The following is a 72,089-nucleotide window of genomic DNA, read 5'->3' on the forward strand; positions in this document are numbered from 1 at the left end:
AGTCCCAGTAGCCCCTTTTGTTGTGTGGCCATGCAAATGTGGTCTGACGTCTTTCATTCAGTCTGGCACTGTGCAGGGAGCAATCACTAAATAAAAGGTACCCTCATTTTCATTAAAGTGTAGCCCTAGGTTATTCATTTTTGCAGAGTGACTGTTATAAACAGTCAATTATTTAATTGTTGCAAAGTACATTGTTTACCATGCTCAATACAGAATGTAACTGGTTCTGATCTGAACTCATAATAGACATATTTCCCTAGGTACATTGCTCAGCCTTTGGGTTAAAGAGCTCATTCATTATACAAAATGCAGATTCCTTAGGATGTATCAGATGTGAAGTGCATATTCAATATGCTCATAAATTAGCCTTGATCACCCATGACCTAAATGAAATTATTTGCGAATGGGGCCTGGCTTAGATAACTCATTATAGAGGTCCAACCATCCTGCCCAAACCATATGTATAGAAATGTGTTTTTGTTCTCTTTAATGCCTAGTATTTGCACCCCCTTTGGATATTGCAGGCATGTTCCTCAGGTTCAGATTAAATGGTCTGCCATTGACATTGAAAATGTCCAAATTTTCCTTCTATTTCAAGTAGTATACTATTAGGGATGGATTTTTGTCTTATTTTCTTCTGTCGACAGGGCGGACCCTTAGCAAAGGTGAGCAACATTTGGTCACCAAGTGCTCAGATCAGAATACAAAATAAGCATTGGTCCTCTTGCTGTACAGTGTTATGGAAAGGAAGGCTGAATACTCTGGTGTAACTAGAGGTCAGGGCTCCCTAAGGTTGGTGAGCTTCAAGCTGCTTGGAAATGGTTTGTCAAACATTGAGGGTGCTCATTTTCACTGTTCAGGTTGAGACCAACATCCTGTAGTGTGTGAGGTCATTCAACACTTGCCTAAACTCAACAGGAAGCAATCTACTTCAAAGTATATCCTAACACTTAAACAAACACTAAGTAGAATTTTGTATATCCTAATTGTGCATAATTTTTGTGGCATTGTATTTCATTTTTGTGGATCTGAAGGCAGCCTTTCATCTACTTGACCCGGACATGGTAATCGCTGGTTGATCAAGCGCTGATACCACCTTTGTGCAATCAATACCAGTGCTGCACACAGGTACCACTTCTAGGGTTGGGTACGGAATGGGAGGTGATTGCACTGAACTCTTCTAGGAAGATTATGGTGTACAGCAGGGATGTGTTCTAGAGTCTTTACTTTTTAGCCTCTTTTAAACAACGTAGTAGAATTCCTACTGGAAGAACCTTTAGATGTCCCCGTTGTAGCAGGAAAAAGGGTACCAACATTATATTTGCCAATGATGCAGTATTGCAGGCACAAACAGAAAATGCTAATTACTAATGCGTTTTGTAGATTACTGTCACAGGAAGGCTCTGACCATCAATTGTAACAAAACAAAGAATATGGTCTTGAGCCTGACACCTAGCTTTTAGAGGAAGCTAAAGTAAGACGGTGTGCCCATCGACAGCTTCAAGCTCTATGAGAATTTGGGGATATGGTTCTCTAAGAAATTGTAATGGAAGAACCACATATAGACAGTAGTTTTAGTTCCAAGCCAGGCTTGCTGGGCAATTTCCACGTCAATAGCAGACGTAGCATAGGCCAGTGTGGGGAACAGCGTTTACAACGCAACTTTTACAATGCTGTACCTTTACGACGTAACCATTACACCGCAGGTCATTACAATGACTTGCGCTGGGGACGCTCTAGGATAGGGAATAGTTTTAATTTACTATCCAACACCTTCCCTACTATCCACGGGGACTGGAGTTGGAATAGTAAATCAAACTATTCACTATTCAGCGCCCCCCAACGCAAGTCATTATAATGACGTGCGTTGTAAAAGTTGCGTCGTAAAGGCATGCATTGTAAAACCATGCGTTGTAACGACGTACATCCGGCCAGTGTTATATTGGGTCAGGCTGGTAGGAAGGCCAAAGACAATGATCTACCTAAAGTCCTTGGAAGATTCTAATTGGGATAGTTGCCACAGTAGAGACACTTGGGGCTTATGTAAAAAATATATTAAATTAACTGCTGCTGGGGTTACTATGGTCTGAACCGAGCAAAGTAAGGCAAAACACTGATGACCCGCTTACGGAGCTCTACTCTGGATATAAGCAGGAGAAGAATCTCTCTATGATAAGACCTGGATATATAGTGGAACAATTTTTTAGCACTGACCATGGCACTAACAGTATGTTTTACCCAGACTTGGTCTACCCCTAACAAAAATATACAGAGACACTATGGATTGGAACCGCCCTGGGGTGCCTGCCACAAGGTACCAGGATGTTGAGCTGGGTGAGGCTGCATTGCAGAGAGGCAGGGCACCCTGCTATGGCCCCCCAAAGACACTTTTCAACAGCCTTTTCAAGTCGGAAAAGCTGACGTGAAATGCCTGTCAGAAATTGCAATCATTAGCCGGACGGCAGAGACAAACCTGGCTCTACTGTATTGAGAGTATTAATTGTGTATTCCAATGCACCGATAGGATCTGTGAGCCCGTTGTAAGCCCCGTAGTAGTCCCTCCGCCTGCTGCCTCTGACCACACGCATTGCAATAGCTTCCTACTTAATGGCAGCCTGGCCATGTTTAAGAGAGCTGCCAGCTGCCTCAGTAATCTAACCTGGTTCAATCAATGAATCAATCAATGAATTAATCATGGGGATTATAAGCACACTACTCACACATGAGGTTCTCAAGGCACGTTGGGGGTCAGCAATTCAGTTTCTGTCAAAGATCCAGGTCTTCAGAGCCTTCCTGAAGGTGTTCAGGGAGGGGGTACATCTGATGTCGGTCGGGAGTTCGTTCCAGGTCTTTGCCGTGATGTAGGAGAAGGATCTTCCCCCTGCTCTGGCTCTGCGGGTTTGGCGAGGAGGAGGTTGGTGGAACGGAGGTTTCGTATGGGTATGTGGAGGGTGATTCTGTTATTGTCGGTATTGGGGTCTAGTGTTCTGTAGGCATTTGTAGGCATAGGTGAGTATCTTGAAGGTGACTCTTTTCTCGACCGGGAGTCATTGGAGCTTGTGTTGTAGTAGCAATAACTTTTATGTGGGTGTTTTACACTATGTATGTCTTCTTTTTCGGCTCCTAAGTACATGCACTTTCACACTCTCATCAGCAACTTTGACCATATAAAGATCATCGCTTGTAAGCCACAGGTTGATGAGTCAGACCCAAGACTGTATTGCACTTGTTTTTTGTCTTTTATTTAGGTATTTATGTATTTTATCACTTTATGGCTGAGAACTGAAACAATAAACAATGTTTAACGTATATTCTAATACTTATACAAACAGTAACCGGTATCTTGAACCACAGTCAGATGTCCATATAGAGTTATGTGTTACCATTATGATAATAAACAGAAGTTGACTAATAAAGCAAGTATTACGAATATTTTCTCTTTTCCTTTTCACCCCAAAAGAGTTAGATTCTAAGCAGGGCTTGTCAAGAAAGAATAGAGTAGTTTAGGTTTCTTAAATTCAAACTGAAATTGTATTTTCAGCAACCATTAAATACTTATAAGGGAATGAAATGTATTATATTATACTTGCGCCTTTTTGCCAATTTTAGGATTATTTCCCCCCCTCCCCTCCCCTCCCAAAAATAACAGGATATGTATTTAAAAAACAGGGTCCTTCTCATGAAAGCCTGATAATTCTGAACATTAAATACCAAGTTTAGTGTTGGTGGTATTGCTTTCTTCTATTAGTCACCTACAAAAACTATTTCATTGTTCCCAAAAGCACTTACCAATAAAACAAAGTGTGCTCATTTGCATTTCTTGACAGACATTTACTGCAAGTTCTCAGTGGAGAATTCTGACAGCTCTTATGGCCTTTTAAACTACCTTCCATTAAGCTGAGTGCAGACGTTTTTTATAGGTACAGTGCTACCTTTTACATTTCGTTACTAGGTAACAACATACAGCATCTGTGACCTACAATTGGTGTGCCTGCCCCAATTTGGGAACTGGCAGTAAATGTGTAAATGTGTAAATGTTATGTTGAATTACCATGCTTTATACTTTAAACTCCGTCCAATCTTTTCAAATAGGTTCTGCTGTAGATCTCCATGAAACTAAAGTGGGATATGGGGAGAAATATTGTTTATAATATTTTACTTTTCTGTAGGGAAAAATAGGCAGAATGTTCATTATACCAAGTCATTGATACATCTGTTTTTTTAGTATTTTTAACAAACCTTTATAGTATTTTTAACATTACTAGCAGAGATTGAGGCAGATTCACAGAACTAATCTGAGATAAAATCCTAAACTTACTACCTTTGGTATTCACAGAAGTCATTAAGTAGTAGTAAAGTTAGGAGTCCTAACTTTATTACTACTAAATGCCTTCTGTGAATACAAAAAGGGGTAAGTTTAGGATTTTATCTCAGTTTAGTAGTAGTGAAGTTAGGAGTCCCTACTTTACAACTACTAAATGCCTTCTGTGAATACCAAAAGTAGTACGTTTAGGATTTTATCTCAGATTAGTTCTGCGGATTGGCCCCACAGTCTTTAGTCTCTTTAAAGATGTGGAAACCCTTCTTGTTGCCAGTAGGGGACTTAAGTAGCAGCAGCTAGATTGCTGCTCCTCGGTATCTGTCCTCAATGAGAGCCTCCTTGATAATACTCACCACATCTGCTATCACTGGTAAGATCGTATTCTCAAAGAGTCTCCCTTTCTTTCTTGAAAAACCTGTATGACAAAAACTCCTATGCATTGTTTCCTGAGCTACAGCATCTTACAATGCCCGACCCTCCACCCACTGTCCTGTCCCCATCACGCCATACAACTTATGGCTTTTACCAGTAGTGGAATATGCTTCCTTCTTGGGTGGGATATCTTGCAGCTGGAAATGGACCCATGTACTCACCAAGGGCGAAAGGGCTGGGCAAAATTCTTAAGATGTTTCTCATAAACGTCCTGCCATTTTCCTAAATACTAATGGGATGATTCGCAAAATACTACAAAGCCCCGAAATGCCCAACTCTCCATTAGAAAAAATGCAAAGAGGACACAGTAGTTTTTTCTGCTAATTGTATGTGAATATTTCCTGAATATTTCATTTTTTTGGGACTAATTTACAAAGGCATGTTGAGAGTATGTAAAGGAGTACAAATCGAGTATTACTTTATGCACTACAAAATACTGTGGTGAATTGCAAAGGCGTTTTTTTCCCATGCATCTCTTTTAAAATCCTGCTACAAAATAAGATCATGAACATGAAAATAGTTTTAAAGTTTAAATAAAAGTTAAAATGGGTGTAAACAGAGCATTAATGTATAATGCCATACATTTCTAAGTCATAAACTCTGTAAACTAGGGTTCCAACTATTACCAAGATTTATGTGCGGCAATACTAAAGCAATTTCATACAAAAAGAGTGAAAGAGTTTTTTTTCTACATTCTTCGCACATCTAAAACTATTTCCACACAACAAGGTGCGAGTGCTCAGGGACTGTTAGTTCCTACCTCAAGATCTACCACGTATCCTACATGGTTATTTAAATAAAAAGACAACACCAGACCCACCAATTTGTTGAACGCCTCATCATTGGTGTTCCCTCATCCTGGCAGATAAATACCACCCAAATGGGTTCAACCAAAAAGGCGGGCCAATAGATGTGCATTTGTGTTAACATGACAGGCCTTATGCTTCAAGTATGGCATAACATCATTAAACCTTCTGCAGCCTTCTTTTACAATGTGATTAAGGTAATCGGAGAACACTGTTCCCATCCGAGGGATCCATTGCATTATGCACCGCATGAACCATTCACAATCTCTTCAAGCAGTAATCAAAGCAAGTGCCTTTCAAAATAAACCCATCACAATCTCTTCTGATTTTTTTTAGTCAACTATTACTTGTTTGGTTTTGGAGATTTGTTCTGAATAGTGAGATCTAATTGTGTTTTCGTTATCTTATTTCAATATCTAATTAGATTGGCCCACATGTGTACATTTTGCGTGTTCTTGTTAGGAAATCGCTCTTTTGCTATTTCTTAATTCACAATTTCCTAATAGCGAATGCAAACCCATAGGAATCGCTAATAGGAAAAAACAGGTTACATACATTACCTTTTGCGATTCCCAAATAGCAATATTTACGGATTCACTATCAGTAAATCGCTACTTGGGAATAGCACAACAATGTGAAATAAGCCCTATTCACAGTGTGAACTGCCCAGGCAGATTACCTATTTCATCCTGCAGGACATGATGTTTCTTTATTATCTGAGCAATATCTGTGTGCAGCAGCGAAGTATGCTGTCATCAATCATGGTATGTGATATCAGTATAGCTAGATCTACCAATTAGCAGCTGGAGCATGAATTGCTCCAAATCAGATACTAATTCAACATTTATTAGCCCTGTACTTTCTTAGTATCTGGAAATAAAGAATATGGCAGTGTGACACTGGTCTACAGCAACAGAGCACTGATCACTCTCCATTGTCTATACCATGCCCTATGTAGTAATTCTTAATTCAGTTGCATTTTGCTATTTGTCTGAAGAATGGAGCAACTGGATGGTGCCTTACATGCTAAACACAAAGCTTTTATCTACTGAAGTCACATTTTATTGAGGTACACCCTGAACATGGAGCCGATCTGGAGTGTTGAAAGAAGAAGGAAATAAAGAAAGGTAATTTGTAAGAGCACATTTCTGGTGAATGACAGAAAAGAGAATTAGGAGCAAAAAAAAAAGGAAGAGTTGACAATAGGAATGAATGAAGGAAATAAAGGAACAAAAGTAAAAGTCTTTATAGGCATTGGAATTTCTCTATCTCTGTGATTTTTTTTTACAGAGCAAAACATGTGAACAATGATAACTATGCCCACGTTTTTGGTGGCAGCTTGGGAGGGTTGTTGGGGTTCAGCTATGTCCTAGTGCAGGGACATTCCGGTTGGAGTAACCATTGCGCTTTATAAGCTCACCAAATAAAACTACTGAGTTTCATAACTTTTTAAAACTTTGAGAAGCCCTGAAAAAAATCTGTGATTTATTACAGATAGAAATTGAAGGTAGGGAACCCTAAGCAGTAAAAAGCCTTCTATGGCAAGGGAGATTGCAGGTCATCTCAGAGTTTCATGACCATATAACAAACTCAGCCTTCAGCTTTGTTCCTCTTTCAATTCCTCGATGACGTGCAGGTCCTTAGAAAGTATAGCAGAAGGTGATGTATCCCATATATTGTCTAGACAGGGAACCTGCGTTATGTGAAAGCCTAGACTACATACCAAGGTAGACCCTTGAAATGTCCTGTGTCCCTTTCCTATCTTATCCCTTCCCCGCCCCACCTCCTGTATCCGTGCGCGTGTCTCTCGGCACGCTGTTTAGAAAGTTCAGGGAATTCCATTCGGATGCAGTTACCCCAACGCATTCCGTATCTGATATTGAATAAACCTTGCTGCTCACATGATCTCTCCTGTTGTCCATAATTACACCCTTTAACATCCTTGGAATGTTGCTCTGATACTCACTTCTTCTGTGAATCCATAAATTCCTACACATTTGGAAACAATCTCAAGATCTTCTCTTTTAAGAAACCTACCCGAACACTCTATCCAAGACCAGTGACTCGAGGTGTCATATTTGTAATACCGCACTAATTAATACACTTGCTCATTATTTATGGAACACAACATCCTAAAAGTAGAGACTTACTGTAGCGATTGTAGTAGGCATGATGCACCCTAAACCGAGTTAACCCTCTCCTTGTCATGAATAAAATCAGGACCATGTACATCTTTGCAGCAGATGCAGACGGATTACACTATTTACTGCTCTTTTTCCATACTGGGATATACCAATAAGCACCGTTCTAAACTGGTATTTCCATGCTCTGTAATATACCTTATAAACACAACTTTATATTGAGCATTTCTAGCCATTGCAAAATAATATTGCAGTGCTGCAATGTCTCAGCAGATTGCTGTTTGAAGATTAGTTATCTGATGTACAAGGTTGGCTGTACTATAGAGATTTCTTTTTGAAATCCTAGACACTTTTGATTTGTTGCAGTGCCCATGGCAACATTTTTTAAACTCTATTTACATAATTACTTTTCACCCTTCCTTGTCATAATCAATGTTACTATTTTTGGACTCATGGTATGTAGAATGTTTGGCCAGCATTTGCATGTGGTTCACAGTTTCAAAATAAATGCAGTTCTCTACTTGGATGTTAAAGCACATAAACCTGCTTCATAAAAAGTCTCATGAATGTCCTAGTATTAGTCGGTTTCAGACCAAACCTATCACACAGAATACAATTTAGCATGGACTAAAATGGAGAACAATATCGTCACTAAAAGCTGGGGGGTCCTTGGTGACGCATCTGTAAATGTTTTCATTTTCGTCTGATAACATGTAAACGCACATCCTATATAATCATTGATTAAGACACATACCGGTGCACTTTTAATATTTTGGTTTGCTATAGTTCACAATTTCACATTAATAAATAATCATAGTGACAGTGTTACAGTTAAGTTATCCACAGTCACTGTAGACCTCAATTTTGCAGGCCCATGCTAAATGAAATTTTGAGTTCCTGCTTGCTGTACATATTCTATACTCTCATTTCAAGAACAAAGTTTCAACAGTGTGTTAATAAAAGTGTACTGTTATTGTTTGATTTTGTGTGGCATTGACTGTATCTTTTAAGGAGCCGAACAATAAATCTTAATATAAATGCATGAGACGGACTGGTCGCGATGTTCACCCCCTTTGCACAATATCTATGAAGAGCCATGAGGTTAACATCTACCATTTTGTGAGTCATGGGAAAAGAGCACACAATGAGTGCTTCATGAAGGTTTAGGTTTCATTGGTTCTTTCCCTGAGGGAACCGTAGGAGTGTCTATCTTGTTGAATTTCATGATTTAATTGGGCATTTTTGTAGTAGGCAGTTAGACTTGCTCCTGTCCACCTTGGAAGGCAGATGAACCTCTACCACTCTTAGGACCATATTCTTATTTTATTTCTGCTCAAAGGGTTAATCTCTTGAGCAAACACAATTCTTCTTTGTCTGATGGGAACTTTCATTTAGTTCTGCTTTAGTGGCTATATTTGCTGGTGAACCACTACTGAAACCTTAGCTTAGCCTTAGGAAGTATACCCTTCAGGGTAAAGGAAGCTGATATGATTTTCCTACAATAATCCTTAAATATCTTTGCTTTGTATTTCCTGTTCTGACTTGCTCTGATTATATCGACATGCTGTAACCAGATGATTATGGATTAAAGTCTAATGTGACTTATTTGTGGTTGGAACAGTTTCTTATCTGCTAATGAGCCTCCATGATTTGCATCTTTTCACTCTCTGTCACTCTTGTGACAGAGAGATTAAAGTAGTGCTAATAGGACAGGTAGAGTCATCAAAATGAATATACAAGTCGCCTAAAATTGTGAAATTAACTGTGCTAAGCAAGTGGGGAGCAACCAAGTCAGGAAATGCAGAAGACCAGAGGCCAGCAGGGCCTGGGGTGTAATAGAGTAATATTCCTGTGAAGGTATACTGAGAGGTTAAGGCAAGTTGAAATAACATAGCCTCACTTCCATTCCAGATTAGTTTATCAAATTTACACCTATATCGATTATCAAAAATAATGGCCAGCCGCCATCTATTTTTCTTTCACGATCTCGTCTTACTATTGAGTACCCAGCTGGGAGTGCCGCCGCTACATTGGGGCCTAAGCTTTCATGCAGCCAAGGATCAGGGATTCTGGCCCCTGGGCCCGTACTGGCGCGTACGGGTGCAGGCGAGCTTGCCTTTGGCGCGCCAAAGAAGCACCATCGGCGCACCTTCGCTGCGCATCCTTCCCATGTCCATTAAATAGCTTAATGGGAGTGCGGCGTACAGAAAAAATAGATCCTCTACAACTAGATCGCTAATCGTCTGAGGAGTGTGGCGGCCAGCAGAGGCGGGCACGTAAGCCGGAAGTTTGAAAAAAGAAGGAGTATAACACACTTCGTAAAACAGATAAAAATGCCAGTTCTCCCAATTCCGATCATAAGTGTAGTGCAGCAGCAAATGTTTTAGTAGCAAAACAGTATTAATATAGTAACAGAAAATAACACCGTTTTTAAAAAACAAATTCAATTTACAACAGACCTTTCAGGCACTGCTCTTCCTTCCCGTGTCCATTAAATAGCTTAATGGGTGGGCATTGTATTGCTTTTTCTAACAAAACGACTCAATTTAACATTTGCGTAGCTTTGCAAATATCAAAAACCAGATTCAAAATCCATGGACATCTCACCTGATGCAAAGTAACACAAGGCAGCGCAATGCAATGCATCACATTGCTTTTTCCTACAAAGCCACTCAAATTGAAATTAGCATGGCTTTGTAATTACCAAAAAGGATATTACACCATGGTTACTTCAAAATTGTGACCCAACCCAGATTGGGCTTAAGTATATTTAAGTTCTGATCTAAAACAAATGTCAACTTAAAACCTGTGAAGCTAATGAAATCAGTATAACAAGAAATCTGACACAGACATAGCAGACATGACTCACCAAAAACCAACCACCAAGGCAAGAATATGTTTATTCGCAGGGGGTGTTGCAACTCAAAATTACCCCTGAAGTTATGCCCCTGCTGAGCGATCACTGCATTTAATTTATCCTGGTTACAGAGCAATTCATTCAGTGGTTCACTGCTTCTCTTTCCTCTGGAGCGCTAAACAGGAGAGCAGCCACAAATAATCTGATATGTGAAAAAAGGAGCACAATGGATGCTGGAGAACATAGAGAGGGACAATGACAGAATGGATAGTTCCAGACCTTCCTTGTTTTTACAGAGGAGTCTCTGGCTAAAAACTATTTTGGACCTTACCCTTCACACTGATCTATTCATGGCGATGCTATTTCAGATCCTATATTTCAGGACAATATGGTTGCTGCCTGCTGCTGGGTTATCTCTCTTTGTCTGACCACCTCACTAGGTCAAAACTGTCCTGGGCTGCTTGTATTCTGGCTCTGGGAGAACATGGTCTGGGAGTTTGTCCTGGACTATTGCCAAAGGAGCAGGGTCGAGACTGATTTGCATGTGTTTGGGTCCAAACTGAGGTGCCAAGGAGTGCTAAATAATGATGGGCTAGGATGTGGCCCTGAGAAGTAACCAGTTGTTGAGATTAATTCAAGCATTCAACCTTTCACTTTTGTATACGTTAGTGTGATGCCCTAAGTCACAAGGAATGCCCGGATGTGTATCCTGTGCCTGCTGTGTCACTGGTATCAAACTACACCCTAACTAGGGCTAATACGGTCTTGGGTTGCTTGTATTTGGGTGACTGACTGTTCCCATTGGAGCATGGTCAAGACTGATTTGTATATTGTTGGGTCCAAACTGTGGTGCCATGTTGTGAAAAATAATGATGGACTGGGTTGTGTAATTACCATTGGCTGAAATTAATTCAATTCAGAAAAGGGGGTGGTGATGGACAGAGTATCTGAATTAAACAGAACACTCGTACCCAGTCAACAGGGGACCGGTTTCTGGCATTACAGCCGTCTTAGGCCCGGAAGCTTGTTTCCTTTCCAGTAAAAGAATTGGCTTGGTAGTTTGGTCTGCCCTGTTCCCATGATGCACTGGGCCAGGGACAGACTAATTTGCATGTAGCCAGGTTCTGAGCTGGGATGGTGCAGTGAGCTAAAAAACGGTGATGGATCAAGCCCTGATCTGTTGACTGGGTACGAGTGTTCTGCTTAATTCAGATACTCTGTCCATCAGCACCCCCTTTTCTGAATTGAAATTAATTCAAGCATTTCATCTATTACTTTTTCTATACTTTAATATATGGCCCTAAGTGGGAGTGGTATGCCCAGACATGGGTCCTGTACAAACTATGTCATTGACATTATGCTATACCTGACTGATGACCCCTAACTAAGAAACTAAGACAATATCGGTACTGGGATCCTCATATTCTGCTTAAGGGCAGACCTGGCCTGGCGGTTCGACCTGAACTGTCCCCATTAGAGCAGGGACAAGACTGATTTGGATGTGGCTGGATTTAAACAGAGGTGGCATGGTGTGCAAAATAACAATAGACTGGGATGTGGCCTAAGTAATTACCAGTGATTGAGATTAATTCAAGCATTCCATCCATCGCTTTTTGTACACTTAGTGTGTCGCCCTCAGTGGGACAGGTATGCCCAGACTTGAGGTCCATGCACACTGTGTCACTAGTATTACGCTGTAACTGGCTAATGAGCCCCAACAAGGGCGAATCTGGTACTGGATGCTTGTATTGTGCTTCAGGCTGGACATGGACTGGCAGTTAAGGCTGAACTGCTTCCAAAAGAGCACAATCTAGACTGATTTTCAGTGGGTTATATGGTGAATAGGTGAGGTGACCAAGGATTGGGATGGATTGTGTCCATGAGGAGCAGGGTCAGTACTAATTTACATTAGATGGGCTTCTTGGCTTGATTTACAGTTTGGCAGACAGGTACTCTGTTGCAACAGTAATAAAGTAGTCTGTCTGCTCACCCAATGGGAGTTGAGTACACTGCAGGTTTTAAGCTGATGGATTATAGCCGGCAGCTGCATACATGAATTAAACAGTCACAGTCAATATATTTCCTTTTTTAATGTAATACAGTTAGTTATTCAGACATTGTAAGTTCAACATATTTGTCTTGAATATAAATTAGATGTATTCTTCAAAATGTGTTACATCCTATGACATGTTTATTGTATGCCCCCCCCCGCCCCCAGCAAAGAAGGGGGCCATACACTAAACACCAGTGTGCTTCCTGGCAGGGAGCCGCCACCGCAGTCAGCTCCCAAAGGCAGCTATATACTCTCGTGGGGGTCCCGCAGCATGAGCCAGCAAAGGAGGGGGGCATACTCTAAACTACAGTGTTCTTCTTGGAAGGAATTTGCCGCCACAGTCAGGGCCAGGATGCGCCTATTTACTCGAGATAACAAAGCTGAGAAGCCTCACCCGAGTACTTAACAGGTCTTTAAAAAGACCATTCAAATGTTAACGAGGCTTTGATGTTTATTTCACCCATTCTTACCAGACTGCAGGCAGTGTCTACCCCCTGTGAGTGCTGCTTTTTACACAGGACACAGGTGGGAGCTACGTGCCCATTTAAAAAAAAAAATTAAACAGGAATATTTGCGGTGCTGTTTGTGAAAGAAAAGAAACACAGCCCTGAGATGCCTGGTCTGAAAGGAAACGGAATGGTGTGAAGCCGGAGGACAGCAATGTAAACAACAACACTCGTCAGGGTGCCTGACTCCTGTATAAAATGTAAATGTGGCAAATGGCTAATGATTAAATGATTGGAGAGGCTGTGTGGGAGTCATTTAGGCTTTAATTGACAGAGTGACGTGAATTTTCACAATGCATCGAGCGCAGCGTGTTTCTCAGTGCCCTGCTCTCCAAAGCCCTCGCCTTATCTGATCGTGCCTTATCTTCCATTCCAAGATCCCCGTCGGTAGGAAAATACCTGAGGGAAGCGTGTCAAAATTTGCTAGTATTTTCCCGTTTATAAATATAAATACAGACAAAGGAAATATAGATTTCCGTCTGTATTTATATGTATAAATCCGTAAAAACGGAAAACCGGGAGCCCTAATTATAATTTACACTGTCACTGTAAAACTTCCTTCAAGGGCCCAATAGAATAGCTGCCATTGGAAGTAAGCCATCTGACTGTCTGCCTTATTTAGAGTGGATAGTCAGATGGCTTTTTTTATTGACTGTCAGCAACAGGTACATCTCGTGGTGTGAGAAAACTGGTGTGGGGTTTATTATTACAATTTTTTTACAAAAACAAACTCCCAATTAGGGAGTTTGATTTTTGAAAAAAAAAGTTTTGAAAAGTTTTATGGCCACCCATCATATTTGAAGGGCTGTCCATTAAACGCTTCCTACCTTGTCAAGAAGCGTCATGACAGCAGCTCCTGCCAATGTATAGAGGTGTTCACAAGCCATCTCTAAGTTTGGCAGGAAGAGCAAGGCAGTAAAATGTCTATAACAAGGCCTGGATAGTGTTTTTGCAGTAAGGGGTACCTTCCAGCATAAAGCTAACCTTGAATGTTTTTCCTCTTTGTATCTGTGCAGCAGATGCAGATCAACCAGGATGCGGCCCGAGTAATTACCATGGGTTGAGATTAATTCAAGTATTCCATCCAACACTTTTTTGCACCATATTAATCAAATCCAATCCAGCCCTTTCGCCATAATGCATTGAATCTTAGGAAATAATTTCAGATTCTACTAACAATACGTGCCTAAATTAAGTTTAATTGAAATCAGCAAAATACATTGACTTTCTTTTCTGTGTATAGCATTACAATTGCTAAAAAACATAATACCATGGTTACTAACAAGCTCAAAGCACTAAGAAAAAGGTTTAATCAAAGATCTACCTTCTGGAATGTTTGCAAATTCAACACAGCTATCCTAAGGTCACTCTTACCATGCCCTAGGAGACTAAGGATGGCACTCAAGAAGCAATGGGGGCTCCAATGAGGTGTCTGATACTCTCTTTTATCCCCCACCATATACACAGTGGCACTCTTCTGGTGGTGCTCCTGCCCTTTTAGGACACTACCACAACAAAATGAAAATTTTGATAAGTAGCCCGGAAGCTTCTGGGGCACTCCTTTAGTTGACATTTATTTTCCTGAAGCTGCAAAACAACGTTTTACTTCTCCCTTTTTTCTTTTTAGAATAAAGCACACAGAGAGCCTCTCCTTTTTCAACTGGGTCGCCCTCCCCACTGTTGGGTCTCTCTGCACATATGTTTAAGACTGCGTGAGAGCTTAAGTCTGCTTGGCCAAGCCAGATTCACACCTCTCGTGTTTTTGGTTTCATTGCCTATGATGAGGGTGCCACTCCAGTTTTGAAGTTGAAAAGACCCATGTCAGTTTCAGATTGGCAGTCTCCAACCTCCAATTGGGAAAGAAATAAATCAAAATGAGGGTGAACGCTGGGCTGGTTAAATGAGGCTTTAGTCCTTACAGAGTTACCATTCAAAGATGGAAAGAGTGAACCTAGAGCTACCATGACCTCAAATTAGCAAGGGAAATTAAGGAGGGTCATTTTCACAGCTTAAAAGAGCAAAAGGAATGAAACAGCAAAGGATGTATATTGCTCCCTAATGGTTATGGACAATGGCTCAGGAGTGGCTAAGGGTTGAGCCCAAGTGGAGGGCGTAACGGGTAAGGCAATATATATATATATATATATATTTTGTGCAGTTTTATATATCGAACTCGACCCAAAGTAATTGGAGCACTTTACATGAGCTCTGGGTGCATTACACAAGGACATATTCATTCATTTTGGTCGGCATGGGGAAGATTACGTGATTTGCGCAGATTCACAGGATGTTGAGCCTAAACCGAGACTCGAACCTGGGGCAAGTTTACAAGCCCTATCACCGTGCTCGCTGCTGGGTCGCTCTCATCTGCTGCTGACGGGTGCTCACTCTCCCCGTGGATATCGGGAGAGGTGCTGAGAGAGGCACTGGCGGGTTTCTCACCTATATCGCGCTTAACGGAGTATGCAGCAGGATTTATTATTCAAGTACCGTCGGTGTCTGCAAGCTGTCTGGCGTTCTGTGGCCGTTACCTCGGAGCGGCCTCTGGGGTGGAGCCGCTGGGCCGCTGAAAGACTGATGTGGTGGTGTCAGAAGCCTTCAGCGAAACCCGGTCTTACAGGCATACAGCCCAAAGGAGAAAGAACACTGGGGAGACGGTCACGGAGACGAGGACCAGTGATGGGTCCAAAGAATCAGAATTCCGGTACAGCGCCTAAAGTGCTCAAGCCAAAAACTCGGGCAGTGACTGCTGCAGCAACAACAACGGGTAAGCCGGGCAATGCAGGAACTGCCCCGAATGTCCCGAATGTAGACTCAGATCTGCTACCAGAGGGAAGTACTTTAATCTCAGAGGCTGCACAGGCTTTTCAGGTAACTCCTCTCAAAGAACCTGTACTAGTGCATGCTGGGAGTTGTAGTGGTGCTATACCTAAAAAAATACCTGGCATGTTCAAAAAGGGTAATAAGGCACTAAATATGGAGAAGACTACTGGTGACTTATCTGGAAACTCTGACTCCCAGCTGGCTCACCATAGCAATAATCTTATGGAAGCCATCAGCGGCAGCGAGAACATGGAGGTTTTTGCTCCTCTTTCCCGGTCTGGTCCACCTCAGCTAGTACAGGTTGCTACTCCCTATACCGCAAGAATTATCAGCAAGGCCACAGCTCCTGCCAGTTTTCAGCGGTCAAATCCCCAAGGCGGCACATCTAGCGGCACACCTGGTAGTACTATTCCTACTTATTCTCAGGAGGAAGCTGATCTTACTGGGGATACGCAGTCGGTCGACTCGGCAGGGAACTTTTATTCAATGTCAGATTAATCCAATGCATTGGAGTTGGAGAGTCTTGATGGGGAGTGGAGAGATGATGCCAGCACCTCTAGTCTAACTGGTGGGGTTCAAGAGAGATCTAGCTCATCAATGGAAGATGGTGGTGATAATGGTGAATCTTCTTCAGCTCGAATGGAGTGGGGGGCTGAAGAGAACACGGTTCGCAGGGGGGGAGCTGCTGCTAACAGGTCTGCCCCACTAGATTTGGAAGCCGGCAAGAATCAAGTCTCTCCTGTTCTCATCACCTCTGCTGAGAATGCTCCTGCAGATCTTTAAAACTCGTCTCAGATGTCTCAGATACCCGAGATTACTTTGGATATGCTGTATCAAGTGATGGTTCAACATCGAGAAGAAACTAGAGCAGAGAACTTGCGTATGCAAGGAGCAGTACGCAAGCTCCAAAATAATCTGAGGCGAGTGGTAAAAACCTGCAACGAAACATCCGCTAGAGTGCAGGAGGCTCAGGGGAGGATCTCTGCAATCGAAGATGCAATGTCACAGCAAAGCTCCCAGCTCTCCACTCTGGCTAATCTAAAGGAGGACGTTAATTGGAAGCTGGTGGATTTAGAGAACAGGTCCAGGCGTAACAACCTGCGAGTCTTGGGTATCCCTGAAGGGAGTGAAGGATCGAACGTCAGGTAGTGTATTATTGAGCTCTTTCCTGAAGCTTTCCCGGAGTTAACCCAGTGGCAGTGGAACCGGAAGCTTCAAAGAGCTCACAGATTCCTTTTCAACGGAATAAGAACTTTGCAAGCGCCTCTAACAACCAACCAAGAGCCATTATGATCTCCCTGAACAACTTCCTGGCTCGTGAAGCACTGTATGACCTAGCCAGGCCAGATCGAAAACGAAAGGGGAAACAACTGGATTTCTTTGTCCGTCCTGACTATTGTCACTTTACTGTTCAACAACGTTGGCAGTTTCGTCAACTTATTCCTTTATTCCAGGGAAAGGGTGCCCAAGCCTTTCTCCGTAATCCTCAAAAGTTAAAGTTATATATGGAAAGAACTAATTTCCTAACTTCGGAGAGTGCAGCAAAGGACTTATTAGCCAATCTGTGATTTCTCAATTTTTCTATTTGTCTTTATTGGCCTCAAGGCTGAACCACCTGAGGATTACTGTGTTATAGCGATTTAATCTGGATTGGCATTTTTTTTGCTCAGGTTAAATCTTTTTTTTCTTTTCTGTGAAAAATTGGGATGACTGTTAAGCAGATGGGAGTGCGCAGCAAGACGCATTATGCTTCTCAGGCCATCACCTTTAGGGACTGCTCAGTCCCTTTGCCTTCTTTGGGTGGGGTTGGGGGTGGGTGGGGGGGAAAAGGGAGGGGGGTGTGGTGGTGGGGCAAGCAATTACAGGGTTATTACGAGTAATGGTCTTTGTGAATTGTCTGGTGAAGTTAATACTGTTTATATGCATCTGATAGACTTAATGCAGGGGATGTTACTTAAAAGCGAGACTCAATCGAATATAAAAAATAAAAAAAACATTAAATGGGTAAATTAAGGATCTGTTCCTGGAATATTTGCGGCTTGAATAGTAAGCAAAAAAGAGGTATGTGTGCACAGATTATCCAGAGTATGAGGATAGATGTACTGTGTTTACAAGAAACACATTTGATCTGGAATAACAGAAAATGGTTCAATGATCTGGGTATGCAACGTTTGGGCTGTACTAGTCAAGGTACTACTACTAGGGGGTGGCAGTACTCATGAAAAAAGGGGTGGGACGCTCTAATCGTATAAAAACTGATCAGTATGAAAGATGGGTCATAATAGAACTTTCTATAGTTGGTAAACTGTGGACTATTTGCTCAATTATTGGCCCAAACTCCGACGACTCTGAGCTATTAAATTCTCTCAGTTTAGAATTCGCTGGATGGCCCGCTCCTTTAATACTCTGTGGAGACCTCAACATTCATATTGAAAGAGATTTTGATATAAGGTCAGAGACTATCTATGGTGGGCTTAAGAAGAAGACTTACAAGGCACTAAGAGGGCTAGTTAGAGAGTTTGGTCTATCTGATGTGGGATTTGTTAACAGAGATGTGGTACCTGGGTATACGTTTTATTCAGCCCCACATCAGAAAGTGGTACGTTTAGACAATTTATTTGTTTCCTCTGTATTTATAAATAACATCACTTATGAGATCTTCCCAAGAATAATCTCTGATCATAACCCCATATTAATAGAGATTAAGCAGGAGTCAGGTACCATGCCGAATATAACCTCATGGACATTTGAACGTAAACTTTTGTCAGACCCATTATACATCAAATATATGTCTAAATGGATAAAAGAGTTTTTTGATATCAATCGAGGGTCTGCCTCTACTCAAATGGTTTGGGATTAGTTTAAGGCCGTGATTCGGGGAGAGACTCTGCTGTTTTCTATTAACAAGCAAAGGTCCTCTCGGGCTAAACTCTCTACCTACTATAAGGCAGTACAAGAACGGGAGGTAAAATTAGTTTCAGCTATTAATGCTGCTCAAGATATTACAAAAAACAATTTGATGGACAGAATGTAGATCAATGTCTTACATTCACCCCAGTACAAGGATCTGGGCCTAAATCCATCGTTTTTTGCACTCCACACCACCCTGGGTCAGATAATGGCTTTATGCAAATCAGCTCTGACCCTGTGCCCCATGGGAACAGTCCAGTCCGAACTACAACAGCCATATCTTTCCCAGACCGGAATCAAGCATCCGAGGACCGGACCGGTTTCGAGGTAACACCTCTCATCAGCCCGGCTAGCTTGACTCCAGTGGTGTGGAGGCTCTGGGACCCACGTCTGAGCTACCCCAGTACACTCAGGGATATTGAGCATATTAAATCAAGGCTCACCATACATAAGTCTAGGTTGCATGAGGTCTTTGCTAGGAGACTGGCAGAGCAAGTTTCAGTGTTTCGCTCCCAGGTTTATGAAGTGGGAGAAATGTCAGGGAGTATCTTGGCTAAAAAAACTCAGGCAGCAGGAAGTATTTAACACTGTTAATGAGATCCAGGATGAGATGGGACAAATTTATAGACAAAAGAAATGTTGGAGGTTTTCCGCTTATTCTACAGCAAACTATATACGGAGGATAATCTATCCTACTCATCGGAGTCCCTGCTAAATTTTTGTGGGACTGATAACATCTCTAAGTTAACCGCTGCCCAATCTACGGCACTAGACGCAGCAATCACATTGGATGAATTAGAGGCAGCCATTCTTTCGCTGGCCACAAGGAAAGCTACGAGGCCAGATGCTATACCCCTAGAGTTCTATAGAATGTTCAGACTAGTCCCGAAACAAGATCTTCTTCAAACCTGTGTAGAGGCTGAAAATGCGGTAGCACCTGCATCGTGGAGTCAATCTATTATTATAGCTTTTCAAACCCCCTCTCCTCCCTTCTTCTTTTAGACCGAACTCACTAATCAACGCAGATAGTAAGATCTTTTCAAAGATTTTAGCATCTCGTATTTCGGGTGTAATCCCTACAATAGTCTCACCTCTGCACCATTTTTTTATTCCTAATCGGGATACTTCGGATCATGTCAGGCGCGTAATCACCCTAATGGACCGGGCCGAAGCGATGAGATCTGATCTCGGCATTACCCTGTTGGATGCCGAGAAGGCATTCAACAGGGTAGCTGGTCGTATCGGTGGGAGGTGCTGTCATTAAAAGGTTTCGGCCCACAGATTATTCTAGCTTTAAAGTCTCTCTATGTGCTACCTACATCTTGCATAAATATCGGTACTCAAAAATCTGTTTTTTTTTCTATTTCAAGAGATACCCGACAGGGTTGTCCATCCTCCCCACTTTTGTTTGCCCTTTATATAGACATATTTTTGAATAAACTGAATCTAGCGGCTGACATAGCACCAGTACATGTTGCCAACACAAATTATAGAGCCCTTGCTTACGCGGACGATATAATAGTGCTTACAACTAATATTCAGAAAACTTTGCAAGTGATAGAGGACCTGGGCACTCAGTTTGGGGTTTTCTCCGGCTACAAGCTGAATATCGCGAAAACTCAAAATGTATTTGGTGGCCAGAACCCTCCTCCACTGATCAAGACAGTACCTGTAGCAACATACTTGGGCATTAAAATACATCCCCCGTAGCTGCTATCCCAGATTTAAATTTTAACGCGTTTCTTCAAAGAGCAAACTCTACACTGGAAATCATTGATCATTTTCATTTATCCTTATTGGTCGGAACAATGTTTTAAAAATGATTATACTTCCCAAATTTCTTTATATGTTTTGATCAATCCCTCTTGAGTTTCCCCTGAGTTTCTTCAAAAAACTGGAAAGAATGATATGTAGGTTTATTTGGGGCTATAAAAGACACCGTAGATCATACAAAAAGATGATTCTACCAAAATCTAGGGGGGGTGGGGAATTACACATTTTTGTACTATTATGCTGCATCTGTTTTACAGTTTATTTCCCCTCTGATTATTGGTGAAAAAGCAAGGATCCTGCCGAGCCATTCACCATCAATATATGAACTAATACTGGGAGAGGAGTGTCGAGGCTGCTTTCTCAAAAATACAGAGCTAAGCTATTATAAAAAAAACTAAATTTAAGACGCTGAAAGCAGCATTTGGAGTATGGAAGATAGTCAAGCGCCAGATGGGGATCATGAAAGTGCTGATCTACTCACCTCTCTCCGCATCTAAAATACTTCCCCCTGTGTTTCAGGACTAAGTTATGTCTCAATGGTGAAATAAAGGAATTCACTGTGTGGGCGATCTATGGCAGAATAGTCGGTTACTTACCTTTTCGGAACTAACAGACAGATATAACCTTACAACTCAGGACTACTATAAATACCTTCAGATCTATAGCTTTTTTAATACCCTGTCACCATTGGAAGTTTCTGGTGTTATTAGGATCTCACTCATTGACAATTTGTTTACTAAAAGATTGATCGGCTATTATTACAGAGTCCTTTTGGCCGCATGTTTAAATGATTTAGCAGTTCATGCAGCAAAATGGGGCGAGAAGCTAGGTACTGAAACTGTCTGTCTAGAAGAATCTATCGCTTTGGCTAATACTATTTTGATTATAGGTAGATCGCGCACATAGCACTTTATGGCCTTATAGGATTTATATTACACGCCCTCAAAAATCTCAAAATGGGGGCGACGGTAGGAACAGCATGTAATAGATGTGGCTTACAGGCCGCAGACTCTATACATATGTTTTTCGCCTGCCCTCTGCTAGCTCCCTTCGTAGCGGCAATTCAGACATTTCTGACTACAGTGTTTGGGTCTACAGTTACGCTAACGGGGGACCATGTTTTAATTGGTGTAACTTCGGACATTCTACCAGAGGGGAAAAAAAATCATTTATTTTTATCTATGGCAATAACCAGTGCGAGTATTACACAAGAGTGGATTAATTCCTCTCCTCCTTCGTTTGATGTATGGAGAGCACATCTTCTAGCCTCTTATAATATAGAAGAAGCCATATATAGAACGAAAGGCCGAAAAAAAAGATCTCTTGGAATGAAAATGTGGGACCCTGTTCAGCAATGGACTCAGGGGGAGTTGGAATGACTATAATATTTCATATTTCATCTCGCTTGATTATTCTTAGGTATCTGCCCATTTTGCCTCCTCTTTTTTTCTTTTAAGCATAGATTGATGAAGGTGGTACTGTTTGTATACACTCTATGTTGTTCTCTGAACTTTTTTCCCCTGCTTTATTTGTGTCTCAGTTGTTTAGATTTTCTGTTAATACTTTTTTCTTTTGTTTACTCGATGTATCGGTAATCCTGTATTGCTTGCAAAAAACGACAATAAAAATATTTTTAAAAAAATACAAGCCCTATCACCACAGGAATGTCACCCTCCTGAGACTGGCAAGACAGTGTCTGACTGTCTCTGTCACTCAACCCACACTCTTCTGTGGGTTCTCCACATATACGTACCAGGACTTCTACCATAGCGGGACCGCTCTATCCGCACCTCTCATCTTGAGTCAGAAGAGCGTCCCTCCCATCATTAGGAATGTAATCCGCTGTGCCAGTTCCCCAATCTACCTCAGGGATACTGCACACCACAGGAGCTACCTCATAAACCTGAACCCCCTAGTATATGTCAACCCCCTCCTTCAAGTCAGGCGCCACATCTCTGGGTGGTGCACAGACAAAATATCGACTCCAAAATATCGAATGGACAAAATATCGAGTCAAAAATATCGACAATAATAAAATATCGAGTACAAAAATATCGTTGATCAAAATATCGAATAAAATAATGTTAAAAAAATATCGAGTACAAAAATATCGACTTAAAAAAATTGACAAGACAAAATATCCATAAATAGTCAAAGTAAAAAATATCGATAATATGTAGAAAAAAGATTAACATTTTTTTATTTTTTATTAATAGTAATATAAATTGTAGTTAATGTTTAGGAGCTGGATGTTGGGTTAATAGGGGATAAGGGTGGGGAGTAATTTAATAATAATTAATTAATTAATATATGTTTGTAAATATTTTTAATTAATAATTAATTGGTAATTATTTACTATTATTAGTTAATTAATTAATATAATTTTGTACATATTTTTAATTAGTAATTATTTGGTAATTAAATAATATTAATTAGTTAATTATATTAATTAGAGTAATTTATTTATATATATAATTTTTAGTTATTGTTAATTAATTAATTGGAAAAAATAATATTAATTATTAAATTACATTAATTACAGCTAATGTGCTAATATATTTACTTTATTGTTATTGTTAATTAATAATTAATTGGTAATTAAATAATATTAATTAATTTTGGGTAATGGAGTATTTTTAGGGTTCAGGGTCAGTTTTCAGTTTTTGGGTAAAGGGGTATTTTTAGGGTTCAGGGTCAGCTTTCAGTTTTTGGGTAAAGGGGTATTTTTAGGGTTCAGGGTCAGTTTTCAGTTTTTGTGTAAAGGGGTATTTTTAGGGTTCAGGGTCAGTTTTCAGTTTTTGGGTGAAGGGGTATTATTAGGGTTCAGGGTCAGTTTTCAGTTTTTGGGTAAAGGGGTATTTTTAGGGTTCAGGGTCAGTTTTCAGTTTTTGGGTAAAGGGGTATTTTTAGGGTTCAGGGTCAGTTTTCAGTTCTTGGGTAAAGGGGTATTTTTTGGGTTCAGGGTCAGTTTTCAGTTTTGAGGTAAAGGGGTATTTTTAGGGTTCAGGGTCAGTTTTGGATTTTTGGGTAAAGGGGTATTTTTAGGGTTCAGCGTCAGTTTTCCCTACTGTTGCACCCACTGGAGTGGGAATAGTAATTTTAACCCCTACGCTATCCAACGTTTTCCCTACTGTTGAACCCACTGGAGTTGGAATAGTAATTTTAACCCCTACGCTATCCAATGCTTTCCCTACGCTTGCACTCTTTGGAGTGGGAATAGTATTTTTTACACTTCTGGTATTGTACGGTAATATATTAGTATCTTATTTAATTATAGTATGTTACTATATATATATATATGTTTTAACAAATAAGATTGTAAAAAAGTATTTTTATTATTTTCATTTATTATTTAATTATTATAAGTTAATTTAAGTATTTTTAAGTATATTTTAGTAATTAAATTTGAATATTAATTTAATTTAACACTGTTTTTAATAAAGTCGATATTTTTTACAACTATATTATTGTAAACGATATTTTGTACTCAATATTTTTGTACTTACCTGTTTGTAGATACAAACTCGATATTTTGACTGTCGATATTTTATCCACGATATTTTTGCAAGTCGATATTTTGCCCCTCGATATTATTTCAGTGATCCCTCTGGGTATGTGTACTTCTCCCTCAGCACTAAATGTCAAATTTCTACTGCCGCCATCTGAGCTGGACTTCACCTCCAGCTTAGCCAAGCTAACTTCATTAGCAAAACATGTTTCTATTTCCTTGGCTAAGACACTCATGGCATCAGGCCTTTTCAGCTCCTCATCAAGCTCTCTCATCCTCAGCTCATGTGCCAAGATCAATTTCTTCTCTTCCAAGGCATACACCTTCTCACATCTTCATTGGCATTTTTGATCTCTTCAGCAGCTTTTTGGTTCTCCATTTCCAGTTGATTCATCCGGAGCCTTATAAAGTCTAATTCATGATCCCTGGCCCTTTTCCTGTCCTCTATCTCCACTGGAGACACATTTGGGGAAGACAATTTGCTGCCAGCCACTGAGGCTGCTCTTCCTACAAGCAAATCTTGAGACCTAAATCTCCCTTCTGGCAAATCCAGCTTCACAACTGCACTTCTTGTCACCCCAGCTTCTCTGGCCTCCCGAAAACCACTCAAGGCCATCTACAGCTCCTGTTTCATGGGGGCACTCCTCGTGGGGCATTCAAAGCTTTTGCTAAATTGTCAGAATGAAAGTACTTTGTAACGACTTAACATTTCATTGTCAAACTCCAATTCTGCAGCCTCACTTATTGGTTTACCATTTAGAGTCATGGTGTGTTGATACTTCAAGGGTCAGATCAAAAAAAGAACCAAAATTAAACACAGTATGTGGTTGTGTAGTGGTCTGCACTATACTAGTGATGTGCGCCAATCACTGTGGGCCAAGTATAAATATAGGTTCAATCCTCACAGTTGACCACCGACGTTAGAAATGGGGGACTTTAGTTGGTGCAGGCATTTCCCTTTCTTCAAATGGAGACCCTTGTTTCTAGTCAGGGTAAGAGGTATACACACTTTAGATAACCCCTGCTCACCCCCTTTGGTAGCTTGGCAAGAGCAGGCAGGCTTATCCCAAAGGAAATGTTTAAAGTCATTGTACTCAAAACACACAGTAATACAGTGATAACACAACAAACAGACACCACATCAGTTTAGAAATTTAAAGTATCTTTATCTAAACTCAACAAGACCAAAATGACAAAAATCTAACGTACATGTAATAGCACTTCAAAATAGTTATTTCAAGAATAAAGCTGATAGAAACAAATAGCTTAACCTGTGGCTATTGCAATATCGTGACAGCAATGAATCCAAAGTACGGCACCGGCCATGAGGTGCACTGCCTTGGGCACTGAGTCATGCAGACACCCAAACAAATAGGACCTTTGGATAAAGAAGTCTATGACAATGCACAATGTTGTGGTGGTAAGGCATCAGTGCCACGGTCGAGGTCGAGTCCAGCTCCCTGGCAGCCACCGGGGAGGGGAGGCATCATGTCTGCAAGGAGGAGACGTGTTGAATCCAGGACAGGGGACGTTGGTGAAGTCAGCAGTGAGGTGTTGATTCTGGGCCAGAGATGCAAAGTCGGTGAGTTTGTAGAGTCACCCTACACTACACTACACTACAATAACAGAATTCAGGTGCTGGTAATGAAGGAGTCGGCGCAAGCACTTCTGTCAGGGGGGTAATATTAAATTCAGGGTTTGTGCATTACCCTAGAGGTAATCAAGAAAATAGCTGAAATATAGCCTATCTTTGAACTTTTGGGAGAAAATGGGAAAAGAAGCCATGCAAGAAAGCATTTTTAGGTACACGCAGAGTTTTATAAAAAAAAATCATAATTCTTTCATTTGTTTAAGAGTTAGGTAGTTGCTTATACCTAATTTTGAGCTTTCAACCTACTAGCAGTCTCTGGCGGAAACAGGTGTGAAAACTATAGGCGATCCTGGAAAGCTCTGCATATCTAAAAGTAAACAACATTTTGCATTCTTGAAGGGGGCATTTGTGCAGATAAAATATTAATAAATAAAACAATGGCAACATTGACAACACTTTTCATTGCCATTTTTAAGTTGTGCGTAAGCAAGCGCACAACTGCTGCTCTGCGAAGACCTGTGGTAGTTGAGTACGAAGAGAAGCTTCGCCCACTCCCCCTGCCCTTATTTTTTGCTGGTTTGTGTGTGTTGTCCTTTGTAAATGCTTGCTTCTGATTCATTATGAGGCTTATTAGTCCCTCCTTAGTACAGCCATGTTGTCATTTGTATCCTCCCATGGCTACTGGTCCCTTTACTTGGTTGTTATATGGGGCATGTGCTGTTTCCTTCGTGCACACTGTTAGGTTTGGGGGTGTCTAGTTGGCAGCGGTAGGTACCTTTGACCAAATAGGGACCCTTGCGTCTAGTCAGGATAAGGGGGTACACTCCTAAAATAACCCCTGCTCACCCCCTTGGTAGCTTGGCACTAGCAGACAGGCTTATCTCAGAGGCAGTGTGTAAAGCATTTGTGAACAAATACAGTAAGCCAGTGACAACACTACAGATGGACACCACACAAGTTGTAGTATAAAAATAAATATTTTTATATAGACTTAACACAAGACCACAAACTACAAAAATCCACAATACTGTACTTTAAAAATGGTGGAAATAGCTTAGTTCTCTTTATAAGTAAAATGCGACAATTTGGGGCGTGGCCAAGATGGCGTCGGAATAGGTCGCTCTTGAGAGCCTCTCCGACGCCGACTTTGCAAAGCTGCGAACAGCGGGGTCCAGGACGCTCCTTTCGTCGACTCGAGAGCGGCGGAGGTCACTGGAAGCTTGAGGTGCCGTCCGGTGCCGTCGGAGTGCCGCCCGGAGACCAGTGGCGGGGGTTGCAGCAGGGACGTGCTGAGGCCTGCGAAGCACCGGCCTCTGGTGCCCGAGGGGCCGGCCGCACCTGACATCGCAGCCGGCGTGCCGAGGGACGTTCGGCGCTTGCTGCCGGGACCCGCCCCCGAGGCTTACTGACCGGCCTTGTGCGTGGGCCGGGGTCCGAGCGGGCGAGGAGCTGTCGAGACGCGCCTGGAGCCACGGTGGGAGACTGGGAACCGGCACACCGAGTCCGGTGGGGGAGCCCAGCGACGGAGGGCTCTGAGGCGGTGTGCACACGTGGGGGGCGGCCCCGGCTCGCGGAGACCTGCTGGAGTGGGGCGGCTGGAGACACGGCTGACACGGCTGGCGTTGCTGCGGACCCGGCACGGGGTGCCTGCTAAGTCACGCACACCCTGTGACAGGCTTGAGGCAGCCCACTTTTGGTGCAGGCGGAGCGGACTCCGGATTACAGGGGGATACGTGGCGTGCTTGGGCACATCTCTTTGCCGGGCATCGGCCCTTGGGACTCCCTGCTGCCTGGCCTGTAGGGCCCCAGTACCGGACCGTCGGCCCGTGGGGGCGGAGACCTGAGCTCCCACGGTGGGTCTCTGGTTTGCTGAATTCATCGAGGGCAGCCATGACGCCATCCTCTATCTGGGGCCCCTCTATCTGACCGGGACCTGCCTAGCCCTGCTACTGGTTTATAGTGCTGAGGGGCTCGGGTGGTGACGCTGCCTCTGCACTCGGTGTCAGTCCCCGGCACGGAGGACCACCCTGCCCTTTGGACCGCGCTTACTGACTGTTGCCTTCCCGCGGTGGCACTGGGTGCCGGCAGAAGCGGGCTGTACCCTAGCACGGATTGCCTGAGGAGGTGATCTTCACCGCTTGCGGTCCCAGCCTATCACCGTTGCAGGGACTTCCGGGCGCGTGGAGGCCTACCACGCTGCGGCCTGGGGCGGACCCTCAGGATGACCACCTCACTGCGCAAGGGAAGGGCGGGGAAGGAGGGAGCCCCCAAGAACTCTCAGCAGCCGGCCTCTGGAGTTCTGGACTTTTTGGTTCCGTCCAGAGGTGTCAGGGTACAACACCCGAAGACCCCGGAGTTCCACCTGCCTTGGTGCACAAATGAACAGAAACACGGGCTTCTCGATGGTGGCGTCAAAGACCAAAGGTTTATTACTGCAGGGACACAGAAGTCACAGAATCTACACACGGGCAGAGACTAGGAGCCTGTTCGATTTGTACAAAGAGGGCTGCTCCTTATATACGGTTTTTTATGCTAGGGGCAAATTCTTTACATGTAATACATTCCCAAAACCCTTGTGTCTAAAACAATAAATATTTGGTGTTACACAGGAACCGTCGATAATATCTGAGGCCAAACATTGCGAAAAGAGGGGTTCCCACTAGTTTGTCACAATTCCCTGTCAATATTGCATTCAGGACCCGGACCGCCTCATCGTAAAGTTCGTTACCTCCCCCTAATAAAGATTCAGAAAGAAAGAAACAGAGCCAGGTGTGGAAGATAGAAAAGCGGGATAAGGGATGTTTGTGGATTGTAAATGGGCAAGGCTACCGGCTTCGGCCGCCTAATCATGATCAGGTACAATGGACACGAAGACCAGTTTGGCAGGACTGGCCTCGGGCAGAGGAGGCAGCCTTTGTCGAATCATGCAGCTACAGCGTGATCTGGTTTAAGGTGCACGTGTCATGTAAGAGGTGAATCTCCGGCTACGGCTACGTGTCCTTAATCAAAGTGGAGTGAATGAAGTGATCAGAGGCTATTGCATATGTGAGGGCAAGGAAACACAAAATGGCGGCCATGATCTAAGATGGATGCCGTGGGTATATCAGAAATATGTCAATGGAAGGAGTGCTCTTGCTCGTAGCGTAGCGAAAACACTAGGATATACTAAATGGGTCATTTGCGGTTCACTGATACCAATATTATGTATTTCCGACAAACTTGAAAACACGGGTTCAAGTCGTCACGGAACCGTCACGGAACCTCAGACCCTCCTTTTGCCCTTACATAGGCAATTACTCAGTCTATGTCAGAATCTAGTTCTATGCTCATCAGGTCAGTGACATGTTGTTGTATCATCATCCTTTCTCGTGTCTTTTCTCCAAACGCAGGTGGTTTTCTGAGACAAGTCGCAGCACAAAGACTACACAGAGCAGGACCACACTGGATAATCAGACAACATGAGAATAGGAATACTAGGATGACACCAATGACCATTAGAACCTTCCATCCCCACGCTGAGATCAGAGTCCAAAACCACTCCATGAAGGACCAGTTTCCCTTGTCTACATGTATGGAGTCTGAAATCTTGTGCAACTTAGAGATCGCCTCATAGACTGTTGGAGCATTATTAGGAATAAAGACACAGCAGCTCGATTGGATCATTCTGCATACCCCACCTCGATCTGCAAGTATAACGTCTAGAACCATACGGTTCTGCAACGTCATAAGCCTATCCGCCTGAAGCTCAGCTGTCAGATTGCTAAGGGCACCAGCAGTTTCAGTAATAGTAGATTCAACTACCCGTGTTAGCTGACGTATGTTTCTACTATTGGCCATAGGTCCCCAGAACGGAAGGAAGCCTTTGAAGAAGTCTCCGGCTTCCTGACCAGCGGTATCTTCCTTGCTGAAGACACCTCTCGCTACTCTTGTTCTGTGGTAATCAGGTGAAGCAGTGTATGTCGGAGGCAATAATCGAGCAATATAACATGATCCTGAGAAGTCGGCAGGCAACCATGTATAAGCTCTGTCTCGACAAATGAAATAGGTACCCCTAGCAGTAAGAAAGGCAGGGGAAGAGTTAGCCGGAAACACATAAGTCTCTACGCACTCACTCCTCCCTAGCTGAGCTCTCGGATTTCTCCCATTACCTTGCAAACAGACCTGACCTCGGTGAGGTACGACCCAGATTGGAGTTGAGCTTTTACGCTTGCTTTCTCCTAAACTAAGGCGATACTCTGAAGTATTCCAACTTAAATATACTCGCAATTCATCTCTAGGGTATGATGGAGTATTATTGACGTCCTTGACCATGTCAATAATTCCCTGGACTAAAGCTTTGTTAGCAGAGTTATATTTAGTGGAACGTGGCGGACGTGGAGGATAAGTTTCAAGGGCATAAGCAAAGATGGTTTGGAAGGCCTGAAATGATCCATTATAGCTGTAAGGCAAAACCAAATAGGGAATACCTTTATCCATAGTGTGAGGTATCAAGCCACACACCCAGCAGTCTGTAGTGTTAACTACCAGTTGGTGTTGGTGCAAGAGCTGTACAAAAGTGTTGTTGGTGAATTCTGAGCGTCTGGCTTGCTCATGTTCCGGAAACGAGTGAAAAGAGTGTATAGAAGAAACAGTAGAAATAGCAGGATCAAGGGGAGGTACTGTAGAAACTGGCACAAAAATCAAACTTATGCTAAAGACGATTCCACCCACCAATGTTGCTAAAACAATCAAAAATGTAACGGCACATTGCATCAAGAAACATTTGCTGTGAAGAATTCTATTAAGTCTGTTTCTGCGAACGTAAATCACATTCTTTCGTTGCAGCGCAGGAAGCTCCATCTTCTACAATCCGCTCGCGACCACTGATGATGTGTACGTAGATGAAAATGCCTCTATCAGCCCTGGGAGTTCCCAGAACCAACAGAAAGATCGACCTTGTGTCAGACCCCTGCAAATTCAAACTAGGCACACAGCCACGACCCTACGGCTACCCAGACGGCAAGGCAATTTTAAAAACAATAAACAATAGCAAACTTCCTGGCTGAAGGCAAAAGGTTCAATATATCAAAATCACAATATGCAGTTGCCTGCTTTATTTGTCCTTTTTATGGCTTCTAAGGTTGTATTTCTGCTTCGCTGGTACTGTCTGATCGGAAAATAGTGTATCACTAGCAGCTGTTGCAGAGTTTAAGTTCGCAGATAGCAAAGTTTCTTCTGATGCTGGAGACAAATGTTCAGTGTTCAAAGGAGTCTTTTCAGGAGGAGAGTCAAGTTTCAAAGTGTCAGTAATCAAATCGGCATCGCTGAAAGGGATAAATTTTGGAGTTATTTCAGATTCGGAGGCACCAATTCCCTTCTTCACCCAGTCGTCGTAAGGCAGCGGCAACGGAGCACGCTTTACGTGAGAAGCGTGAATCCAGTGTTTTCGGCCAGCGACACGTACGGCTGTCCTCGTTGCCAGCAGGACCTGGAAGGGGCCGATGTAGCGAGGCTGAAGATTCTTTGTCCTCGCGAAGTTTCTGACCACCACGTGGTCGCCAGGTTTCAGCTGATGCCCTGGACTCTCCGGAGGTTTTGGCAAAGCATCAAAGACCTGTTGATGAATAAGACTTAATTTAGCAGTCAAGTCGTAAAGGTAGTCTATCAACATAGGATATTCAATGGAGCAAAATTGTTTAGGCCTTGGCACACCCCAGATATTTGCCGGGCGGCCAAATACAATCTCATATGGAGAAAGCCCTATTCTAGAATGCACTGTTGCTCTCGTTGATAACAAGGCCAAAGGAAGTGCGTCTGGCCAGGCTAAACCTGTGGATGCTTGTATTTTGGCTATCTTAAGCTTCAGAGTGCCATTGTAACCCTCGACTAAACCAGCAGATTGGGGATGGTTTGCACTATGGAATTTTTGTTTCAATCCTAGGCCGGCACACACACTCTGCATAACTTTCCCTATAAACTCACTTCCGTTATCTGACCATACAATCCGTGGCATTCCATACCTAGGGAAAAATTCCTTGAGAAGAATTTTGGCAGTTGATAGGGCAGTGTTGTCTTTTAGTGGGTATGCTTCTATCCACCTGGAAAAAGCACAAACTACCACCAGGACGTATTTTAAATTGTTGCAGCGTTCCATGTGAATGAAGTCTAACTGAATCACTTCAAAGGGGCAGGAAGGAGGAGCGAAATGACCAGCTGGAGTTGGAATTCCCTTGCCAGGATTATGCATCAAGCACACCATACAATTTTTCACCACTTTCTCTGCACACTTACTGATTCCCTCATTCTTCCAGACCGGAGCCAACATCTTACATATCCCTTTAGAACTTATATGCGCTACTCCATGCGCCATCGTCACTACTGCAAGCACATATGCATCAGGCAACATCCAACGCTGCTGTTCTGTCAAATCAATCCAACATCCATTCGAGTCCAACTTGCCCGTACTTTCTCTCCATACACGTTTCTCTTCCTCAGTCGCTTCTTTCTGAATCTCTTTCACACTTTCCATAGTGTCCTCACACATCCCAGACTCAGCAATCCATCTTGCAGACGTAGCAACGTACATTCTACTCATCGTGTCTCTAGCTGTCTGTTTAGCAGTTTCATCAGCAAAGGCATTCCCACGACCAACATCATCCGTGATTGCTTTATGAGCACTGCACTTCACAATCGCAACTTCAGTCGGCAAGGTTAGAGATTCCAACAAGTCGTTAACTAGCTGACCATGTTGAATCTTAGTCCCATGGGACGTAATGAAACCTCTTTCTCTCCACAACCGGCCAAAACTATGGGCCACGCCAAATGCGTACTGACTATCTGTAAACACATTCACTCTCTTTCCCTTAGCTAAAACACACGCTCTCGTTAGAGCTATTAATTCTGCAGCTTGGGCAGAATTCTGACTCACTCTTGCAGTCTCCACAATCGTCTTCAAAGTCGTTACCGCGTAGGCAGCAGTCACATCACCATTCTCCAATTTAAAACATGACCCGTCCACATATAGCGTACCATCTGGGTCGGACAGGGGAGTATCTTTCAAATCGATACGTCCTTTTGTCTCTTCCTCCGTTTTGAAATAACAGTCATGTGGCTCAGAATCACTCGACTCTTGATCAGTCGGCAACAATGTTGCTGGATTCAATACATTGCATCTTTTGATCTGAATATGACTCACTAATAATGTCAGCTCGTAACCAGATAATCTCGCACTAGTAAGGTGTTGTGTCTTCGTTCGGTTCATGAGTGTATCCACTGCATGAGGAACCATGACCACTAGCATATTGTTCATCACCAAACCAGCAGATTGTCGAATGGAAGCTGCAGCTGCCGCTGTAGCCCTCAAACAACTAGGTAACGCTCTGGCTACCGGATCTAATGTTGATGAAAAATACGCACAAGGGCGTTGTTTATCACCAAATTTCTGTGTCAGAACACTCAACGCGCAACCTTCTCTTTCGTGAACGTAGAGCGTGAATGGCTTGCTGTAATCAGGTGTACCTAATACAGGAGCTGAACACAATGCTTTTCGTAATTCAGTAAAACTCTCTTGACATTCATCAGACCATGGCACCGGACTCGAAACATTTTTCCCAGTCAAAGCTACCAATGGTTTTGCTAAAAGAGAAAAATTTGGGATCCATTGCCTACAGTAAGAGGTAATACCTAGGAAGGCACGTACCTCTCTCTGTGTGCGTGGAACACTCATCTGCGTAATGGCTTTTATTCTTTCTGGGGTCAACTTCCTTCCCTCCTTTGACAAGAGATGACCTAGGTAGGTCACTTCTTGGCAGCAGTATTGCATCTTGGAAGGAGACACCTTATGATTCAAATTAGACAAATGATGCAATAGGGAAATTGTAGCTGCTTTGCAAGTTTCCTTGTCATCGGCAGCCACTAAAAGATCGTCTACGTACTGTACTAGGGCAGAACCTGGAGGAAGGACAAAGGAATCTAGCTGACTTTTTAAAGCTTGACTATAAATGGATGGACTTTCACAATAGCCTTGTGGAGCGCGTTTAAATCTGAAACTTCGACCTCCTAAACAGAAGCCGAAAATATCCCTACTTTCTTCGGCTATCGGAATGCTAAAGAAGGCATTCTTTAGGTCAATAACTGAGAACCATGTAGCTGTAGCAGGAATCAATGTTAACAAGGCAGTAATGTCTGGTACTACAGGAAACTGCGGAATTACAATCTTATTAACTTCTCTAAGGTCTATGACAAACCTATAAACTGGAGGTTTTGTAGGGTCAGTTCGCTTCAGAATCGGTAATACAGGACTGTTACAGACATTTCCTCTAGTTTCCTCAACTACACCCTTCTTAATCAAGTCTTGCACAATCAATAAAAGTGCACGCTCACCTTCACTCGATATTTTATACTGGGGAATTCTTGGAAATTTCACATTTGCTTTCAAAGTTACTACATACGGTGGAATTTCTAGGAGACCTACATCATTAGGACCAGTCGCCCAAAGAGAATCAGGGAGTGAACGTAGCTCCGGCGGGAGTGCGTCCATTGACAAGTACATCGGAGAGGTGATATTTTTACCCAATGTAAGCTGTACTCCTTCCGGAGAACAGTACAATGTCGCATATAGTCGTTTTAACAAATCTAAACCAAGCAGATTTTCATTACAACCTGTCGTCAAAATCAGGGGTGCTTTCAATTGGCACGGTCCAACAGAAATAGACAAAGGACCAGATATCGGGTTGTACACAGGGGCGCCTGAAAAACCTACGGAAACATTTGTTGAGCCAGACAAAGGTGCGCCAGGGAGTTTCGCATGCATGATAGAACTTTTTGCGGCACCAGTATCCAACAGAAACGGTTCGACTACACCTGATGTTGCTACTGCAACATAAGGCCCACTCTGATCCACTGGAACTGATACTACTCCCTCTCTCTGTCCATGGCTGTCCTAGTACCCATTTTGTTGAAAACCCTCTTCTACTTCACAATAATCTTCAACAAGATATTGCTGAGATCTATTTTGCTGAACAGATTGTCCATTTCTCTGATCAAAGTGATTGGAGGGACGATCATTCGTTTGTGGAGGCATAGCACCTCGTCCTCGTCCTCTAGAATTCTGCACAAAACCACCACGACCTCTCTGAGCTGCTGCTGCATTATTTTGCGCTAAGATCGGACATTCATTTTTATAGTGACCCTCTTTCTTGCAGTACGCGCACTGATTCCATTGATATTGAGGTCTTGATGTACTATAATCTGTCCTTTGGTATGAGTTTTGCTGCGTATTAGTCTGATTCGCGCGAGGCGGATACGCCTGCTGCAAAAGAACTTTAGTTTTTAAATCTTTCGTTTTCTTTTCTGATTTTTCCTTTTCCTCTTTATCTCTATTTTCGTAGTACTGTGCAGTCGCAAGTATTTGCGCTGTCGTAGATACAGCCCACGCACTTTCTGAGTCTTTTAATTTGTTGCATAATTCAGGTAACAAATTATGCACAAATTTATCTACAAACAGTCTTTGCCCTCCTTCTGTACTCATGTCCTGACCACTATGATCCACAAAAGTCTCTTCGAACCTCGTGAAGAAGTCCGAGACACTTTCGTCTTTCTTTTGCCTACATGCTGACAACTTGTCCCAATTAACACGCAATGCTGGCATCAGAGTCTTCATTAGATCAATTATTCTACCTGGCAGATTAGCGATCAAAGGTTCAGGTTTCGCACCACCTATTTGTTGATTATCTGCTGCAGTGATAGCTGCCCAATCACCACCTAAAGCAGCCTGATGATCCTCTCTACGAATTTTAGCCCACACTGGTTGCGGAACTACATTACCAAACAACATATCAATGTCGGCTAAGTTCATTATACAAGCCTCAACTGTCTGTGTTAATTCCTTGTAATATCCGGCTGGATTCTTACGCGGATCTGGCAAGGCCTGTTTCACTGCTAACACTTCTGCTCGCTTCCATGGAATGTGTATCCACACTCGTTGGAACTGTGCTGGAGCAGCTACAACACCATTCGGTGCGTCAGCTTGCACAGCTTCGCGCCAAATTGGAGGAACCTCCCTCATAGGATATTGGCGACTTAGCTTCATTTTACCTTTCTCTAAATCTCTCGGTGAACGAAGAGATGGATCATTCCTAAAACTTAAAATGAGTTCCATCGCTTCCTTTATATTATCGCCCACTATCATTCCAGCAGCAAACTCCTTTTGAACCCTAATTAAATCTTCCAAATCTGATTCGACATCGTCTTCTTCTATCTCTTCACGTAACAACGAGCACATCTCATCAAAGACGTATCGTTGCGTTGGTTCTCCCCACTGCATAAATGTGTCTAGCACATCTCTTGTACTATATCTTCTACCCTTCGAAATCCATCTGAGAGCCGTGGAATCTAAAACTCCCCGTTCCTCAGTACTTGGAAGCTGACTCCGTCTCTGAACAGAGTCAGGAGTAGGAGTCTTAATCAAAGTTTTATATATAGGAGACAGCATATTAGTAACCGAATCAGTGATTCTTCGACGAACAGAAAGTGGAGTTAGTACACTCGCAGACATAGAGAATGCAGTGGAGGTAGGAATAGATGAGGAAGCAGTAGGAGTATCGAGGAAAATAGTTTCTGGAGCAGTAGGTACAGGGGTAGGTATAGGGGTTGGCAGTGTAGGAAGAGGAGGAGCTGTAGGAACATTTACATTCACCACTGGAAGTACAGGAACTTGATTCTGAGGGATAGGAGCAGGAGCACCAGGTTGTCCAGCAACCGGCAATTGAACATTCGGGACGAGTGGAGTCGTAGCACCTTGTGCATACGGTGGAGGCGACCGTAACAGATAAGATAGCAGAGGATCGTTTTCGGAGTCCTCCAGTATCTTAGCCATTTTTGATGGCAAGGCAGGATAGCACTTGTCAATCGCTAAGTTATGCTCTCTAATGGCTACATCTATGACCTTCTCACACTCGTTAGCCTGCAACTGTTTAGTCGCTTGTTCTAGAGTTAACTCTTCTTGTTCTTTCTGCTCTTTCTTCAACCTTCTCATTTCTCTCTGTTTGGATTCTTTCCGCCAATAACGGAAGGAATCAAACATTGCCGGCCGGGCTTTCTTCCTAAACAATTTCTCTTCTAAATTGTCAAGGATCTCGGGTTCGAAACTACCATGTAGTGGCCAACTAAGGACACCATCCTTCTTACAATAACGAACCCATATCTCATTATAAGTTATAGGACCCACGCCATATTTGCAATATAAATCATATAGGGGAGTCCCAATCGGAGGAACCAGACAAGAGTCCTCCAATCGTGAGTCACGGTTGCAACCAAAACAAGACAACATTTTCCGACTTACCATTTTCAGTCCGGAACACAAAACAAACAAAACACGGAACAAATATGTGCACTCGAACCAAGAACTTAGGCCTACCAAAACGAACTGATGTATCGATACCCAAAACTAAACCAAATAGATTATCGTAACTAGAACAACCAGTGATAATCTGACAAAACCAAACCAAACCAAGAACCGATCAAGGATTTTTAACAATCCTCACAAAAGTAACCAGCTAGCTATCACTAAATACTTAACTGAGTCACTGAAGACGTCACCAAGGAGAAACCCGTCACGTTTCGCCGTACTAAGGACTGCACCACTTCGGGTCCAAGACAGGGCGACGGTCAAGGCAACGGCCCACTGCAGCCGTCCTGAACGGGAAACCCTCGTGGAAGAGAACTTCGGGCCACTTTTGCGATATGCCGGGATCGATGAAGTGGGGCGCCTCCCTCAGGAATCTTCACACGAAGCTTCTCGAACTCTTCAGGCTTTTGGACCGGTACCGAATGACGTCGCCCCACGTTGGGCGCCAATTGGAGTTCTGGACTTTTTGGTTCCGTCCAGAGGTGTCAGGGTACAACACCCGAAGACCCCGGAGTTCCACCTGCCTTGGTGCACAAATGAACAGAAACACGGGCTTCTCGATGGTGGCGTCAAAGACCAAAGGTTTATTACTGCAGGGACACAGAAGTCACAGAATCTACACACGGGCAGAGACTAGGAGCCTGTTCGATTTGTACAAAGAGGGCTGCTCCTTATATACGGTTTTTTATGCTAGGGGCAAATTCTTTACATGTAATACATTCCCAAAACCCTTGTGTCTAAAACAATAAATATTTGGTGTTACACAGGAACCGTCGATAATATCTGAGGCCAAACATTGCGAAAAGAGGGGTTCCCACTAGTTTGTCACAATTCCCTGTCAATATTGCATTCAGGACCCGGACCGCCTCATCGTAAAGTTCGTTACCTCCCCCTAATAAAGATTCAGAAAGAAAGAAACAGAGCCAGGTGTGGAAGATAGAAAAGCGGGATAAGGGATGTTTGTGGATTGTAAATGGGCAAGGCTACCGGCTTCGGCCGCCTAATCATGATCAGGTACAATGGACACGAAGACCAGTTTGGCAGGACTGGCCTCGGGCAGAGGAGGCAGCCTTTGTCGAATCATGCAGCTACAGCGTGATCTGGTTTAAGGTGCACGTGTCATGTAAGAGGTGAATCTCCGGCTACGGCTACGTGTCCTTAATCAAAGTGGAGTGAATGAAGTGATCAGAGGCTATTGCATATGTGAGGGCAAGGAAACACAAAATGGCGGCCATGATCTAAGATGGATGCCGTGGGTATATCACAAATATGTCAATGGAAGGAGTGCTCTTGCTCGTAGCGTAGCGAAAACACTAGGATATACTAAATGGGTCATTTGCGGTTCACTGATACCAATATTATGTATTTCCGACAAACTTGAAAACACGGGTTCAAGTCGTCACGGAACCGTCACGGAACCTCACCTCGCCGGGAGCTAGTGGATCATCGAGGCAATCTGATGATGAGGCACCTGCCACTAAAGCCTTCATGACAGAGCTCTTTTCCTCCATCAGGGAGGACATCTCGGAACTCAGGTCACAGCTGGCGTCGGACCTGCGGGAGGTGAGGAGAGATGTGGATGGGATCGGCGAACGGGTGGCGACTCTGGAGGATCACGACCTCAGCTTGGCGAACGATGTGCATCAGCTGCAGCAGGACATTATCCGCCTCACGGAACAAAATTTAGATCTGCAAACCCACACGGAGGATTTGGAGAACCGCTCCAGGCGGAATAACATTCGCATCAAGGCTGTGCCATGGCAAGGAGAGGCCGGGGACCTCCGTGAATATGTTCAGGCCCTGTTCTTGCAAATCCTGGACGACGAGAGTGTGCAGACCATACAGATGGACAGGGTGCACAGAGTGGGTCTGCCCAGACGGGGAGGGGGCCCTCCTCCTGATATCCTCGTCTGTGTGCACGATTTTCAACTGAAGGAGCGTATCCTGCGCCAGGCTAGGACCATCTCATCTCTGCAGTTTCGAGACCACCGTCCACAGCTGTACCAAGATCTGGCTGCCACGACCCTTCGGAAGCGGAGGGAGTTCCGTCCCGTGACCACCTTCCTGAGGGAGAACAACATCTCTTACTCGTGGGGACATCCCTTCCGGATCATCTTCCGCTGGCAGAACCGGCTGGCGCAGATAAACACTTTACATGCGGCGGTTGATTTGCTGGGCCTAGAGGATGTGGCGCCGTCCCAGGGGAGCCATTCTTCACCGTCCAGGAGGAGACGTCGCTCTTCTTCCTGGCATAGAGTCGGCCCCTCCCCAGAGCGGAGACGGCCGGATCGCACGACTAGTGTGCAGGAAAGGGATGCTGCGGTTGCATCGGTGGCCTCCGCCACCTTGGCTGATTCTCAAACGAGCTCTGGAGCTGCGTGACCCCTTCTCCCACTGATGGCGTCGGAGGGGCTCTGACCCTGGGGCCCGGGAGTACTATTGTACTTTGGAGAAGACACACCGGGCCGTGGTCCAGGGGGCTACCGAGCTGGTGTCCTCTCCCCCAGATCGATCCGGAAGGAGTTCCTCGGATCGTGACCTACTGGACCTGATGACTGTTCGGCTCAGGTTCTATGTCTTAAGTCTATTGCTGTTGTCTTTTTTTGCTGGGGGGGGGTGCGGGGGGGGCTCTGGGGAGTTATGGGGGTTTTGGTTGAGGGGGGATGGTTGGGGCTGGGGTTGGGATGGGGGGGGTGTGTGGTGGCGACCATGGTGGGTTGCAGCTGGGTGTGGTTGATGCTTGTGCTAGTCTTTGCCGCTTCCTATATCAGGAGCTGGGCTGGGCCCTGTTCGTTCTCTGCTTACCTTGTCAGGTCATGCTGGTTGGTCTCTCGGGGGGAGGGGGGTGGGATCTCCCGCGGGAGGGAGGGGTCCGGGATGCCGAGTCCGAGCCCTTTGTCTTTATGTCCCGAGATTGCTGTTCTTCCTATGTCTGCTTGTCCACGGAGCTCTTGGTCGCCTGGAGGATGGGTCTGGCGGGCCCGACGGAATGGCCTGGGTAATGAGGGGGGTTGTCTGGCTGTAGCTCTGCTTGGGGGTGTAGCGGATTGGTGTGGGGTGTCGCTCCGGCTCCACGCCCTGATTGTCCCTCATGCAGGTATTGAGCGACTTCCTCTGCTGTCCTTATGCCTGTTAGCATAGGTAGCTGGAATGTGAAGGGTCTTAATTCCCCGCAGAAGCGTCAGAAACTCTGGAAGTACTTGCTGGACCACCATCTAGATATAGTTGCTCTACAGGAGACTCATCTGGCCAGGAAGGATGAAATGAGGCTTTGGCATAGACAGTTTCCTCTTCTCTACAGGGCCTCGGCATCCTCTAAGCATAGGGGGGTGGCTCTTATGTTTAGGGCCTCTCTCCAATTTCAGCCACTGGGAGTGAGCAGCGATAGGGAGGGCCGGTGGCTCATGGTGAAGGGCTTGTTGTATGATCGCCTGTGTACGTTTGTGGCTGTGTATGCTCCGAATACTGGTCAGAATGGGTTTTTGCAAGGGCTGCTGGACAAAATGGGAGACTTTGTGGAAGGGCACTTGATACTGTTGGGGGACTTCAACATGCTGTGGGACAGGGATTTGGATGGCTCGGGTGCACGCAGGGCAGACACTGGGGTCTTTTCAGGGGCTACACAGCAGCAAGTGAGCGACCTGGGCTTAGTGGATAGCTGGCGCTTCATGCACCCACACACACGGGATTACACGTTCTTCTCTCATGTGCATCATACATACTCCCGCATAGATTACATATTTGTCAATCAGGCTCTCAGAGGGGACATTACTCTGGCTGGTATTTTCCCACTGTCGCTATCTGACCATAGTCTAGTGGTGCTTGGGCTACACTGGGCGGTGGGGGGGGACGGCTGGCGGAAGTGGTACTTCCCTGCGGCGTTGGTGCGGGATGATGTCTCTTGCACTGCGTTGCGGCGGGCGCTTGCAGACTTCTTTACTCTTAACCCACCCTCCGATACGTCGATATACACCACGTGGGATGCGTGCAAGGCCTCTATTCGAGGTACGTGTCTCGCTCTCAACGCGAATCTTAATAAACTCAGACGCACTGAAAGGGAGGCCCTGGAGGCGGAGTTAGCTACATTGGAGCAGGCGCATAAGTCGAACCCCTCTAGGTTGACCCTTCGACCCCTCACGGCGGTGCGGGGGAAACTGAGGGCGCACTATAACAACCGGGCTGAATATACCCTCTTGCGTCTCAGACGGGTTTCTTACTCCCAGGGGAACAAAGTGGGGCGTCACCTAGCCCGGCAACTCCGGGATAAGCGTGAGAAGGATTACATTGGGGGCGTACGCGACAACACGGGAGCTGTCCGGCATAGGGACGCGGACAAGGCGGCCGTTTTTGGCCGCTTCTACGCGAACCTTTACTCGGCGGACGCCTTGGACTCCGCAGCCCAGGAGGCGTACCTGGAGGGCCTTCCTATTCCACAGGTATCCAAGGAATGGAACGACTTGCTCTCTTCCCCCATTTCCAGGGAGGAGGTATTGGGAGCCATCGAGGGCCTGAAGCTTCACAAGGCGCCCGGCCCCGACGGTTACACAGCTCAGTTCTATAAAACTTTTGCCTCGGAAATTTGCGATTTCTTGGTTTCACTCTTTAACGCGATGGCTTCCGAAGGGCGAACCTCTGAGTCAATGGCGGAGGCCCTGATCACCATTCTCCCCAAACCGGGGAAGGACCTTTCCGAATGTGCTTCCTATCGCCCGATAGCGCTCCTTAACCTAGATGCCAAGTTATATTCCTCTATCCTTGCCGGTCGACTGAAGGATTTGATGCCGGCCCTGATCCACCCGGACCAGTCTGGGTTTATCAAGGGTCGTCAGACCCATGACAATCTACGCCGCGTGATTCACCTGATTGAAAAGGCGGAGCGTTTTCGCATTCCTGCTGTGCTGATAGGACTCGACGCGGAAAAGGCGTTTGACCGCGTGGACTGGGGCTTCCTACACCGTACATTGGCGGCCTTCGGGTTTACACCTCCCTTTATTAGAATGCTTGAAGCCAATTACCATAGCCCTACCTCGCGGGTGCTGGTCAATGGCTGTAGGTCGGGGCCGTTCTCGCACTCCCGCGGCACGCGCCAGGGATGCCCGCTGTCGCCGCTGCTTTTCGCCCTCAGCATAGAGCCGCTAGCCTTGGCGATCCGGGAGAATGAACGGATCTTGGGACTTCCCTTTACGGGGGAACAGCACAAGATCTCGCTCTTCGCGGACGATGTGTTGCTCTCTATCCAAGACCCGGTGCTATCGCTCCCACACGTCCACAAGGAACTCGCGGTCTTCGAGGCTGTGGCTGGCTTCAGAGTGAACCTCAACAAATCGTGCATTCTGAACCTGAACCTCCCGCCTCCGGAGGTGCAACGGGTTAGCTTGCTTACCCCGCTCCCATGGGCGACCTCCTCCCTGTTGTATCTGGGGGTGCGACTGACCTCTACCTTGGGCGCGCTGTTCCAGGCGAACTTCCCACCAATGCTGGCTGTGATCCGGGCGGAGCTGGAGAGGTGGAGGCCCAAATTTATCTCGTGGCTGGGTAGGGTTCATGCCATCAAGATGGTCCTTCTTCCCAAACTCTTATATCTCTTTCAAGCACTGCCCATCCCGATAGGGGTGGATTACTTCCGTCGACTCAAGACTCTCATGCTGAAATTCGTCTGGCAAGGTGGTCGGGCACGGCTCTCCTATGCGGTACTTCGACGTTCACGGGCGGAGGGGGGAGTGGGGTTTCCAGATATGCACCTATATTGTAAGGCAGCCCAATTGAGAGTCCTGGTAGAGTGGTCCCAGCAGCTGTCCGAAAAGCATTGGCTCCACATGGAACGAAGTGTAGTGGGACGGTCCATTTGGGACCTGGCTTGGAAGCCCAAGGCGGACCGACCCAGGAACGCGTACATTTGCACTCCCACTAGCACGGTACTGAAAGTTTGGGACGCTATTAGTTGCGATGACCGTTGGACAACGTTCCCGTCCCCATTTACTCCTATCCATTTCAATCCAGCCTTTCCTCCAGCATTGACGGATGGTCCCTTTGGGCATTGGAGAGAGGGTGGATGCAGGTCCCTCACCCACTTATTCCATGGCACGACACCTCTTACGTTCCATAACTGTATGAGGGATTACGGTGTCTTACCTACTGAACGCTTTCGACATCTTCAACTTCTTCACTGGGCGACATCGCCTGGGGTGGTGGATGCAGCCACGAGGCCGCTGACGAAGTTTGAAGACTTTATCCTCCACACTTCCACCATGAAGGGGACGATCTCTTTTTTATACAAGTTGCTCCTTGATACCACGGTGTCCCCCCGACCTCGGTATATGGAGCACTGGGAGACTACACTGGGGCGGGACATAACTGACACTGAGTGGAGGACTCTATGGAGGGATGTGACAACACATAACCATTCCACTGATCTTAGGGAGGCACACATGAAGCTCATCTTCGATTGGTATTTATATCCCTCTAAACTGCATAGGATTTTCCCAGCTTCCTCTGATAGATGTTGGCGGGGCTGTGGGGAACTGGGGGACTTTCGCCACATTTGGTGGGATTGCCCATCTATCCGACCGTTCTGGTCTGAGATTCTCTCGCACATCAGGGAAGTGGTGGGCTATCCGGTCCCGGACTCATTGGACTTTGTCCTGCTGGGGCTGAGAGACCCACTGCTCCAATACCAGACGAGGGCGGATAAACGCATTCTATGGCTGTGCCTTGGCGCGGCTAAACTAACCCTGGCGGCTGCCTGGAAGAGTCCGACGACTCCGGCTATCTCCTTATGGCATGCTCGTCTGTGGCGCCTCTTGAGTATGGAGAGGCTCTCTGATATCTTTCGGGGGAAATTTAAAAACTTCATGTTCACCTGGGGGCCTTTGGTCCGGTTTCTGTCCCGAGGTTTGCCATCAGCAGTGTGTCCCTCGGCGCTCCGTGCGCTCCACCTCTTCCAATTTTAGCCACCTGATTATGTTGTGAGGTCCTGAATGAATGTTGGTCGCCACCACTGGGGTTGAGGGTGGGGGGTGGGGGGGTGGGTTGTTACGTTGAGAATGTTTATCTCTCTGTTGCGACAGATTTGCATACATGGACACACGATTTGGCCTATCTTTGGTCTGTGGCCGAGCCTGAGTCGCTCCTCCCCCTTGACATTTGGGATTCACTGCGGAGCAGTGAGCGCACCTCGCCACCGCTGGAGGTTGCAACCTGAGTCATGGGCGCTGTTTAAGTCGTCGTTCGCAGTTCTTGAGAACGTGTTCTAAAAGCACCCCCTGTGTGGGGATACATGGCGGGGTGTCGCCTGTTCCTTCTTCTCTCTCTCTTGCTCACTCTTCCTCTGTTTTTCCTCTCTTTTCCTCTTCTATGATACAACTTGCAAAATAAAAATTTTACAAAAAAAAAAATGCGACAATTTGAGTTCAATGTACTTTTGGATGTGTAACGCTATACGATGAAAGTGTTGCAGGGAAGGTGCTGCGTTGGTTCCTTACATGCAAGAACAGTAATGCATCAGGTCCCTACTGATGTGTAGGGGATGCGTCGGTTCTTCTTTGCGTGGGGAGGTGATGCATTGGTTTCTTACTGCGCTTCCGTGGTGATGCGAACAGCAGCGCCGTGATGCGATAAAGATCTGGTGCAATGAAACAAAAATGGCGTCTTCTCCTAGATGCGAATCAATGCGTGCACGCCGGACGACGGTGCAGCAACTCAACGATTCTTCTGAGCCACGACAGGCCCTGGGACACACTTCTCCAGTGATGGGATGAAGTCTGATGCAACGGTGACACTTCTCCGATGATGCGAGATGCTTCGGCGATGCAATGCGACGACACCCTTCTTCAGTGATTCGACAACAGCAGCTGCGGCGGCGACACGCTTCATGATGATGCGACAGCATATGATGCGAAGGTGAAATTCTTCTCTGGAGATGCGAGGCGCTTCTGCGAGGCGCATTGACAGCGGGAGAACAACCCCCACCTTCAGTGATGTTGTGACAGCGGCTGCGGCGGTGACACACTTCTTTTTCGTGAGTCACACTTCCACCTCCTTGGGACACGCAGTCCCTCGGAAAGCCTAACACAACTGTGGGGACTTCCAAAGAACTCTTGGGTAGCTGGTGGGTGAAGTCTGTTGTTCCTGAGACTTCATCAGGAGGCAAGCGCTGTCTCAAGCCCTTGGAGATCCTTCACAAGTTAAATGAAAGTAGCACAAAGTTCTTTCTCCTTTCTTTGGCTGTCAGGCAATCACTGCAGGCCAATCCCTCAGACAGTACTCAGTTTAGGGATAGTCTCTTCCTCAGTTCCTCTGGTTCCTCTCCTCAGCAAAGGTTTTTCTTGTTTCCCAAAAGTGATCTAAAGTTCTGGGGTTTGGGTCCCCTCTTTTATAATCATTTTCTCTTAGTTCTCTGAAGGCAGAGAGGCCTTTTCCTAGTCCAAACAAGATCTGGTCAGTCCTGCAGCACTTTGTTGACAAGACTCCTTCTTTCCTTTCCCAGTGTGGGCCTGAGACATCAGACGCACCACACAGAGGTGGAGCCAGCATTGTGGAGGGAAAGCAAAGCCCTATTCAGGTCCCAGATGCAACTCCTCCCGCCCAGCTACATGCAGATCTCTCTATTCAGCCCTGTGCTCACTCACCCTGTCTCCTGAAATCCCCCAGCCCCTGTCACTCAAACTCCAGACAATAAATACACAACCTAGCAGAAGCAGGCTTGGATAGTTAGGCAAGAAAATACCTACTTTCTAAAAGTGTTTTTTTCAAACACAGAATAGGTGCCAGGTCTAACACACACCTAGCAACATGCAGAATGTCCATGCCTTCTCACCCCCCCGCCCACCCTCCCGTTGTCCATTCCTTCTCCACCCCCCGCCCTCCCTCCCTACCCATGTCCGTGCCTTCTCTCCCTGCCCTTTCGATTTCCATGATGACAAGTTGCCAACCATTTATAATGCAATAGGTCTTGCTTAAATTAGAGACCTACTGTATTGCAAATGCTTGTTGTTGTAAATGTATAGGCATTTATATAGCGCACTACTTACCCGTAGGGTCCCAAGGCGCTTCGACCGCTGCGAAACCCTTCCTGGCTTCCCTGAGAGATGGTCCCTTAATGGGTATCTCCAGGGTGAGACCAGGCATCCCCGGCGGTCTGGTGGGGCCGTTAGTGAAGATGAGGCAAGCTAATGCCCAGAGTTGCCGAGTGTGATCGCTGATCAGAGTGGGCACCGAGGCAAGAGAATTATCGAGTCCGCTGACCCTGGTCCAGAAACCTGCCGCGCCGGGAATCGAACCCTGGTCCCGGGCCGTCCTCTGCTCTCGGGTCTGCCGCCTCTAACCAGTGAGCCAAACTACTTCACTGAGCCACACTACTTCACTCTGTTCACTCTGTCTGCTTTCACTACCTTCTAACATCTGGGCAGCTTGAGAATGGAGGTGACCTTGCAGCATGCACTGTTGCTGCTTTACACTGAATCACATCTGTCGGTGACTTAGGCAAGCCGATATCACCGAATGTGTGTATTTATTTTGGGTAAGCCTTTGCACTCAAGCAATGCTTTTTCTGTGCAGAATCTACTTTAAAATCAAAAGATATTGTTAACCACTATGTATTTGCACAACTTTTTTGTGCAGGCTTGTACCACAAACTACTCAAATGTGCAGCATTTGTCACAAAATTGAAGCACCTGAAAAACTTGCTGTGTACCCACTCCTGTCACTTTCAAACTGGGCCCCCGCCATGTGGATTTCAGCTTTGCTCCTTGGAGGACACCAGTGAGTGAGCTCAGGCAGGCTGCAAGGTAAGTTCCAAAATGGCTTTTGGCAGTTTGAGTGTTGTTTTTGTGCAGCAGGAAACCAACATGCTCTGCACGGTATCAGCCGTGCCTGGGCAGGATGATGGCCGAGGAGGAAGGGGTGACCAGTGAGCTATTCTCCCCTATTCCTATCTGCGCTGCCTGCTCTCTTGTGGCCGCCTTAATTACCTCTCACATGCAGTGCATATGTCTCTGTTAAGACAGTTGCTGAGGCCCAAGGCCCTTAGGGGCCGGGGGAGTTCAGCTGGAATATTTACTCTTTTTGTGGCATCTCCAGTGCTGCCAAACATGGATACAAAGCATGTGTGCCTGCAAGAGACCTGGCTGTGTGACGATACCCAAGTAAGTGAAGGGTTTGCTCAACAAACAAAAGTAGCGACAGGAAAACATTTTGGTAGACCCTCAGGGGGACAAGCGACATTGGTATCAACTAAAATTGCCAAAAAAAGTGGTTTTGTTGAATGCAAAATGTAAATGGGTTATAGGATGTAGAGTATTATTGCTGAACCCCGACCCCAGGTTTGATGGCATTATTATCGTAAATGTGTACATTTGGAGGGGGGAAATAAGGCCATATAGGGAAGAGTTGGAAAATTGAATAAAGATCTGACATCTATGAACGAGACCTATCCAAGAGATGTAATACTAGTGCTGGGCACTTTTAATCACAAGTTAAACCCTGCAAGGACCGATAAATGGTGCCAGGATCAATTGAATTATTACAAAATTGGAAATGCAATTTTTCCAAGGGTGAAAATGTCAGAACAGGACATGGCCTTAGGTCAAATGTTGGGTGCGTTGGGGCTGATCTGTACAAATGCGAGATTTGATGTAGATAGACCTGCAAAGCGAACCTTCAAGTCAGGCCAGCAACCCTGCCCATTCGATTATGTTTATGTACATGCGTGGTATTTTGAGTTAATCAAAAAATTTGAGGTGACAGACGAAGAGGGAAGTGATCATTTCCTGCTAAGGCTGGAAGTATGTGAGCAAAAGAAACATCATAGGGAAACAGTGTTGCCGGTGTAAGTTGAGTATCCTAGACGCCTCACAACTAGGATTAAGGAGGAATATCTGGAAAAACTAGTAGATCAACAGAAGCTGTTGGTGGAAGATATTCCAATTGTATATGAGTGTTCCTGGTTTTAGAACTCAATTTGTGTATTAGTGGATAGGGTAAAAATAAAAGAAAGAAACCCCAGAGGTGAGAGGGGAAGTACAGGGTATAAGAAAGGGAGGGGATGGTTTGACGAGGATTGTGGGAAGGCCAAAAGAGTAATGAGGCAACAGGAACGAAGTTTAAGGGTAAAATACAGTGTAGAACGGAGGGACAATCTCCGGAAGCATAGGAGGCTCTCTAAAATGCTGGTGACGAACAAAAAAAGATGTTTTAGAGAGAGCTGTTGGGCAAAATTGCTGAACGCTATAGAATCCAATGATTTGAAAGAGTTTTGGAGATTGGCTCAAGAAAGTTCAAATAAAGAAAGAGGCACCCTGAAATGTGTGATCAATGAAAAAAAGTGGGCAAATTACTAGGGGGAAATTTATTGGGCCTGGAACAAAACAGAATGCTCGAATTCTATAGTATGGAGTGGAGTGAGTAAAGAAATGGAGGCTCATTTTTCTATCGAAAATGTCAAAAAAATTGGGTCTAACTTAAATTTGACAAGAGCAGCTGGCCCAGATAATCTCCCTGCAGTGGTGATAAAAAAGAGGATGGATTGGTGGGCTCTGTTCTACTCTAAATTGTTCCAAGGGATTCTTACCTCAGGCCAAATCCCAGAAACTTGGAGAGGGGCAATAATAAGGCCGATCCACAAAAAAGAATACCTTAATTCACCCAAAAATGATAGGTTAATTAAGTTGTTGGATATACGGGAAAAAGTATTCACCAAATTGATCCTAGAAAAGCTAAAGGATTGGTCAGAGCTGAACCAAGTCATACCACCAGAACAAGGGGGGGGGTTAAGGAGGGCCAGTCGATGGTCGACCACTGCTTTTCGCTTTGGTCTATAGCCGGGAAGTCCATAGAGCCAAATGGTAGGATGTGTTGCTGCTTTGTGGACTTCCGTGCTGTGTTTGATTTAGTAGACCGTGGGAAGCTGTGGGAGACATTGATTGGCTACGATATCCCCAGAGAATTGCTGAGCTTAATACAACTTCTGCACTCTGCAAACTGGGCACGGATTATCTTAGACACAGACAGAAGTATATCAAGAAAAATTGAAATCGGAAATGGGTTAAGACAAGGGTGTGTCTTGGCCCCCCAACTTTTTTCACTCTTTATAGCAGACCTACCCTCGAGCCAAGGACCTAGCTTATCTGGCGAAGAAAAAGTCGGTTCAGTTTATGGCCCAGGCGTGGCAAAAAGATATACACTTCCCTTATATGGATAGATTACTGAATAGATGGCTGAGGAGAGAAGTTCTAAGACTAAGATCTGGATTGAACCCCTATTATGGTAATATTAGAGCAAAATCAGAGATGAAAGATAGCGCTAGAAACTGTAAGTGTATAGTGGGAACCTCGTGTGATATGATGCATATTTTATTCGACTGTTCAAAGCTCTTACAACTTCGAAAGGGATTTTATGTCCAATTTTTGAAAAATATGGTGTCCATAATAGACTTGCTGCAAGTATGCTCCTAACAGAAATGTTCTCTTTGGATATCGCTTGTGCTCTGGGGAGTTTTATGCGAAAAGTTAAACGAACTATGATTTGCGATTAGTCTAAGCCCTGTGCGATGAATTTTAATGAGTTATAGGTGTATATGGTTTTAAAGTTTTTATCTGACAATTAATCGTTTTTAGAATGTTTTATCTGTTTAAGGACAATGGTCCAAATAAACTTGATTTTTTTTTTTAAATTGGGGAAAAAAATGTGACACTCACCTCTGGCGTGTAGTTCTGTAACTTACGAAGAGCTGTATTTTTGGCCAGTTTTGTGCGAGTTGCGGAGCGGGGAGAGTGGAGTGGTGTCAGGGCTCTTATCATCTCCCTGCCGCAGCTGTCAGAGGGCATGGGCTGTCTCTTGGAACAGTAAGTTTACATAACGTTTTTTGCTTCAGGAGACTTTTACTATTAAATATGAAGTGTAGTCTGGATTCCTTTGAAGGGTAAAATGTATGTTCGCTTTTGTACTCTTTGCCTTGTGTGCAACTAAATCAGTTTTTCCACATCTAGATCTATTTAGCATACTCTTTCTGTTGAAAAATGTGCTAATTTCCTTCTAGAAAGGCACCTACTCACAGCACATCTTTTAGTGCAAAACTGGAAAGATTGCAAATATATAACCCATGCTCCTGTATTGTTCATAAGACCAAATGGTGCTCCAGCGGTTACTGCATGTTCATAGTTGTCAGCTAATGGTGCGCACATTTGTGTTGCGCACATCTATAAGACTGTTAACACACAATGAGTGAGGGATCAGTTATAGGTCTTGCACCAAAGGGCCCAATCATCACTCGCACATCACGTTAACTGTGCCACCAACAGCAAGGGCCAGACTACAGAAACTTTACGCTGGTGGAATAAAAAGGAAAAAACACACCATACACCTACTTCCATCATTTTTACTGCTCTATACTAAGGTATGGCCAACTGTATTTGCATGTGGGCAAAATAGATAGACAAGCCTCATATGTGTTATATGTTTTGCCCTTGGGTAGCTCAGGTGTTTAGCTACTTGCTGGACACAAGTACATGCCCACTCTCGACTTATTCTTTCATCACCCTAAGTGTATAGTTGTCTGAATCAGTGTAAGCGCAACATTAAGTGCCAGGCATTTATTATTCATTAGTCCAAGTGTGTCATCTGCTTTGACCCTAAATGGTAAATTAAAACCATGGCCTGGTGCATTTGCACGTATATGTAGTGAAACATGAACCACAATGTGCTCGTCGCCTCGCTGGTGGAAGCCAATTTCTTGAAGTTTGCACGTTAACATAGTCTTAGTTTTACTGTTCAGTTGCTATAAAAGCTTATAATATGTTATAGTGCACTTTCTTTCTTTAATTAATCACTCCACTGCAAACGAAAAACATAAATTAAAAAAAATACCATTTACTATGCCAATAGCGCCAACTCCAACAAATGCGATACCTAGTGCATTGCAAATGCTTGCTTGTCTTGATGGTTGTTTTGCAAAAGCTATATACTTTTACTTCCATCAGAACCTTCTGGTCGCAGCTTGTATACGGTTTGCAGGATTTCGAAAAGCATGCAATATCTAGCGTCAACAACTAAGCTGCAACTTATAATGATATTGTCGATGCCTCTCTCGTGTCGATCAGTGCTGCTTGGAAGGGGCATAGTTAAGGCCCCTGGAATCAATCAAAAGTGAAAGCAGACCGCGCCATTAGCGCAGTTGGCTTTCGCTGTTGTTCTTTTGTTTTGCTGTGACGTCCGCACTCTGTGTGTGCTGGAATTACAGGGAACAAATCAAAGTCTGCGCTCGTGGGGGACTATTTCCTCACGTACCGAGTTTGATTTTTGAAAAGAAACTATTTCTAGTGTTTTCACCTGATGCATCTTCTTTTCAGGCATAGAAGACGAGCCATATAACCTTCCAGTGACGTGCAACCTTCCCTTCATTTTTTGTTTCAAGCTTCATGTCTACGTGGGCGGCAGGATGATTCGGTACAGCGAAGCAATGCTACTAAGTTCTCATTCTTGTCTTAAACGAGTGTCCTCTACTCCCATCAAATTACAAGCAAGGACAAGGAGAGATGCTAATACCGGAGACATCTTTCCTTTGATGCATTTAGTAGGTGGGGCTCCCGGTGTAACATTATAGACCTCACGTTGGCTATACTGATGGACCTTTCACCTGCAGTGTTTGACTACAGGGAGATGTTCTCTCGTCTCTCCTCTGTGTATGGCTTCTAACAGCAGGGTTAGTCTGCTTAATATTTACAACAGTGTGCCTCTCACTTAATCAGTTGAATGCAGTGCTGAACATAGAATGCTGTGTGACCTCACCAATACTTCTGCATGTCGATTTTGCAGCATGATACTAGCACAGGTGCATGCATGTCAATGTATTATTTAATTTGAGAATGTGTGTATGTTCATGTTCCCTTACAGACACCAAGCATCTTGATACTAGATTCAAATGGGTATCTTTGCATCTTTGTTGATTGTCTTGTTTATTTTTTTGTCCATGTGCCATTGATTCACCTCAAAAGTCACTATTGAATTTTATTGGGGAATAGGAGGCCTTTATCAGCAATTAGGAAGGCTGAAACAAGCCAACTGATGGAATTTGGGTTTGTGGTTGGCTGAGGTATGTGCTTAGGCCAGGCAGAACCCGTCACTCTAGTCTGGGTATGCTAGATACAGAACTTAGATAACCTGTGCTCACCCTCGTGTCGCTTGGCTTAGAGCAGGCAGAGTTATCACAGAGGCAAAGTATAAAGTATTTGTGCAACACACTCACACAGTAACTCAAGGAAAATACCACAGACTCCACACAAGCTGATAACAATAGTTTGTTTAAGGCCAAAAGTATAACAATCCAATGTATACTTTTCCAGATATGAGCTTCCAAAGTGTGCAGGTAAACGTGCAGTGCTTAAAGCTCTGAATGTTGAAAGAACACTCACGTTTTGAAGGTTACTTTGCAATGACATAGTCTAGGTTGCATTGCATTTGATCCAAGCAGAGGATCATTAGTTATGCAGCTGAAAAATAGTATCTGTTGATTAGTGCCCAGCAATCACATGCATTGGAGATCCTTAATGAGTCACCTGTTTCCGGTACACCGAGTAAGATTCACCAACCTGTGAGGAGTGCAGTACAGCTGCAAGTGACTGCACAGGTCCATTTGCACCCAGTACCTTCTTGTATGAGGCTACTGAGTTAGGGGTCAAGCCACCGGCGTCTAGAACCTCAGGGACTGAGCTTTTAAGGCTGCTATCTCCTTCCTCAGGCCGAGTGCTGAGTAATGCTGATATGGTTTTCAGGCATCGGTGAAGATTGAGAGCAGCTGCGGTGGCCTACCTCCGGCAGAGTAATGGGTGGACAAGAAATTGCTGTAATAACGTGCCAACACATAAATATCGCAGTTTAGAAAGACGCACTGCCTCAATAAGGACTCTGCCTCCTTCTCTATGGAACCATAGGCCGTTTGTTGAAATAAACATAAAGCGCCGAGCCCAGCTGGAAATCAGGCAAGATCTGAGTTTCACTAGATGGAGTTCGTTGTTGATGTGTAGGGGAGAGCTGATTGTCACTGCACAGGATTTTTCTTTCATGCAGCCAAAGTGCTGGTTCTCACGGAATGGCTTCTGCAGTAGTGTAGTAAAAGCGATCACAAAGTCTTTGATGGCCCTGAGCCTTCAAGAACAGAGGGCAATCCAACAAACCTGTGACGAGCATTTTGAATGTAGCAAAACAAAAAGGTATCAGGGAGCAGGTCAGCACAACAAGGCAGGTAGCAAAGTGGCTGTCCCTCCTGCAGCACAGCCATTACCAAGCAGCAGGCCAACACAACAGAGCAGTTAGCAGAGTGGCAGTCCCTCCTTGGAGCACAACAGTCCGTCTGAAAATGTGCAGATGTAGATCCAGGAGTTTCTGGTTATAGGTTCAAAAGTGTCCATGTTTAGGGGATCAGACACCCAATTTATACCTAAATGTGCCTTTGATGTAGGGAGTGATTTCAAATTAGCTCTCTGAAGTCTACAAGGATCCCAGTCCTGTCTGCCAGGCTATCTGTGAGAGGTAATTAGCCCTTTGTGTGTGGACCATGCACCACCTATTGAAGTGTAAGTGTTAGCCCCTCCTATTCCTCCCTGCCCAGGAAGACCCATCAATATGTAGATGAGTGGTCAGAATTCATAGGAGCCTCACCTTCCTGTGTTTGTGGCTGTCTAGAGGGAATGCACAAATGTATCTGTCACCTGGCACAGCCCAGACATGTGTTGGAGACAGGCAGTCAAGCATACACAGCAGTGAGTGCAGAGAACATTTCACTTTCTAAAAGTGGCATTTCTAAACTAGTATTGCTAAATCCAACTTCACCAGTAAGGAGGATTAATCATTATCAAACCAAATTTATAAAATATGAAAAAGCTACTCCTCGCTGATCGGTAATTTAATATGCCAATCAGTGTAAACAAATTACACACATGTTTAGGGAAGAAGCACATCCACTTTAGAGCTCTTTAGCAGTAGTAAAGGGATCAGAGTCCTAAGTCCAATAAAAAGAATCTGCAAGAAGAGGTGGCACGGTCTAACACTTTCCTATTAACTGATCATGGTTTTTAGTATCTCAACCACATATAGGGCATAAATTATTGATGGTTAATTCAAGACAAGTTTGATCTACGCTCTTGTGTTAATTGTTCTTGCTGATCCCCTTCACAAAAAATGAAGCACTCCCTTATGAAGTAGTACTGACTATCCCAACATGATAATTATGTGGAAGTAGACAGGCTGGATAACAAAGCATGCCACATATTTTAGGTGAGGGCACTCCATACAACTTATCTGTGTGAGTATAACATAACTAGCAAGAACCCAAACCTATGAGGTCTGCAGCCTAGTGGTAATATTGATAACATCGATGCCAATGTTCATAACGATACACATGCATATGCAAGCAAAATCGAATCACTATTAACAAACTTACCAGCCATGAACTTTGTCAACCCAGAAATGCGTGTTCAGGCAGGCTCTGCGACATAAGCCTGAGGTTACTGACTGAGAGATCACGGGTGCGATGACACATAGCTGGTAGACAAATGCGCCAACAGGAAACTCAGGTCCATCTCCCTGATAAGCGCAGTGACACCACAATTGATTGATTGATTGACTGCTTGCGCACAGACCTCCTGAGGCGTAAAATGCCGGGAGACCCGCTGATTTAAAAAAAAAATGTGTGTTGTTTTTTAAACTTATTTGTGTGAAGGACGTTTATTTCACCACGTTCCCTACCATCTCCTTCTCGCTCTCCCGTACAGCCAAGTAGATGCGGTTACGGGGAGAGCTAGCTTTGGCCGCCATCTTGGGGGAAGCCCGGGACCGCCGTTCTAGCAGTTCAGCCACTCCCACCCCTGCTGGTACTTAAATCCCATCCCCAGCCTCGCGCACAGATTGATTGCTTACGCGCAGACCTCCTGAGGCGAATAGCCGGGAGACCCGCTGATTTAAAAAAAAAATTGTGTTGTTTTTTAAACTTATTTGTGTGAAGGACATTTATTTCACTGCGTTCCCTACCATCTCCTTCTTGCTCTCCCGTACAGCCGAGTAGGAGCGGTTGCGGGGAGAGCTAGCTTTGGCCACCATCTTGGGGGAAGCCCGGGACCGTCACTCTAGCAGTTCGGCCACTCCCACGTCTGCCGGCATATGAATAACTCACCCTCCCGGCCGCGCAGCGGGCGTGCCGGCGGCGCGCCAAAGGCACGTCTGTCTGCACCCATCCGCGCCTGGCCAGGCCCAGGGGCCACAACCCCTGGTCCCCACAAGGAAAGCCTTATAAAATATAGTAGGGCAGCTCTACTTAGGCTGAGACCAAGAGAGAGGACAGAGTGCCATCATACCCTCAACCCCGCAAATCCCCCGCTACTCTGCCGCTATTGCCAGTGACATTTCAAGCCACATTACCACTTAGATCGAGACCGCGCATCCACCATACAATATAATTTGGGCCTCCTAAACTGTAGATCTCTGCCCAAACATTGTACTGAATTAACACTTCTAATCGAGGAATATAAGCTTGACGCCGACAGGATATGGAATCTACAGAATGGATCGTAGCTCATGTAGAGGGGGAGGTTAGGCCATTATATATAAAGACATTTACACATTCCGATCACTACCATCCTCATTTAAAGATGAGGAAAGTCTTGCTTTCTCACTTGAACTGTCCTCAACTGATTGCCTCTCGGGCATACTGATTTCCCGCCCCCCGGAGGCATTAAATGATTTTATTCCTAAACTCATTGATGTAGCCTCAGAGAGGGTGTTGGCTACGGCCAACTTTACAACTCTAGGGGACTTTAACATACATTAGGAGGACGTCTCCCATTCTGCAGCCAATAATCTCCTATCGGGCCTTCAGGCCCTTGGTCTGGGTCTAAAGTGCCTCCTCCCTACGCATGAAAAAGGCCATCTCCTGGACCCAGTCTTTAGTAACTTAGACAACCTCACCTCAGGAGACCCTATCCCCCTTCCTTGGTCCGATCATTTCCTAGTCCCTCTATTTTGGGTAACAAAAACTGCCAGGAGAGCTCAACTCCCCAATGTAGCATGGGATCGGAAATGGTGCAGGCTGCCTCTGGAGGCATGGAAATCATCCCTTGAGGCCACAAAGCCATCGAAGGGAACTGATATTGAGGAAGCAAATTATAATTTTAACAGGTGGATCCAGGAAACATTTGATAGGATCCTCCCCAAAGTTATTGTCCAAAACAAAATAGGAAAAACGCGGCCCCTTGGTTCGGCCCCCAACTGAGAGACTTAAAACAATCCTGCCACAAGTTGGAAAGGTTGTGGAGACAGGACCCTTCGCAAGAAACAAAGGAGACCTATAGGAAGGCTATTAGAAGTTATAAAGCCGAGATCAAAACGGCTCAGGCACATTTCTATGAGACCAAAATTAGCTCTGCAGCCAATTCTCCTAAGGAGATCTTCCGAATAGTGAAGTCCCTTATCACCCCTTCGCAAATATCTCCTTCAAAGGAAGGGGCTCTTGAACGCTGTAACCTATTGGCGGTGTTCTTTCAGGAAAAAATACAGGCCATCTATACTACCTTTTCTTGAAATCAGTCTGAACAGAGGGACTGTGATGCCATAAATCTAGCTCACGTTCGGGTGCTTGACCAATTTCGTCCTCTGGAAACAGAAATGCTTGGCCGGGTCATCAGCAGAGTCTCCTCAGGCTGCCCGCTGGACTCTGCTCCGCCCCAACATCTTAGGGCGGTTATGGAATTTGTTCAGTCCATCATCATAGAGGTCCTAAACTCTTCCATCTCAACATGCGCGGTTCCCCTTATGTGGAAGTGCGCGATGGTCAAAGCACTACTTAAAAAACCCAGCCTGGACCCATCCATACTTGCGAATTACCGCCCTATCTCGCTTCTGCCATGGCTTAGTAAGCTTTTGGAGAAGCATATAAATAACATCCTTGTTGACCATTTAGAATCCAACAGATTGTTGAATGATACACAGACCGGGTTCCGTCCAAACCATGGGTCGGAGACCACGCTGTTGTTCGTAACCGAAGCGGCAAGGAGGCTGGTGTATGAAGGGGGAAGGGCCGCCATTATTCTCTTGGACCTTAGTGCCGTGTTTGACACGGTCAATCATACCATATTGATCAACCGACTTGAGAGTGTCGGGGTGTCGGTCGCTGCACTGGCTTGGTTCACCTCCTTCATCAGCAACTGCCGCTTCCAAGTCTTTAAGGGAGATGTGGTCTCCTCCAGTCTGTCCCTGGAGTGTGGGGTACCGCAAGGCTCGGCCTTAAGTCCGACGCTCTTCAATGTGTACATGAGGCCACTGGCAGGAGTCATCCACCCATTTGGCATCAAGATCGTCAGCTATGCAGACGACACCCAGTTAGTGGTATCTTTGTGCCACGACAAGGGATCGTCTTGCATGCTGGCTCCCTGCTTGGAAGAAGTAGCCAGGTGGATGGAGGGCTCCTACCTCCGTCTTAATGGAGACAAGACGGAGATTATGCTACTGGGTAATTCTTCTCCCTCAATCTCCGTCCCTATGTGGCCCTCATGTTTAGGCCCCGCTCCGTCACCAAAGCCGCACATAAAGAGCCTAGGCGTGTGGCTGGACGAAGCCTTTAATTTCGGACACCAAGCCACGGTCCTATCATCGACCCGCTATGGGCTGTTAAGGATGCTACGTAAAATCCTCCCTCTACTTCCATTTGAAGCACGCAGAATAATGGTCCAGGCCTTGATATTATCTCGGCTGGACTATGGAAACGTGCTGTAACTAGGAGCTCCATTGGCCACTATGAATAAATTGCAGGTGGTCCAGAATAGTGCAGCAAGGATGCTTCTGCAGGTTCCCAGGAGACAATCTGCAAGGCCAGCCCTTCGCCAGCTTCACTGGCTATCCATGACCGCCAGGATACAGTTCAAGGCGATGTGCATAACCCATAAGGCCTGGTGGAAAAGGGGCCCTGCCATTCTTCACCCCCTGCTATCGCCCTATCTACCAGCAAGATCCCTCTGCTCTAGCACCCAACACCTGGCTTCCATTAGGAAGACCAAGAAGGCAAGATGGGGTGGGCGTTCTTTTTCATGCACGGCGGCCTGATTATGGAATTCTCTTCTTCAATCTCTACGAGAGAATCGCAATCTGATGACCTTCCGTAAGCTCCTAAAAACACACCTATTTGGCTGGTCTTCTTAGTTGAGAATTCTGTCTGTGCCGGTTTCGTTCCTCAAAGCGCTACGAGGTCTCCAGGTAGTTAGGCGCTATAGAAATACTCTTTCATTTCATTTCATTTCACAATGATCCAGGGGGATTGGCCCCAATAAAGCACAGTTGGCCAGAGGGGTCTCCGAATTCCCAAAACAGTCCAATGCCACACAAAGTTAGGGAACACAGAGCCTATCAGGACACAGCACACACAGTACATGACGTGATAATGTGCCCCTCATGCTGGACATCTGGACAAGTTACCCACTGACCCAAATTATGTCCACACAAGGTCGAGACGCACCTGCATTTGTTATCAATGGGGCTTATTTATGTTTCCACAGCCAAGGCCTGCATTATTTTACCAAAGAAAGTTCACATGAAGTATTTTTACGATACCCAAGATCTGTATAATAATTTACTCAGATTGATTGTACTTTGGGACAGACCTCAGATCCATTTCTGTACCGGGGCTCCCGGCTGAAGTGCTTAATTAAACCAACTTTTCCTGATTTGCCATATGCCTCTTTTCTTTTTTTTCTGCAAGGTAAATTCATATTTCAGCAAGAGTAGGTATACTGGCTTGTGAGTATTAGTACATAAGGGTGGCTGTAATATCTGACTGTATCCTCTCTCTGCTTGATTGTCCAATTACAGAAAGCTGTGAGACATTTTCTCAGAGATATTTACTCATAGGTATCCCGTACATTTTTATACATACTAGATAAGATAACTCCTACATGTGCGTAGAAATTAAAAATAGGTGTAGTGGAAATGTGTTCTATATGTTTAAATTCAACAACATTTATGGACTCACCTTGTCTTTCTCTTTACTTTCTCCTACCTACATTTCTGTGGTATTGCTTCAAACTAGATATATTGGCTCAAACAACCCAAGGATTGAAATGACAGCTTGCAGACTTTGTAATTACCTCATCACTCTAATGTTAAGTGTTGAGGAAAGAATAATTTTACACAGATCTGTGCACACTGAAGAGCTATCTAGTACATGCTCGCATTACATTGTTATATCTGGCTCTAAACTACCTGCTATAGCATTAGTGGCAGCAAACATTCCCTATGATATTAAACATCTTAAAGTGTAGCAAGCCAAAAGCAGAACACACAATTTTCCAAGAAACATTGATTTCAGGACAAATTAGTATAACATTAATGTGATGAGCAGAGTTCAAAGAAAGTTGCTAGCGGCTTTTGAATAAACCAAATTTGTAACATTTTTGAATCAGAAATCCCAGTAGAAAACCCAACACAGTACATCAGAGGAGATACATTTTCAAGAAAGCCTACTGGGACACTTCAGTATTGCAATATTAATCTTTAAATACATATAAGCACTCTAGGTCTTAAGAGCTTCCCGCCAAGAGAGTAAAGGAGGATTTCTGAATCTCTTCATAAGTGCCCAGAGGTAATACAGTAATGATGTTGGCGTGGCATGTGTTACAATCTTTTAATACGGAAAAATATGTAAATGGAGTAAGACACATTTCTATATCATGAGATGGTAACAGAAAACTATCTTCAAATGAGCCGTACAGTGCAAGAGTATCATGCTCCTAACAATCTACAAAAACTATTTGGGATTGCAGAATTAAATTAAAATCATAATCTAAGGAAACAATTGATGTTCACATTCACAGGCATTAATTTAAGCAGTTGGTGATGGGTGGGGAGCACTAGCACTTATTTTTTGGGACAAGTACTTAATTTTCCCATATAGATATTCCCTGAACTCAAGAGAGTCTCCAGTGGCACAATGTTTACTTTTGTTGCCTTTCAGGCCTTGTAAATATGTGCTCCTTTCATGCAGAACACTGCGTAAAAGAAGCATTCCATTGGTGTTGCTGTTTGTGTTCCCACACAACACCCATGGAATCTGAAGCATTCCTAGATTTATGAGGAATCGTAAACATAGGAATGCATCAGTTTTGGAGGCATAGGAATGGTGCAAGGAGGAAAAATACTTTTATTTCTCCTAGATTTCCCCCCCTTTCTATGTTTGCTGCATTCTGCAACACACATAACAATAGGAACGTGCCATCAATGACTGTTTTTGAGGAGGAAGGTTTCCCTTACTGAACAAAAACAATAATTCCTGCAACGCAGGCACCCTTGCAAGGTGACGCAAGTGAGTCTGCGTTGGCGAATGGCTGCTGTTTGTGCACTGAGGCAGGGGAAAGGGACATGAATGCACCATATCTTGTAGCTATGGTGCACTACTGCTTTTTTCTTGTGACGCATGGCAGCACAGCAGGAAGGCCTGCTGCTCTGAAGTGTATCCAATGTTCGTAAATGAGGCCCACAGATTGGAAAGGCTTAGGAAGAGAATGTTGGCAAAACTGCCATAAAGGGAGAAAGCTAGAACCTGTAGAAGTGAGATAAAGGGACAGGGAGTGCTTGGCATTAAAGAGGCATAACTGGATTTAAGACTTCCTGCATTGGTATCCAGCATTCCAATGTTTAATTGCCCTTGTCAGGAGTTCTGAAAAGATCTTTGGCACTGGTACTCTTTGCTTCATAAATTAAAATGTATGTATGGGCGATTACTATTTGAAGGGTAATGGTTTCCTCTGTTGACTAAGTAAGTATTAAGTGATTCGGTGCTGCGTTGTTTATTTTTGTAATAAGGAAACTTTTTAGAAGGCGTTAGCCTGATATTCACACTTTTCAATATATAGGGTCCCATTACGAAAGTCCGTCTGCCACTGTAACTGTAAACGGGACCGACCGCCAGAGGTGCTGAGGTCCCGCCAGGCCCATTAGGATGCAATTGCCACCCTGGCGGTCGCACACCGCATATTTCACATTTTGGCCAGCAGTGCTATAAGCAGCACCCGCCGCACTGTCAAATATGAATGTTGTGCATTGCCATGCACAAAGTGACAGGCACTGTGCGGTGCCCGGCACCCTGTGTATGCTAAGTGAACCCCCATCCCCCAAAACCTGGGGGCCGCAACGGGCCCCAATGCCAAAGACCCCAGCCTTTCTGCAAACATCATAATATCTAGCTTTTCCTCTGGCCAGCAATCCGACCGGCGGAAAAGCGGAGGACGGTCTTTCTGTCCACTACGGTGCCCCTCGCCATACTAATATAGTGGGGGTGACACAGGGACATTTGGCAGTCAGATCGCCAATGCTGGGCCAGCAGTGGGCACCGCCGGCCCGGCGGTCGTGATCCGCTAATAATCATAATAGGCTCCATAGTGTTCAAACAACCTACACCTTAAGGACATGTGATATAGAAAGTCTGTGCCACCCGAGCTAACAGTACAGGGAGTAATATAACCCCCTGTAATGCAGACTTACCTGTGATTACAAGTGGAAATCTGACAATACATTTAGAAATTGAGAATTCCAGTGAAATCAGTGACTCTGGGTCTGATTCCCCTGCTTACGTCTCAATTCCATGAACACAAAATGTGGAAAAGGAGAAAGAGACGGGTGTCCAAAAATACTACCCCTCTCTTGGAAAACGTGGGGTTGTTAAAGAATCCCCTCACCCACTAAGTAGTGGCATGCTTCATCATAGGGTTGCTACAACATACCTGCGCAGACCAATGCCTGGGATGGAGCAAAGAGAAGGGGAAGACAAAACATAAAAAATGTGTTGGGATTCATGCAGTAAATTACATACAACCAGACAGTTATTATGTGACTATAACACTAACTCAGAGATACCCTTCCACAATTTTTGTCCCAGGTCCCTGGACAGGATTAAAGTTACAAAAATGGAGATGGTCTAGGGGAAAGTTAGGACCCCTTATCTCTCCTATACTGCTTCTATATTGACATATTTCGGCCGCTACTGTCGTCCTTAAAAAGGCCATTTGGCCTTCCTCAGGGTTGGCGATACCATTTTTTGCCAATCCCACTATCTGATCAATCTCCAAATATTCAAGAGGATATGTGTGTTTAAAAAGAAGTATTTCTATTTACAACAACCTTGCCTGTCATGTTCAGATACTTATGAAGTGACAAAAACATTATATCAATCCAGTAAACATGAAAGGTAAAAGGCTGGCAGGGATTGGCTACGGGGCCAGTTGCTGGCCCCCTTGGGGGTAGAGGGTGCACTTGGGGGGTACCCATGGTACCCCCCTGCAGTTCCCTTCACCAAGTAGCACACACGGTGTGGTGCCTACCACGTGGTGCAGGGAAATGCTGTGCATGCCCTTCCACCATTGCGGACAGTGCTGCAGCCAGCAGCACCATCCACTATGGTAAAGGGGCAGGATGCACCCGCCAGTATGAGCCATGGAATAGTCTACTGGTATCTGTGTTGAATTGCTGTATTAATCTTGTTACTGTTTACAATACTAAAATATGATTACACCACTGATATTATGGTGTCAGTATTACTCATGTAAATGTCAATTCGAATTTGTGCCAATGGGTCCTGTCCATGGTCTAGGAAATCATACAAACGCCAGCTAAAATTTTAATTGTATTTAATTACATGGTATAGTGTGTTATCAAAGCATTGGCACCCCTCTCTGTAACCATCAGAGTCTAGCAAAACTCATGCAAGCCGCTTCTCCAGATCTCTTCAAACCCGACCAGTAGCTAAGTTGCATGCAGCCACATGCAGAAATTCACATAGTAAAGTTGCCCAGTAACTAGAGTTAACGAATGTGCGGTGTCATGTGTGCGGGTGAAGGATAGGTGCAGTCACGGGGACAGTGTAGCTTGGAACCGGTACTGGGAGGCAGAGCTGGGAGCGTTTATGCAGGTGAGTGTCTAGCCTCTCTGCTGCAAGTTTGGGTCAGAATCGCGAGGGGAGGGAGGAGTGCGGGTCAGTCTGGCCCACGCTGCCCCACACTGCTGTATCACTGCACTTGTGCCGGCTCTGCCCTGAGCTCACGCAGTCCCGCCCAGCATTTCCTCTGACCTGTGTTCATGCAGGCTCTGCCCTGAGCCCACGAGCTCCCAGGTTCCTGAGCGCTGCCCCTTTGCCCCCATACGCCGTTTCCACCACGCGGCTATAGGCTCTGTTTGGCCCACTAATCCCAAGCCATTCTTGTAACCCCCTGACACTACAGGTACAGAGGGAGAGGGCTGCTGGTGCCACTGGAGGTGGTTGTCCACCCTTTAATTTCCCAAACCTCCAGCACCCCAAGCTGCGGTGGAGGGTCACTAAATCTTCCAACAAAATCATTACTTCTGCGCTCAGCACTCCCCTGTGCCCTCTGTAGGGGAGGGAGGAGTGGAACAGTGGATCAGATGTGGCAAGGACTCATATCCTACAACTTATAGCTTCAGCCACAGCCTAAGAAATATACATAAAGTATATATACAACAGAGAGACGGAGACTCCGTGATATAGTGACATCCTCTGCAACTGCCTTAGTTATTAGAGGACACATGCAGAGTAGAAGACACATCCGGCCCTACAGAGCCCAGACTGTAGCCAGAGTGCAGACATTACATGGAGAAGTGCTGTGGCCACAGTTCCGAGACCCAGTGAGGCAGAGAACTACAGCGAGACACGGGAGAAGCCGACAACATTAGGCCGCTGTGCTGAGAAGGTAGAGCCCTTATACTGCGGAGGTGACCCATCAAGGCACGGGTGTGGTTTGCAGCCAAGGAGTGCTTCCACCCCTAGCGAGTACCTAGGCCAATAGTCTGCATTGCAGGACTCCAGTGTCTCAGCAACATAACTATATACCGGAGATGAAAAAAGCTCCTAGGTCTCCTCTCAGCAGGAGAAACATTCCTCGGCCCACACGTAAGCCTACCACCTGAGCCCAATGAGCCACTCATATGACTACCTGGAATACCCCCCCAAAGAGATCAACAGGCCTAGGAAGAGGGAACCTGAGGGGTGCCTGCCCACAACCCATACACAAAGACTTGGGCATCTCCACAGTTGGCTGGAAGACTGCCCCCGAGTATTCCTGCAGAGCAGCACAGTGGCCATGGTAAAAGGGGGCAAAGACATCACCCAAGAGGAAGGGGGGAGCCTAAGAAAGGACCCAAAGGGGGAAAAACCTTGAACGACTACTATAGGAAAGTAGACACAAAAACCGAATGGTAACCTTGAAGTCAAATCCGGGAACAACCACAGTGAAAAAGATGGCTAACCAGTGAGAAGTGAACAACAACAGACCCCCTCGGACAGTGGGGATGCACCTCTAATGCCCGCTGGGGCTATAAAGGCTGCACAGGGAGCTGACGACGGTACAGCTTGGGGTACGTGCAATACAAAACCACCACCGAAGGGCCCATCTTCAGTATATGCCTACTGACAAGCGGGGAAGACAGCAGTGTGATATAACTCTATTCAGGGCTGACAGCCATGCCCTGTATGGAGTGGGAGGTTTGTCGTGAGTCACTACTAAAGACGCAGAGCCCCAGCTTCAGCCAATTCCACATGACAGTGGATAGGGTGCAGGGGATAGGCAAACAAGGCCAGAGATTCAAAGTATCAGCGGTGGTTGGTGACATGATAGAATTTGATCCTCCCCAATCCTGCACCCAGAACTCAAGTCGGCAAGAGGACACAGTCTCTTGACAAAGAACAACAGCAAGCACCTTGGTTTCCAGTCAAGAGGGTCACAAACAACAGGTCACCCAAAACTAAGCAGTAGGCACAGAGACCATCGAGACCATCGAGGATGAGCTTAATGAACAAGGCAGCCGGTTGTCCTTGATCAACGACACACTTGCGGAAGCCACAGATGTCCTCAACTGGCAGTCACACAAATTAGATGTGCAAATGGACACAATGCAAATCATAGCCCTGGCTATTGCAAACATAAGCCTCAAGCTGGAAATGTTAAAGAAACAAGCAAACATAAAGGACTGGCACTGTAGAGAACATTTGAACCTCCTGAGGTGAAAAGCCGGGAGATAGATGCGAACTGTTTTAACTTTTGTGTGTCACTTGAATAAACCTTGCTGATTTTAAAGAGCACTTTTCACCTGGCTTCACAGGACTCGCTCCTGAAAACTCACCGCACAGCTGCCCCAGCGCTGTCAGCGGGCTCTCTAACAACCACGGCGCCATTGCCGGCGTGCGAATAGGCCACGCCCCCTTGGAGGCCACGCCCCTTCGGAGCAGGTATTTAAACGCTGATCTAGAGTGTTGCCTGCCAGAACCTTTGAACCTCCTGAGGCGAAAAGCCGGGAGATAGATGCGAACTGTTTTAACTTTTGTGTGTCACTTGAATAAACCTTGCTGATTTTAAAGAGCACTTTTCACCTGGCTTCACAGGACTCACTCCTGAAAACTCACCGCACAGCTGCCCCAGCGCTGTCAGCGGGCTCTCTAACAACCACGGCGCCATTGCCGGCATGCGAATAGGCCACGCCCCCTTGGAGGCCACTCCCCTTCCGAGCAGGTATTTAAACGCTGATCTAGAGCGTCGCCTGCCAGAACCTTTGAACCTCCTGAGGCGAAAAGCCGGGAGATATATGCGAACTGTTTTAACTTTTGTGTGTCACTTGAATAAACCTTGCTGATTTTAAAGAGCACTTTTCACCTGGCTTCACAGGACTCGCTCCTGAAAACTCACCGCACAGCTGCCCCAGCGCTGTCAGCGGGCTCTCTAACAACCACGGCGCCATTGCCGGCGTGCGAATAGGCCACGCCCCCTTGGAGGCCACGCCCCTTCCTCCCTCCTCATTAAAGTATGTGTCTCTACCGTACGCGCAGCGGACGAGCGCAGTGGGCGCGCCTAAGGCAAGCCCGTCTTTGCCCGTCCTCGCCAAGTCATCGCCTCTTGCCAGTCCCCCTGCTCGGAAAACACTGACGGCACACTGTTATGGTAGAAGTCATCTTTTGGCACTCAACCCGGGCCCACGATGTGACAAACTAGATAGCTGCTTGGGACAGACTGCCCTCAATTGTAAGTCCTCTAACTTATTTATATCTGAACCAAGTTTACCCAGACACAGGGCTACCAGTAGGAATCTTTCTTCGCTTACAATATCTCACCTTAATGTCAGGTCCCTGGTTAAACACCATCCTGAGGTTCATACGCTCTTAACAGATGACAACCCAGACATACTGTTTCTGAGTGAAACATGTCTCAAAGATGAACTAACCAGCATCCCTAATCTTACGCTACCGGCTGGATTCTCTATGACCTCTATCAATAGAGACTCTAGAGGAGGTGGTATTGCAGCTATATATAGAACATCATATAATCGTACTTTTGTGAAGGAAGACATTACGGGATGTGAGTGTGCTCGTTTCAAAATCACCACTAGCCCTCACTTCTCCCTATCTGGCCTTCTCATTTATAGACCTCCGGGGCCCACCTCCAAATTTGTAGAGGAACTCTTAGAGACTGCCCATGCCCTAGTTGCTAGTTCCCCCAACTTTTTGATCTTGGGGGACTTAAACCTTCATTTTGACGCCCTCGAGGACCCGACCATTAGCAATCTCCTAGCAGACCTTACAGCCTTACAGCTGACCCCTCGTATACTATCCCCCACTCACTCTGCTGGCCATCTACTCGATCCGGTTTTTACTAATATTCTGGAAGTTAAAGTAGACCCCCCTAAACCTATGGGATGGACAGACCATTCTCTTGTCACATTTGTGATCACGACCGCCACTCAACCCAAAAAGGCGCTGCCCGCCTCCCGTTTTAAACGGCCCTGGCACAAACTCCATAGTATGGACTTCCCTGCCAGTTTAGGTGAACCCAATCTGGAAATCACAGGTGACATCAATATGTCATACGCTGCTTTTCAGGAGTGGATTATTAAAGGACTCGACACTATCATACCAGCCAAATGGACTAGAGGACGGAGTACCCCCTCTAACCCATGGTATGACGAGAATTTGAAAAATCTTAGAAAGGAATGCAAAAGAGCGGAACGCCATTGGAGGAAAAATTATAGGGACAAGGATAAAGCATGCTATTTGGCCACACTCAAGCTATATCACAAAGCTATACGCATGGCTCGCGCTTCTTTTTATGCTAAGGAAATTGATTCCAGCCCCAACCCAACAAAAACAATTTTTAAATTGGTGCAAAAATTACAAAACGGTGGCAACCCTGCCTCGTGCATCTCTTCCACTCAACAGTGCGATGATCTTGCCACCTTCTTCACAGAAAAGGTGAGAAAGATCTACAATACCTTCTCACATACCCCTTCTGACTGCACCAGCTCTCCCAATTGTGCTCTCAAAGGCTCCAAGCTCACCCTTCTACCAGCTATCTCTCTTGAAAACCTAGCTACAATTTGTAGGAAGGTGAAATCGGGATCCCCCTCAGACCCCATGAGACCAGCCCACTTTTTAAAAGCGCTGGACTTCTTCCTACCTTCATTGGCCAAACTCCTTAATCTTTCCTTTTCATCAGCCACAGTACCTACATGCTGGAAACAGGCTTGGGTTACTCCCATAATTAAAAAATCTACTCTAGACCCCGCAAAACCGGAAAACTACAGGCCAGTTTCACTGCTCCCGTGGGTGTCTAAATTAGCTGAAGCCCATGCGAACACCGTACTCACTGATCATCTGGCCAAAAATAACATCTTGGACCCCTCCCAACACGGGTTCAGGCCTGGACACAGTACGGAGTCCGCCCTTCTTTCCACCACAGAACACCTCTGGAGGATTATGGACACCGGTCAGAGTGCTGCGCTGATACTGCTCGACCTCAGCGCAGCATTCAACGCGGTTTCCCATAATATCCTACTGGATCGCCTGGAAAGCATTGGGATCAGTGAACTGGCTCTGGAATGGTTTCGGTTTCGGTCATTCCTCACGAGCAGATCCTTTCGCGTGTCAGCCCCCCCTTTCATTTCCCAACCTCATGCGATCGGCCAAGGAGTCCCACAGGGCTCTGCCCTTAGCCCATCCCTCTTTAATGTGTATATGCAACCTCTTGCGGCAGTGGCCAAAGAATGGAACCTCACACTGGTGTCGTACGCTGACGACACCCAGCTGGTAATCACCCTCACAGAGGTGCCCTCTGCCACTGCTACAAGATTTAGGGATGGGTTAGCTGCAGTCACCAACTGGATGACTGCAAACTGTCTACAACTAAATGCAGGAAAAACCAAGGTGTTACTCCTGGGTAAGAACACTGGCGGCTGGAACGACCATTGGTGGCCCCCTTTGCTGGGCCCCACCCCCCCTCCCAAATTCCTGGTAAAGAACCTAGGAGTATGGTTGGACTCCGCACTGAATTACCAGTCGCATACCAAAAAAGTAGCAGCTACATGTATTGGGTTGCTGAGAAGCCTTAATTTAATCTTAGGCTTCTTTGACCCCAAGACAAGGCAGCTCATTGTCCAATCCACCATCCTTGCCCGGCTGGATTATGCGAACGTCCTTTTACTGGGCGCTAACAAAGCCGAGATAGCTAGATGCCAGCGTATTCAGAACTCAGCGGCAAGGGCAATTGTAGGCTTGCCCAGAAGATGCTCGGCTAGAGCCACCATACAGAGGCTCCATTGGCTGCCCATGGAGGCTCGCATCCAGTTTAAGGCTCTTACCATCGCTTTTAAAATGCTTAAAACTGATGGCCCCGAACTTCTCCGATCGTTGCTAACACCTTACACCCCCCAACGCAATCTTCGCTCTATGGGTCAACACTTAGTAGTGGTCCCCCGCACGAAGTTCTGCCGTATCGGAGGTCGCTCCTTCAGATTAATGGGAGCAAAGTTATGGAACTCTTTGCCCCCCACATCCGTTGCCTTACCAACCTGTCCGCCTTTCGTAAAGCAGTAAAAATGCACCTCTTTCCACTGTAGTCTCTTCTCCCCCCCCCTCCTCAGTTGGTTATGCTATGGTTCTTAGCGCCGGGACGCCCCATTGCTGGGGCAGCTGTCGCGCTCTACAAAACATATAACATAACATAACATCTTGGGAAAACTGTCAATGCTACCCGAAGTTCTGACAACACTGATTACAGATTTGAAAAAACTTAACTCAAAAAACAGACACAATCTAGTTCAATAACCTCGAGAAAAAAAGCAAGTCCAGCAATGGCCTGAGCAACAGCCAACCTCCAACAGAGTCCGGCAAGGTAAGAAAGAACAGGGCAAACAGAATTAGCGGTCCCAACATTTCAATTACTGCCAATTCCAATTCTAATAATTCTAACAATCAGCCTCAACGGAATACCAACAACCAGATTCAACGGATGATTACGACGTAAAAGACTCCTAGGGACTAGGCTCACCAACAACACAAGGCCCACCAGCCCTACTTTCATGGAGAACAAGCCCCTGTCCAGATGTGAGAAAAAAGACTAAAGAACAAACAAAAAACAACTGAACAAATTCAAGCACTAAGGATCTGGGAGCAGATCTGCATAACAGGGAATACAACCGCCAAGATCGAAATACCTCCCAGCAGGAAGCTCTATCTGGTGTTCGAAAAACAGAGAAGGGCCTCGACAGGGAACACACAAATCCATGATCTAACAGTCTCCGAGGATGACAAAGCGAGCTAGGATCATACCCCTAGTCAAATTCATGATAGAACAGAGCCAAGGCCAACCCAAGGGGTAGTTATGAGGAGCTCGAAACACGATCACACAACAGAGCTAGCAGCGATCTTGGAGAGCCAGAGACAAAGCGAGCTAGGATCATACCCCTAGTCAAATTCATGATAGAACACAACCAAGGCCAACCCAAGGGGTAGTTATGAGGAGCTCGAAACACGATCACACAACAGAGCTAGCAGCGATCGTAGAGAGCCAGAGACAAAAAAGACCCAGGGCATAGACTTTACCTGTCAGGTGTCGCAGGAAGACCGATTTACAAAAGGGGGTGGTGATGAACAGAGTGTCTGAATTGAGCAGACCACTCTTACCCAGTCCAAAGATCAGGGCTTGATCCATCACCGTTATTTATCTCACTGCCCCATCCCAGCTCAGAACCTGGCTATATGCAAATCAGTCTGTCCCTGGCCCAGTGCATCATGGGAACAGGGCAGACTAAACTACCAAGCCAATTCTTTACCAGAAAGGAGACAAGCTACCGGGGACCGGTTTCTGGCATTTCAGCCTCTTCGGCCCGGCTTGCTTGAATCCTGATGGAGCAGTGAGAAAGGGACTCATGTCTGAGTATACCCTGCCACACCTATAGTGGCCAAAATCGATTTACAAAAGGGGGTGGTGATGAACAGAGTGTCTGAATTGAGCAGACCACTCTTACCCAGTCCAAAGATCAGGGCTTGATCCATCACCGTTATTTATCTCACTGCCCCATCCCAGCTCAGAACCTGGCTATATGCAAATCAGTCTGTCCCTGGCCCAGTGCATCATGGGAACAGGGCAGACTAAACTACCAAGCCAATTCTTTACCAGAAAGGAGACAAGCTACCGGGGACCGGTTTCTGGCATTTCAGCCTCTTCGGCCCGGCTTGCTTGAATCCTGATGGAGCAGTGAGAAAGGGACTCATGTCTGAGTATACCCTGCCACACCTATAGTGGCCAAAATCGATTTACAAAAGGGGGTGGTGATGAACAGAGTGTCTGAATTGAGCAGACCACTCTTACCCAGTCCAAAGATCAGGGCTTGATCCATCACCGTTATTTATCTCACTGCCCCATCCCAGCTCAGAACCTGGCTATATGCAAATCAGTCTGTCCCTGGCCCAGTGCATCATGGGAACAGGGCAGACTAAACTACCAAGCCAATTCTTTACCAGAAAGGAGACAAGCTACCGGGGACCGGTTTCTGGCATTTCAGCCTCTTCGGCCCGGCTTGCTTGAATCCTGATGGAGCAGTGAGAAAGGGACTCATGTCTGAGTATACCCTGCCACACCTATAGTGGCCAAAATCGATTTACAAAAGGGGGTGGTGATGAACAGAGTGTCTGAATTGAGCAGACCACTCTTACCCAGTCCAAAGATCAGGGCTTGATCCATCACCGTTATTTATCTCACTGCCCCATCCCAGCTCAGAACCTGGCTATATGCAATTCAGTCTGTCCCTGGCCCAGTGCATCATGGGAACAGGGCAGACTAAACTACCAAGCCAATTCTTTACCAGAAAGGAGACAAGCTACCGGGGACCGGTTTCTGGCATTTCAGCCTCTTCGGCCCGGCTTGCTTGAATCCTGATGGAGCAGTGAGAAAGGGACTCATGTCTGAGTATACCCTGCCACACCTATAGTGGCCAAAATCGATTTACAAAAGGGGGTGGTGATGAACAGAGTGTCTGAATTGAGCAGACCACTCTTACCCAGTCCAAAGATCAGGGCTTGATCCATCACCGTTATTTATCTCACTGCCCCATCCCAGCTCAGAACCTGGCTATATGCAAATCAGTCTGTCCCTGGCCCAGTGCATCATGGGAACAGGGCAGACTAAACTACCAAGCCAATTCTTTACCAGAAAGGAGACAAGCTACCGGGGACCGGTTTCTGGCATTTCAGCCTCTTCGGCCCGGCTTGCTTGAATCCTGATGGAGCAGTGAGAAAGGGACTCATGTCTGAGTATACCCTGCCACACCTATAGTGGCCAAAATCGATTTACAAAAGGGGGTGGTGATGAACAGAGTGTCTGAATTGAGCAGACCACTCTTACCCAGTCCAAAGATCAGGGCTTGATCCATCACCGTTATTTATCTCACTGCCCCATCCCAGCTCAGAACCTGGCTATATGCAATTCAGTCTGTCCCTGGCCCAGTGCATCATGGGAACAGGGCAGACTAAACTACCAAGCCAATTCTTTACCAGAAAGGAGACAAGCTACCGGGGACCGGTTTCTGGCATTTCAGCCTCTTCGGCCCGGCTTGCTTGAATCCTGATGGAGCAGTGAGAAAGGGACTCATGTCTGAGTATACCCTGCCACACCTATAGTGGC

Source organism: Lissotriton vulgaris, chromosome 4_1 (assembly GCF_964263255.1).
Source record: "Lissotriton vulgaris chromosome 4_1, aLisVul1.2, whole genome shotgun sequence".
NCBI classification, from domain to species: domain Eukaryota; kingdom Metazoa; phylum Chordata; class Amphibia; order Caudata; family Salamandridae; genus Lissotriton; species Lissotriton vulgaris.